Genomic DNA, 65,954 nt, shown 5'->3' on the forward strand with positions numbered 1-65,954 from the left:
GCAAGAATGAGGGGTGCAGGTGATTCTCTAGCCTGAGATTCCATTTGGGGTACAGAGAGGAGCCCTTCTCCCTCTGATGATATTCCTTGGAAGGCTTTGCCTGCATGGGGTTGATTAAAAGCTTAAAAGCAGTTAACATGATACTTGTCTGATAGAACCTCGGGAGACCCCTGAGACTATGGTCCCTAGTAACCCTTCAAGTCTGGAATTGAACTCACTCCCGTGATTTCCAGGCAAACAACAGACAGGCATAGAGGGTGAACATTTACACCAGGTAGATACACTCTTTAGAATGACCAATCACGGGAGAACAGAAGGGGAGTATTTGCATAGGGACATAGGTTGGGGAGTGGGAGAATGTATAGGAAAGAAGGACAAAGAGGAGAGGTAACTACAGGGAAGAAGTAGGAAGAGAGCTGTTCCATTGTGGGGAATTGCAGTCAATGTCATGAAACAAAATGTGTATGAACAACTGCTGTATGGAAAATGAATTTGCTCTGTAAACTTCCATCATCATCATCATCATCATCTTCATCATCATCTTCATCATCAGTGATTAACATGAGTGTAGCCCCAATATCCCCAGAGTGTCCCCATCCATTATCTCATCTGGCCTTCAAAGAGGTAGTGCAAGGGCCATATGCATTAAAAAAAAAAAAAAAAGTTCATTCTCTCTCCAAGATAACATTATAGAAACCTATTATAGCAAATTAGAAAAGAAGAGAGAAAGTGAACCCTCCAACATGAGCCCACTACACACATATATCTATTCTTTCCAAACCAGGACCATAATGCATGTGTAGTTTTGTAACCTGCTGAGTTCACTTCACATCACATAGTGCGTGTTTAATTCTCCTTTGAAAGCATAATTTCTAACGGTTGTGTTCTATTCCACAGGAGGCAACCTCCTATTATTATTTTAGTTGCCCCCTGAAGTTGATTGTTTTCCAGGCAGCTATAATGTTTCTTGAACAACCTGCTGGCTTTTAAAAGACTCATTTCTGATTATTTGCTTAAGGCCAGATTCCTACAAGTGGGGATACCCTCAAGTGGGGTCAAAGGGCAGAACATATGCAGGAATCTTGATACATAATTGCAAGCTGTTTTCCAGAAAGGTGAACCCATGGATGCAGGAAGCCAATGCAAATTTTCCAAGCTTCACCAGCTCTGAGCATTATTTTTAGTTTTTTTTACTTTGGCAGTTTGCTAAGCTTCCTCTCTGCCACGTGTCCTGCTAAGTGTTATGTAATGTCATTGTCACACCACCCTGGGAGGTGGCACCCATTTTACAGATGAGAAAACTGGCTCCTCACGCGCCAGGGTCACCCCTGGACTTCTCTGACTCCAGCTGGAGGCATGGCCTGTTTTCCTTGGTCCTTTTCTTCTTCAACGACTCTGTTGCTTTGGGCCACCACCATTGTCTTTCACACAAGTGAATTTTCTAATCCACATATTTGATGCTGTGACTTCAGTTGGGGTGCTCCTACCAGGAGATGATTACAAAGTAAGCACAGGTTTACTTGTGCTTAGTTACTAACTGCAGTGAACAATTTTACATTTTTTTTTTTTCAACAAAACAAAGATTCTGCTTCTAGGCATGATGGCCATCTGTCTCTCTCCCAACCCCACAGCACCTTCCTACAGAATCAAAGCCTCTTCTCAAATTTACAGTCCCTGACAAGAATAGAGCCCTCAGGAAGCAAGGTAAGCACAGATTTACTTGTGGTTACTTACTAATCTGTAGTGAACAATTTCACATGGGTTTCAACACAGATGTGAAAAACCTGTGAAACTGTTCACTGCAGGTTAGTAAATAAATACAAGTAAGGCGGTGCTTACCTTGCTCATTGGGTAATCCTCCCCTACTTCCGGCCTGCCTTTCAGGCACCTGCATTCCCCTGACTCCGGCTCCCCACCCCCGGCGCCTCTAAGTCCCAGCTCTTCCGCGACGAGTTTAGGCCGTTAGGCACCCCTCGCCGTCCGCGCCCCGGGCTGAGCTAGAGCCCCAGCCAGCTGTTTAGGGCAGCGCTTGTCACATGACTGCACTGATTTGCTGAGGCGCCGCTTGACCGCCTTCCTTCAGAGCAGCGGGCCACGCTCTGATCTGAGCGTTCCTAGCGCCCCCGTGCGCAATGCTGGCACACAGTCGCTGCTTAGTGCAGAAAGAGCGAATCACCCGGGGTTGTTACAGACATTGACTGCTCTGAGCAACCGAAAAGAGAATAGGAATTGCTTCTTATTAACCAAGAGTTGTTTGGAACAGTGTTTACGTATGGGGACAGAGGAGGGGGGTGCTGGGAGATCTAAAACCAAACCCACTGCCATCGAGTGGATTCTGACTCATATCGTTAGAACAGAGTAGAACTGCCCCCTAGGGTTCCCAAGGCTGTAAATCTTTATGGAAGCCTGCTTCGTCTTTCTCCCGCGGGTGCAGGAGTCAGTGCTCCTTAAAACGGTCTTGGAGTTAGAATCGTTTTAGGGGCAACATGAACGCCGTCTTTTTATAACTTAATTTAGCCCTTCTCATCCCTTCCTAGGGAGCTCTGGTAGCACAGTGGCTAAGGCACTTGCCTGCTAACCAGACGGCTGGCGGTTCAAACCCACCAGCCACTCCTCGGAAGGAAGGTTGGGCAATCCTACTTCCGTAGTGATACTGCCTCGGAAACCCAAGGAGGGGTCGCTATGAGTCGGGTTTGACTTGACGGCACATAACAACAACAAGAACAACATCCCTTCCTGAGCCAAATCTAATAAGGAGCCACCACCCCATCCCTTTCTAGGCCAAACTCTTCTGCTGGGATGTGCAACCTTGGCTGGGCGCAGTCTCACCAGGCCTCAGTCCGGAATGCAAATCGGCCGCCTGCACGACCCCTCTCACCCCAGCCCCGCGCAGGGCTCTCGGCTCGCTGGACAGCCGGGAGAAGGTCAGTTGGAGAAGAGTCCTCTTCGAAGCCCCCTACGGTGGCCCTATCTGACGACAGACCCCTCCCGGATACAAACGGACCTTGGGCTCAGAGTCACCCCTTCTGAATGCGGAGAAGTGTCTGCTCTGCCTAGGGCCGGAGTAGCGTGACCCGTGCGCGGGGAAGGTTCTCGCGGCACTGCCAGCGGCACGGAGACCTCCGGTCCTTCAGAGGGCGCTGCCCGGCCGGGCCCGCGGTCGCGCCTTCTGAGCTGGCAGGGCCCGGCGGAGCCTCGGGGAGCCCGGGAGCCCCGGAGCGGGAGCACCCCGGCCTGCGCTTGGTAGGCCTGCAGCCCTCGATTCCCGAGGGGGCGACGCGATTGCTGAGCGGGTGCGGGGAGGAGGCTGTGCAATTCCCGTGGCAAAAGGCGCGCGGAGAGACGAGGTACGGGGAACTTGAGGGGGGGAGAGTTAGGGACAGCTTGAACGCAGGCTACGGGTTTCGCGGGCTTGCTGGGGTTTTCGGATTTGACGGATAATGTCTCTATCTGAAGAAGAAGGAGTTAGCGGAATGGTGGGGGCTGGGGAGTTGAGAGGGCACGCAAAGAATGGAATTGGAGTAGAGAGGGAGGGACGTCTACTTGGTTCATGGGTGAAAGTGAAAGCATATTGGAGTGAGGCGGGAGGGTCGTTGATCTTACTGACACAACATAGGGCAGAAGGGAGAAGGTAGGAATATACAAAAGAATTGTGAGTGGGGAGGGGCAGGCGGCGGGACAGGATTGGTGGAGAATGATGGGGGTAGGGAGGCTCTCCTGGAAGGATGGAGCCCCTAGAGTTGGAGTTGGAGCTGGGGATATGAAGGAGGACTATTGACAGGGTTTGGGTAAATTAGCCTGAGGCTGCTTGAGTGGGGTTGTTACTGGCAGCATTGGAGAGTATTGAAAGGATGGCATGCGAATGTGAGCATGCTCTTGGCGCGACTGGGAGTGTAGCCTGAAGTTCACCAGGCAGTATTTGAGGGTTGAACCAAACCATGGCAAGACCCTCGCTTACCTGCCTCTCTACCCCCAGTGGCCATGTTCAACCAGCAGCAATTGCTGCAGCTCCAGCAGCTACTCCAGCAGTCCCCACCACAAGCCCCCATACCCATGGCGCTTGGCAGGTGAGCTCCCCACTGGGGGTGGGCGACCCCTGATCCACGTCCTGGGGACTTCTCATCACAGTCCTTTCTCCCAGGGTCATCCCTGCTAGAGGCTTGGGGGATCTTCAACTCTGACCCCCAAGGGAATCCTCTGTCTGCTCTAGTGGGGCACAGAGAGGTCAGGGAAGAGGGAGGGTCTGGGCTCCTCAACAGCCCTGTGACACCGCTTTCCAACACACAGGGGGCTCCCTCAGCAGCAGCCACAGCAGCAGCTTCTGAATTTCCAGGGCACCAACTCGAACTCCCTCCTCAACGGCTCCATGCTGCAGAGAGCTTTGCTTTTACAGCAGTTGCAAGGTAGGGTGCTGGGCCCCTTCCTGCTTCTTTCAGTGTAGCTCCCAGCAGCCCCCTTACACTACATCTCATCCAATCCACCCAATAACCCTGGGAGGAAACTGCTCTCAGCTCCCTGCTTTACGCAGGAGGACACTGAGAGGTGAAAGTCCCTAAATTACTCAGCTGAGTACAGGTCTGTGTGATCACAGAGCCAAGCCCTTGGCCATGGTGCTGCCGTCATGGGCAGTGCTCAGTGCACTTAACCTCTCATTCAGAGTAGATAAGCTAATGAATGGAAAGGAGTATTTTGACCACCCTTCTCTGCATCCCAAAGAGCTCTGGTTAAGTGCTTGGCTGCTAACAGAACGATCAGTGGTTTAAACCTACCCAGCCACTCCGCCAGAGAAAAGATTTAATAATCTGCTCCTGTAAAGATTAAAAAAACATTAAATCCATTGCCACCGAGTCAATGCTGACTCATAGCAACCTTATAGGACAGAGTAGAACTGCCCCATAGGGTTTCCAAGGCTGCCAATCTTTATGGAAGCAGACTGCTGTATCTTTCTTCTGCCCACTGACCTTTCTGTTAGCAGCCAAGAGCTCAACCACTGCACCACCAGGGTCCCGTCTATAAAGATTACAGCCTAGGAAACCTTATGGGACAGTTCTACTCTGTCATATAGGGTTGCTGTGAGTCAGAATGGACCCGACAGCACACACCACCACTACCTTGGTATCCCATTTGACATGAGGAGGCTAAGACCCAAAGAAGGGAAGTCATTCTCCCTGGGTCGTACAACACAGAGACCCACAATGTATATATACATTCTTTCCCCATACTCTTTGAAGTGGGTGAGCTAGACCAGGTCCTGGATCTGCTGATCTCCAGTGTCTAAGTGGGCGTCTCTAGACCTGTGCATTAAACACGTATCCTTGCCTCCGTTTCCCTTTGTGGAGAGCAGCTTCTCAGTTCTTCCTTCTTGGATGCTACTTCTGATCCCTCAGCCCCTTGAAAGAGTAATCCTGGGGCCCAGTGATCTGGGGCCAGCTCATGTTCAGACCTAGACCCTCCCACAAGACTGTTAACAGTAATGATAGCTTCCTCTGGGCAAGGCATTGTGCTGAGGCCTTTTCAAACTGAACTCTTTGACTCTGCTGACAATCATAGGGGTAGATACAGCCATCATCCCCATTTGACAGATGAAGAAACTGAGACCCAGAAGGGGTCATGTGCCTATGGTCACACAGTGAGTAGGTGTTGACTAGAATGGGAATTAGAGCCCACGTCTTACTGCACAGCTGTGATCTTAGCCAGCAGACCATCCTGCCTCATCAGAAGATACGATGCCTTGTTAATCTTCAGTCTTGCTAGAGCTACGTGGGGGTGGATGGTCCTGGGAGCTGACTTGCAAATGATGGATGGATGGAAAGTTGAAAATACTCACAGAGACCCACAATGTATACATACATTCTTGCCCTGTACTCTTTGAAGAAAAATTAAAAGATATAAACAAAGGCTATAGGAAAATTCAAACCAGCATTTGAAGATACCATCGGTCAGTGTTTTGGTATATTTCCTCCTATTTTCTTTCTAGGCACAGTCTTGGAAATTTGGACATGATTGTGGTTGTATCATAAGTGGAAGGCTGTATTGTATTTTTCACCAGATGTATTGGATCATTTACCATATGAGTTTACAGTCTCTGTAAAAATGGGTTTTAATAGCTATTTAATACCATTGAGGGTATGTTCACTTGCCTACCCAAAACTTCTCCTCTTACTGGACAATTGAGCTATTTATTTCCTTTTTTTTTCCCCTGCTATTTTAAATAACACTGGGATGAATATCTTTTTGATGTTTGAGACTATTTTCTTAGACTGGATTCCCAAAAGTAGAATGATGGGTGGAGATGGATGTTTTGTGGCTTTTGATAAGTGTTGCCAAATTGCTTTCCCAAAGGACTGGACCAGTTTGCAATGCTACCAGCCACGTATGACAGTGCCGGTCTCACCATGCCCACATCAACATTGGGTATTATATGTTTTTTGTTTTTAATATATGTATATAATATATTAATTTGGTTGTCAAGACAAGCTATAGCATTAATATGTTAATTTCCATTTCTTTGAATGCTAGTGCTGTTGAACCTTTTATATTTGTCTGTTATAACATTTGTACTTTTGTGACTTGTCCATGTCCTTTGTCCACTTTTCTATTTGGGTGTTCCATCTTTTGTCTTACTGTTTTTAAGAGCTAGTGTGCTGGCTCTCTCTGTATACATAGGTAGGTATTTATGTGATCTATATGCATTTATTTTAATTTAATGTTAATTAAGCACCTACTATGTACCAGGCACATTTGTATATCTCACTGAATCCTCACAAAACATTGTGAGGCAAGCACTAGTATTGTCCCCATTTTGGAGATGAGGGAACTGAAGCTGAGAAGGAGAGAGACTGATTTGCCTGAGGTCACAGAGCTTGTACAGTAGAGTCTGGATTTGAACCCAGCTCCCACAGCACATTTGATTCATGCTGTTAGCCCCTGTGCTTCACACCCCAGCACAATGAAGCACTTCAGTGTGTTGGTGCAATCATTCCAACTGTATTTCATTTCTCAAAAGCTTCCTGAGTGTTGGACCTCCCCGGAGGTGTGGAGCTGAGTTGGATGAGGAGCCTGCCCTTGAGGTTGGGTGGTGAGCAGCTGGAAGCAGACAAGGAGGTTGTGCAGCTGGCCCCAAGCCTGTGGAGACATAGAGGGGGGCTGGCAAGATATAGAGTGGGGCTAGGAAAGCCTCCTGGAAGAGAAACACCTAAAGGAAGGTCTGAAAGACAACTAGGAGGAGTTAGTGAGAGGAGAATAGCCCAGGCAGAGGGAACAGCATGTGCCAAGGCCCAGAGGCAAAGGAAACCAGGAAAGTTTGAGGAACGCATGGGGGAATATGGCTACGGTATAGTTGCGGTATGTGTAGGAAGAATGGCAAGAGTCAGAGGTGGACTAGTCTGGACCTCCATGGTGAGGACTGGGTTTCATTCCCGAGCATCGGGGAGCTATGGAAGGGTCTAGGCAGGGGGAGAAACATGGTCAGAATGTGGCTTTAGAAAGATCACTGTTTGCTTTTGGTCTGTGGGAAGATTGTGGGTGATGTTCAGATAAGAGATGAAGTGGCTTTGGAAAAGATAGGGTGAGAGTGGAGCTAGGGCAAGCCAGACTAGGAAGAGTTGATGTAGGAGGTAGAGTTGATAGAACTTGGTGATAGCTTGAATGGGGGGACACAGAGAGGGGTCAGGAGGACCCCTGGATCATGGCTGGGGCCAGCAGGTAGACGGCACTGCCTCTCATAGACCCTGGCAAGCTGTTCCTCCACTTCGTGTCTCTGTTTTCTCCAGTAAAGTAGAGATAATAGAACCTACCCCTAATGACTGCTCATGTGTGGAAAGAACTTAGCACAGTGCCTGGCTCATAGCAGGCCTTGGATGAAGGGTTGCTGGTACGTGTGGGGATGTCTCATTATTCCAGGGACTAGCCATCTTGCTGGTTCTCCTTACAGGCCTCGCACTTGGTCTTTCATGTACCCTAAGGCATATACCCTAAAGCGTACATGAGGGTGAGCAGGGTTGCTGGGGCTAGTCAAGCCGCTGACCAGGGAGACATCTGGAGGGGGAGAAGGTAGCGTCCCACCCTTAACCTCACCCCTGTCCTCCAGTTGGAGCAGAAAACCAGCCCTAAGGCCTCCTTCACTACCAGTGCCTAAGTGGGACTGACCCCTTTGGCTTTCATCTCTGGCTCCTTGAGTAGGGAATGCCCCCCTTCAAAGTTGTCTGTTAAGTTCCCATGATGCTTTGGGTGACTGACCCCTGACACTCATTTCTGCCAACCAACCACAATTGTGATCCCTCTTCTTACCCACAGGTAACTTCCGTGGCTACAACTTGGCAACCCCAAACCTGACAGCCCCCAGCCTCACACCCCCCCAACTGGCGACCCCAAATCTACAACAATTCTTTCCCCAAGCCACTCGCCAGTCCCTGCTGGGCCCCCCTCCTGTTGGGCTCCCCATGAACCCTTCCCAGATCAACCTCTCAGGGAGGACCTCCCAGAAACAGGCCCGTACCCCGTCATCCACTACCCCCAGTCACAAGGTGAGTGGAGATGGGTGGAGCAGGTAGGGATGGGAGGGGAAGAGGGGCTACCTGGGTATCAGCCTGCTCCATCCACTCTGGCTGTGAGCTCGCCTTTTGGGCAGGTCACACACCCTTTTCATGCCTCAGTTTCCTCATCTGTAAAGTAAGACATCTGACTTGTCTAGTGTTCCCCAAACTTCAAACATTCCCATATCCTAACATGATTTTTGCCATGTCAAACACTACCAGTGCTATTATTTACTTAATATTTCTCTTTAAAAAGCTCTGTGGGTACTCTGGTTAAGGCATTGGGCTGCAAACTAAAAGGTCAGCAGTTCGAACCCACCAGCCACTCTGCAGGGGAAAGATGAGGCAGTCAGCTTCTGTAAAGATTTACAGCCTTGAAAACCCTATAGGACAGTTCTGCTCTGTTCTGTAGGGTTGCTATGAGTTGGAATCGACTTGATGGTAGTAGGTCTGGTTTTTATTTTTGTTTTATTTCCCTTTAAATCAGTACTGTCCATAATTTAAAATTCTCGAGCAACCACATTTTTTGAAAATAAAAAGAAACAGGTGAAATTAGTTTTACTAATATATTTTATTTAACTCACTACATCAAATATATGATCATTTTAACATTATGATAAATTATTAATGAAAATTATTAGTGAGGTATTTTTACAGTCTTCCTTTTTTTGTATTAAGTCTTCAAAATTCTGTATGCATTATACTTTGGCACATGGGCTGGACTGGACACATTTCAAGGACCCAAAAGCCTTGTGTGGCCAGTGGCTACTGTATGAGATAGCACAGCTTTCAATGAACTGGCTTCTTTTCAATTACATTTATTTAAAAAGGACACTTTCTACCACTGCCTGAAATGCAAAACCAGTATGGCTAATCATGCATAGAAATGAAAGAAATGTAATTGGGATGAGATGATGTTATAAAATCCTAAACTATACACTGTTAATAGTTGAAGGTTCTGAGCCTACAGCCTCTGCAATGAGCTGGTGTTTGGAGCCTTGAGTTATTAAAGGTGCCAGTGTGAGCCTTTCACTGACATCGCAGAAAGGATCAGAGACTGGCAGAAGGCAGCACCTCCCTGAGACTGCCTGTCCCTGAAACTCCCATAGCCCCTTGTACACACCATGTTCCTGAGTTCAGTTCCAGGGCTGGGGGCAGAATCCTCTTTCCTGGCTGCTCTGAGGCATGCCCCTCTAGACAGGGACCTCAGCCTGGCACCTTCTGATAGGGCCTATTGTAACATGGTCCTTTAAGGACTGTCTGGTGTCTGCCTGCTCTGTTTTACTTGTGGGAAATCTGAGGCTCAGAGAGTGGGGTGGGGAGTTGCCCTGGGCCACGCAGCTGGAGCACAGTGCCTGAGTCTTGGGGCAGGGTGAGAGCTGGGTACTTTCTGAAGGGTGTGTGGAGTCCTTACTCAATACCCAGGTTGCTGTCCCCTATTCATTGCTGACCCCTCGGACTTAGTGGGAGGGAAAGAGGCTGCAGGTGGATTCCTGGGGGAGGCCTGGCACTGACCAAAGTCACGTGTTCATTTAGAACTTACTGGGAATTCAGACCTGTGGTCTGGCCCTCCTGGAATTCTTGGTTTTGGGCTGGGGGTGGGCTGGAGAGACCTGAAACACAAATACTACAACAACTAGTTAATTAAGATAATGAAAAATGGCTCAGGGTTCTCTGGGGACCTGTACTTGGAGTCTGCACCTAGCCTGGGGTCAGGAGGGCTTCCTGTAAGAAGTGCTTTTGAAGCTCTGGGTAAAGGCCTGGGGACAGGAAGAGGCCTGGGGACAGGAAGAGGCCTGGGACTTTGGATGACCAGAGAGGTTGAGGGGAGAGTGGGGTAAGATGAGGCTGGAGTGGAGAACGGGGCAGAGGCTGGTTAGTAAGGGGGCTTGAGAGTAGTGACAGGGAGAACTCCAGGATGTCAGGAAGCACAGGAGGGTTTTAAGCCCAAAAGAGATGAGAGAGATGATCAAGTTTGTGTTTTAGAAAGATCCCTCTGGCTGCTTCATGAAGAAGGGGGTGGAGAAGTCAGGACCCTCCTAGATGATTCTGGGGTGTTTTGGACCATCCGCTTGGCAGCTCTGGGGCCAGGCCAGCCAGAGTCCCCCGGGCCCCTTCATCCTCTGGGGGACTAGTGCAGCCACTGTTGGGCAAGCTGCATTTGCAAGGGTGGATGCCAGATATCAGAAATGGGTTCTGAAAGGAAGCAGGATTCTTCTTCTCAGACGATGCCCATGGACGACAAGTCAGACCCCCCAGAGGGGTCTGAGGAAGCCACAGAGGCCAGAACTGACACACCAGAAGGTGAGAGACGGAGGCTGCTGGCTCAGAGGGGACATGGGTTGGGGCAGGCATGTGCCACGTCGGTGGGTAACGGAGGCAGATGTGGGAGGCAGGTGGAGTACCCTCCCTTTCTCAGATCAGGGAAGGGGTGGGGTGTGTGGTGAGGCCAGGCCTCATCTCCTAGCACTCTTAAGTGTCCAACACAGCATTCAGGTCCCTCATCTACCCTCCATTCTAGGTCAGGAGTCCCCCCACTGCCCAGATGGCACCACTAAGGAGAAACACACCTCAAGGCCAGAGCCAGAGCCTTGTGAGAGGTTGGAGCTGCCAGCCAAGAGGTTGAAAAGGTAAGTACCCTATGCTCACATTCCTGAAAAGGGCAGAGCTCTTCAGAGCCATAGCCTCTGGCACTTTACCTGGGAGGGCCGCTAACCAACGCTGGTGTCTTCATTGTGACTGAGCCCAACCTGGAGGCCAGGCCATGGGGCCAGGTGGAAGGGTGGATTTGTGCATCTGAGACCTCAGAGGGTACGCAGGCTTACAGAGTTTTGTGTACATATTAGCAAGTTCTGGGAGATGTGATTCTCCCCAGTTCACCTGTATGAAACTGAGGCTCAGAGAGGTGAAGGGGCTTTCCCCGATCCCCCACTCAGAAATGGTAGAACGAGTGTTGGAACTTGAGTCTCTTTCTTGGGAGCTTCCACTGGCCCTCTGGGAAGACATGAATTTGATTCTTCTTGATCCTTCCTAGCTCAGAGGAGTCCACAGAGAAGAGGCCCCCTGGGCAGCTGCAGGCAAAGGTCCAGCCACAGGCCCGGATGACAATCCCGAAGCAGACGCAGACCCCTGAGCTGCTGCCCGAGCCTCTGGAAGCCCACGTACCACCACGATTCTCACCACGGGTTCTGCAGATCCAGACCCAGGTGCAGCGAAAGACTCAGCCACAGATGCCATCAGTGGCTGCCCAGATACAGCCCAGGCTGCAGAAGCAGGCACAAACCCAGACCTATCCAGAGCACTTAGAGCCTCTGCAACCACAGGTGCAGCCCCAGGGGCAGCCCCAGGCACCTTCACAGCCCCCAGAGCAGCCACAGCCACAGCTGCAGAAGCAGGTGCAGACACAGACATATCCACAGGTACAGACACAGCTGCAGACACAAACTCAGCCAAGGGCCCAGCCACGAGAACAGCCACTTGAGCAGCCTCCCATGCACTTGCCACCAGAGCAGACCCAGGAGCAGCTTCAGACCCAGCCACAGATGTCAGGGCCAGCACCACAGCAACCACCAGTTCCAGTTCATGCCACTGTGCCAGACATGCCGCCGGATACGGTAGAAGCAGGAGGAAGTAAGTGAGCTCTGGCCCCTAACTGACCCCAGTGTTGGAGCAGCTCTGCTGGAACCCTTTGTTCCTTCCTGGGACTTTCTGACTCTGAGTATAGCCTGAGACTGAGGTCTGGGCCTGGAACCAAGCCCTGGCTATCTACACTAGAGGCTTGAAGCTGCCAGCTGTGGGCAGAGAAGGCAGCTCTTGGATTTGGGTCTCTCTGGATCTAGGGTGGGAGACAGACTCTGGGGAACAGTGCACATCTGTCATTTCAGGGCTGGAGGAGGCCTCTCCAGGGCCAGCAGATGCCCAAGTCAGCATGGAGGGGAGCCAGGAGGAACCAGCCGGCAGCCTGGATTTGGGAGAATGTGAAAAAAGAGCTAGAGAGATGCTCAGGGTGGGTAGAGACATTAATGTGACAGCTGGGGGCCCAGCCTGGGGGACTGGGGACTTGAGGGCCTCAGAACCCAGCAATGGTATGGCTTCTGTCTGCCCCAGACCACCTTAGGCCCACCCTGTTTCCTGTTTCCCCATCTGCAAAATGGGATGGCAGCCCTTGAAACCTGGGGTGCTTAGGCAGACCAGACTGGATTTGATGGTGCTTTGTCCAAAACTGGGGCTGACCTACCAGAAGGGCCCAGTTGGTGGTAGCTCATCTCCTGCTTCTGGTACAGGTTTGGGGTGCCGGGGGCTCCCTGAAGGTCACCATCCTGCAGAGCAGTGACAGTCGGGCCTTTAGCACTGTACCCGTGACTCCTGGGCCCCGTCCCAGCGACACCACGTCCACCACCCCCACTGGCAGCACACCTTCCAAGCAGCCCCTCCAGTTCTTCTGCTACATCTGTAAGGCCAACTGCACCAGTCAGCAGGTACTACACTGTGGGCCCCAGGTGGGTGGGCGGAGTGGGTGGGGCAGAGGGTGGGGTCTGGGTGGGATGCCCAGCCTGCCCCTTCCATAGCTGCCTGAGTAGCCACACTAGGCCCTGTGAGCCCTGTCCCTGCAAGCTGTTCACTTCCTCTGAAAACATTTCCTGACCAGTCAAGAACATAGGTTTTTAGAGTCAGGCAGACCTAGTTCAAATCCAGCTGGGCCCCTGACCAGCTGTGTGGACCTTGTCACGGTGTCCTCATGAGTTAGATGCCTCATCAGGTGGTTTTGAGGAGTCAGGAATTTGACATTGAAGTCATGAGCCCGTCTTGGCCCAGAGTGAGCATTCTCATGCAGCATTAATCATAGCATGATACTCGTATTCTTACTACTGTGGATATTCTCACTCCTGTTACTCTCTGCTTTGCTCCAAGCAGAGCCATGGAGACCTGGAAATTAATCAGGCTGTTCATCTTCTTTGATGTATTCACACAGTCTTCCCTCTACACAGCCAGCTTCTTCCTAGGAGGGGTAGGAGCTCTGGCTAGTGGGTACTCACTCTGTGCCTTGGTTTACCTTCCTGTTCTGGCCTGTGCTGGGCTGTCGTGAGAGTAACGGTCTCACAGCAGTGGCTGGGTGGCTCTGAGGGTAAGGTTTGAATTCTCCTCCCCAGACCCTACCATTGCCTGCTGCCCTGGGCTCACACCTCAAGCCCATCCTTCACTTCCTCCTGCTGCAGGAGTTCCAGGACCACATGGCAGGAGCCCAGCACCAGCAGCGGCTTGGGGAGATCCAGCACACAAGCCAAGCCTGCCTCTTGTCCCTGCTGCCCGTGCCCCGGGACGTCCTGGAGAGAGAGGAGGAGTGAGTTGGGGGGAGTGTCTCAGAGGCTCAGTGCTGGAAAGTGGGCAGTCTCATGGGGTGGAAAAGGCTGAAATCTCCAGAGGGGCTCTGAATCTGCCATCCCCAAGAGCTACCTTTGAGTTAAGCTTTGCCCTCCCCTGGAGACCGCTTCATACCTAGGACCTCAGCTTTACCCATCTGTAAGATGGCCTAGTGATGGGTATAGTATTGGAATTCATGAATTAGATAGTCTTTTAAGGTCCTGTCCAGGCAGGAAGAATGTGACCAACCACACCTGGCGTAAGTGCTCACCCAGCCATGGAAAAGCACACTGGTTAGGACTGGGTCCTCCTGTTGCCCAAGGTTAGAGCTTCCTCGCCTCTCCTTGCTTCATTATCAGGAGGGTTCAGCCGATTGGAAGTGTCACCTCTCATGTGAGAAGGCCCCGTGGGAAGCTGGAGGATCCTTCCTGACCCTGTGGGTAGTCCCACAGGCCTGTAGGGGCTGAGAGGCATCATCAGTGTGAGAGCTGGATACTGTTGGCTCAGGCCACCTAGGTGACATAGACTCTGACTCATGGGACATATTCCCATAACTCCATATTCTCACTTTTTTCAGAAGTATCCACAAACCCAGATTTATGTGTGAAATCTCCCAATTTCAAGATGTTAACAGTTAGTTCAGAATTAAAGCACACAAACACTATGGAGACCAAGCCAAACCCACCCCCATGCTGCATAGGCCCTTGAATCAGTGGTCAAGGATGGGCTGTGAGAGTTTAAAGGGGTCACAGCTTGAAGTTCCCATTTACTAGGGGTTGGGAGAGGCCCTTGATAGGCCTCTGAGAAATGGCTCTGCTTTGTGCACCTCCAGTGATGGGGAGCTCTCTTGCTTTCTCTCCAAGGACACTCTCACTGAGTGAAAAGAGCTTCCTTTTATGGTTTTGCAGTGTGTTCTCAAGCCTTAAACCACCTCCCACTTGCTGACCCAGGAATTACACTTAAAAAATCATAAACGAGAAATTTTATCATAATACGTTCCTTGTAGGAGCAATATAATGGTAAATAATAATAATAATTTGATTGAAAATGATCTGAAATATCCAAAACTGGGGGATTGGTTGCATCCATTAAAGTGTGTTCACTTGGGAGAACAACCAATAAAGAGGACAATTGTGGGACTATATGTAATGATGTGGAAATACCTATAATGCAATGTCAAGTTAAGGTAGGATTCAGAACTGCATATTGCAATTAATTATGTTGGAAGAAAACTGGAAGGCTGTAACCCAGGCTCTTAACAAGTTTAGGGGAGAGCGTTTGGGATACAGAGGAAAAATTCGTCCTTCAGATAGGCTGCCTGTCCTTCCTTTATCCAACACAGTCAGAAAATCTGGGCTGATCCCACGCTACATTCTAGGGAATCTGGGGTGGGGTCCTGGCCTCCCAGAGCTCACGTCCGATGGATTGTTGTTGTTAGGTGCTGTCGAGTCGTCTCCGACTTATAACGACCCTACGTACAACAGAACAAAACACTGCCCAGTCCTGTGCCAGCCTCATGATCTTGCTGTACCTGAGCCCATCGTTGCAGTAACTGTGTCAATCCATCTTGTTGAGGGCCTTCCCCTTTTTTGTTGACCCTCCATTTTACCAAGCATGAAACCCTTCTCCAGGGAATTGCCCCTTCTTACAACGTGACCAAAGTGGGTGAGGCGAAGTCTGGCCATTCTCACTTCCAAGGAGTATTCTGGCTGTACTTCTTTCAGGACAGATTTGTCCAATGGGAGCAGAAGATAAATCAGGTCCTCCCAATCCATCATGGAAAATGCTATGGTAGTGGCACTTTTGGAGCCCAGAAGGGAGGAGCCTGGCTTACTGGGATGGAGAGAGGTCCAGAAATGAGGACGTCTACAAGACAGGCTTTGTGAAGGATCAGGCAGTTAAACGGAAGGAAAAGTAGTTTTCAAGGCCATAGATCCTCACTGGCATCACCATCTTGGTGTCCTCTAGGGCATGCCACCAGTGCCAGTGTCTCACATCTGTCCATGTTCAGCTGCACTAAACATTAACAACAAAGGAAAAGAAAATATCCCTCCTGTAAGGCAGCATCAGGACTTGTCTAGATTCCCGAGGGATAAGAATCAGCATCAGCACAAAGCTGGTTCCTGTGAGGTAGAAGTCAGACATAGCTCCACTCTCCAAGTTCTTCGCCATTTCTGATACCGTTTGTTCTCCCTCACGGCCCTCTCTACTTCTCTGCTGGGTTTGATAACTCAGTGCATTGGCCACATACAACTCACAGAACCACACTCACAGTTATGTGGTATATTAGGGAAGTAACAGGCTATAACATGGGATCACAATCGACTTGGAAGTCACAGAAACAACTCAGGATCAGGAAGCACACAGGCAAGGTCTGGAAGTCTCTCCTGAGGCAGAGAACACATCCCTCCCTTTTTCAGTACAGAACATCTCTCTCAGGACCTTGCCTTGGCCATGCTAGCCGGCGTGGCCCCACCTTGCTGTGCACAATCCCTCTCGGCCATGCAGGCCTCTCTGCCTTTGGTTACCCTGCCACTGGCCTTTCTGCTCCTAACTGGCCCAGCTCATAGCCAGTGTAGCAACTTCCCCTGCTGCTGCTCTCCTAGCAGCAGCTTTCTACCATCATTGCCACCTCTGCCACAGGACCCTTTGAAAAAGTTTGAAATATTGTGAGAATTACCAAAATGTGACACAGAGACATAAAGTGAGCACATGCTGTTAGAAAAATGCCACCAATAGACTTGCTTGATGCAGGGTTGTCACACACCTTCATTCTGTAAAAAATTCAATTACCCGAGGTGCAATAAAGTGAAGTGCAATAAAACAGGGCATGCCTGTATTAGCAAACTCCTTGTCAGTTTTGAGGTATGCCCCTCACAGCAGGACCACAAACCAACCAATCCCTGCAAGTGACTCAATCTGATTTGATGGATTTTCAAGCTACTATTTGCATAGCAAGTCAACTAGTCCCTGCAATGTGTGCAAAATAGACCAGTCACAGTCCAGGGCCAGATTTTAAAAAGTTTCAAAAGTATCAAATTGGTTACCCAGGAAATGTCAATTAACCTAGGACAAAAGTAGCAAACCCTCTGGGACAGAAAATAACCTAGGTGCTCCCTGCTCCAAACTGCTTTTTCAAAGAACTAGGGCAAAGGGAAGAAGCTTTGGTGGCATAGTAGATAAGGTATTTGGCTGCTAACCAGAAGGTCAGCAGTTCAAACTCACTAGTTGTTCCATGAGGAAGGAAGATGGGCAATCTACTTCCGTAGTGATACTGCCTCAGAAATCCAAGGAGGGGTTGCTATGAGTCGGGTCCGACTCAACGGCACATAACAACAACAACAGCAGTTGCTCCACAGAAGGAAGATGGGGAGATCTACATCCATAAAGATTTACAGCCTCAGAAACCCAACGAGGGTCACTATGAGTCGAAATTGACTCAATGGCAATGAGGAGTTTTGTTCTGTTTTGTTTTTTAGGGCAAAGGTAGGGAACTCTAGTGGCGCAGTGCCTAAGGCATCTGACTGCTAACCAGAAGGTTGGTGGTTCAAACCTACCAGCCACTTGGAAGAAGTAAATCTACTTCCGAGAAGATTTACTGCCTTGAAAACCCAATGGGGGTCACTATGAGTCAGAATCAACTTAAAGGCAGTGGGAGGGCAAAGGTGGTTCAAGGAGAAAAATCTCTCAAGCTGTTTTTCCAGAGACCCAAGGCAAAAGTCCACATCAAGGAATTCATTTTCCCACACCTCCAGTCCCAACCTATGATTCCAATATGTGGACATCAGTACTGTCCTGTATCAGATGGGTCCTTTGGAGTTGTAACAGGACCCCAATTCACATTAGCTGGAGCAAAAACAGGCAGTGTTTTGACTTTTGTAATTGGGAAAGTGAGGGACACAGTTGGAACCTGTAACTCTAAAGATGCCCAGGGACACCATCACTTAGGTTCATTTCTCTGCTCAGTGGACACCCCTAACCCCAGCCTCTCTGCATTGTGACCCCAGGGAAGAGGATCAGTGGTCCAGCTGTGGTCATGTGACCATTTTTGAGCAAATCCTGTGGCTAGGAATGGTGTGTTGTGATTGGCCAGGCCTGGGTCATGTGTCTGCCCTTAGGTGGACAGGGCCAGTTTACCCAGCCACAAGGAATGAGTTTCTCCATGGGAAAGGATGTTCCCGCAAGTGGGATGGAGTGCTAGACCCCAGAACTGAGCCCATCACCCTAGCCAATGAGGGTGACTGTCCTATCGCTCCTCAGTGCCCAGAGAGCGGGCTCCATTGTCCAAGCCTTCACCTGCCTTGGCTGTTTGTAAGAGGCCTCAGCACAGTAATGGATCAGGTTGCTGCCTGATTACCAAGTCCTCTTCCCCACTCATTTTCTTCATAATCCAGTCAGTGGGCTTTCTGATTGCAAAGATATTAAAATGCACATTAAAAAATTAAAATGTTAGAAAGTTGGGTTGTAGTTAAAAGCAACCTCCCTCCAGAGCAAGCTGTTGGTTCCATAGCTCACTCTGGACTTGTTCACAAGTGTCAATAGGGTTCACCTAGAACAATAAGAACCTGAAAGTCCTAATACCTGGTACTCTCATTATGTGGTCAATAGGGCTTTTTCAATTGGGGGAAAAAATCTGATTACAAATATATTTCATATATATATATGTGTGTGTGTGTGTGTGTATATGTGTGTGTGTATACATGGAACTCTGGTAGTGTAGTGCCGAAGGCACTTGACTGCTAACCAGAAGTCTGGCGGTTCAAACCCACCAGCCACTCCTTGGAAGGAAGGTTGTGCAATCTACTTCTGTAGTGATAACTGCCTTGGAAACCCGATGAGGGGTCACCATGAGTTGGGTCTGACTCCACAGCAAATAACAACAACAAATGTATATATATATAAAATGAACATTATATATATATATGTAATGAATATTATATATATATATATATATATATATAAAATATGTAATGAACATTATATATATATATATATATATATAATGTTCATTGTATAACAGAAATACATGGACACACAAGATTAAAAATTACTCATAACCCCACTGCCTGGAGATAAACATTGTTTCTATTTTGGCCTATATTCATCCTCCTATGATCTTTTCTGTGTTTATACAATTAATCTTTTAAAAAAGAAAAATCTGACTCATGCCACACAATGTATGTGAATCTTTTCCAAGTCTTTAAATCTCCCTCTGCAAACAAGGGTTCTTACTAAGGCTCCATCAGCGGACTGGGGGGTCCATGAGCCCCCTGACATTTATGTAAAGATGTGTATGTGCGTTCTCTTGCAGAGGGTTTGTATTTTTACCAACTTGTAATATGTTTTTGTGTATGTTTGGTGGTTCTTCTGTAGCAAGCTGCCTCCATGAAAGGATACGCTCTGGCCTGGGATACCACACACCTTGTCTCTGACATTTTAAGATTTTCTTTTTTTTTTTAGTGACATTTTTCAATGTGTAGAAGTTTTAAATTTTATGCAGATTTATCATTTTTTTCCATTTTGATTTCTGGCCTTGGTGTTACATTTAGAAAGATCCTTCCCAACCTAAGATTATATACATATTTGCCCGCTCCCTTTTTAAATATATGGTTATTTATTTATTTATTGGTTTCCGTATGTGTGTGTGTGTGTGTGTGTAACGTATCTAGGAATTTCTCTCCCCTCCTTTTCCCTCCTGTCCCTTGTAACCAACAAAGAAAAGTTTCTTTCCATGTATAAACCTTTCCTTGACTTTTTACAATAGTGGACTATTATAATATTTGTCCTTCTGTGATTGGTTTAATGTCCTCCAAGTTCATCCATGTTATGCAATCTTTTGCAGATTCTACATTATTCTTTAGTATTGCATAGCATTCCATTGTGTGTACGTATCTCAGTTTGGTTATCCATTCCTCCACTGATGGGCACTTAGGTTGTTTCCATCTCTTTGCTATTGTGAATAGTGCTGCGATGAACATGGGTGTTCATATATTTATTCGTGTCCTGGCTCTCACTTCTTTAGGATATATATATATACACACACACACACACACACACATATATATATACATATATATATACACACACACACATATATATATACATATATATATACACACACACACATATATATATACATATATATATATACACACACACATACATATACATATATATATACACACATATATATATATATATGGTTGATTTTTTTTTAGGTGAAATTCATATAGCAGAAAACGAACTGTTTTAAAGTGAACAATTGAGTGGCATTTAGTACATTCACAATGTTGTGCAACCACTACCTCTGTCTAGTTCCAAACATGTTCATCTCCCTAAAAGGAAGCTCACACCCATTAAGCACTCGCTTCCTATTACCTTTTTCCCCTTCGCCTGGCAATCCCGTCTGTGTTCAGTTTCTATGGATTTACCTATTCTGGATATTTATATAAATGAAATCATACAATATGTGACCTTTTATGTCTGGCTTCTTTCACGAAGCATGTTTTTAGGTTCATCCAGGTGTTTATCACTACTTCATTCCTTTTTATTACTGAATAATACGCTATTATTGTATGCATATTCTATAATTAGTTCATCCATTCATCTGTGGTTGGGCATTTGGGCTGTTTCCACCTTTTGGCTGTTGTGAATATGGTTTCTATGACCATTCCTGTGTACGTATTTGTTTGAGTACCTGTTTTCAGTCATTTGGGGCATACACCTAGGAATGGAATTGCTGAGTCATATGGTAATTCTGGAGCTCTGGTGGCTGCTCATCAAAAGCTTGGTGATTCGAACCCACCCTAGCTGCTCTGTGGGAGAAACATGTGGCAGTCTGCTTCCATGAAGATTTATAGCCATGGAAACCCTATGGGGCAGGTCTCTCTGTCCTGTAGGGTCACTGTGAGTCAGAATTGACTTGAGGGCAATAGGTTTGGGTTGGTCTGATGTGGTAATACTTATGTTTGATTTTTTGAGGAGTCACCAAACTGTTTTCCATAGCAGCTTTATCATTTGTAATTCCCACCATTAGTGATAAGGGTTCCAGTTTCTCCATATCCTCACCACTCGTATTATTTTCAATATGGATATAGCGTCATTCCTAGTGGGTGTGAAGTGGTATCTCACTGTGGTTTTGATCTGCGTTTCCCTGATGACTAATGATGTTGAGCGTTTTCTCCTATGCTTGTCGGCCATTTGTGTATCTTCTTCTTTTTCTTTTTTTATTGTGATTTGGGTGAAAATTTACAGAGCAAATACACTTGCCATACAGCAGATCACATACACTTTGTCTCATGACATTGACCACAATTTAGCACAATGCAACATCTCCTCTCCCACTTCCTCCCGATAGGTACCGCTTCCCTGTGTCTATCCCTCCATGCACTCCTACCCCCTGAGCTGTCTCCCTGTGCCTGAGCAGCCCTTCTTTCTCTCTTGCTTGTTCTCTCCAAGGAGTGTATCTACCTCAGGTAAATGCTCAACTAGTATGCCTGTCTGCTGCTTGGCTGGAAGCCACAGGTGTGCATTCAATTCCAGACCTGAAGGGCAGCTAGGGGCTATAGTCTCAGTGGTTCCACTAGGCTCTATCGGGCCAGCAAACCTGTTCCCCGCTTTTTTTTCTTTTTCAAATGATTTTGAGTTCTGTTCCACATTGTTCCTCCTGTCTATCCAGGATCTCCTACAAAGATCCTCTTCCAAGTGGTTGACAGTAGTAGCTGGACACCGTCTATTTCTTCTGGTCTCATAGTCGTATAGGCTGCAGATCGGATGGTGTACCAGTCGCTAGGACTGATTGTTTCTATGAATTTTTTGTTTTCTTCATTCTTCTTGGCTCTGGACGAGGAGAGACCCATCATTGCATCTAGAGGGCAGCTTGCAAGCTTTTAAGATCTCAGTCGCTACTCACCACTAGAAGGTGGAACAATGATTTGTGTAGTATGTTATGCCAATTGAGCTTGATGTCCTCTGTGACTCTGGTCCCGAGCCCACAGGTTCAACTACTCGGTCCCTCTGGGTAGCTGGCTGTGACCAAGCAGTGACTACAACCTTGCCCCTTGTCAGCCCCATTATACACCTGGGAATTCAGATCATACACATAAAGTTATTGGACCACTACTGTCTGCCAACCCTATACATGTTCTTGGGTGCAATTTCATATAGATACCTAATATTTCAGCCTGTCCACCCATCTATCCACCCATATACCCGTGTTTGCCTTCACTGAGCACACCGTACTATATGTGCAAAAGGGTTCATCTTTGTTGTCTGTACTTCCCACCTACCTCTCTCTGTCTTTCTCTTCCTCAATGCCACTATACTGATCACTTACATTTGGTACATTGCCTTTTTCTTCACCCAGATCAAAACTTATCTCTATGTATATCTTCTTTAAAGAAATATGTGTTCAAGTCCTTTGCCTGTTTTTCAACTGTGTTGTCTTTTTGTTGTTGATTCATAAGAGTTCTTTATATATATTCTGGATACCAGACCTTTATCAAGGAGCTCTGGATAAGCAATGGTGAAGAGCTTGGCTGCTAACCTAAAGGTTGGCAATCTGCTTCCATAAAGATTACAGTCAAGAAAACCCTATGGGACAGTTCTGCTCTGTCACATGGGGTCCCCGTGAGTTGAAAACCAACTCGATGGCACCTAACAACAGACCTTTATCAAAGATACTATTTGCAAACATTTTCTACCATGTAGGTTGTCATTTCACTTTTCTTGATAATATCCTTTGATTCACAAAAGATTTTCATTTTGATGAAATCTATGTTTGCTTTTGTTGCTCATGCTTTATCTCAAGGACGTGATCTAATAATCACCAAGTCCATGATTTTGATTTTTGCATCTAAATCTCTATCTAGCTAGAATTTATTGTGAAAGTAGGAAGTGAGAGTAAGGCTGGGTTTACTCAGATGTTGCAGCTCTTTCCCAGTCCTATTTTGAGAGCCTTTTAGCCTAAACGGACTATTTCTAAAGGTGCGCAGTAATGTACCAAACAGTGTTTCTTTGCTATTCATAAGGTTTTCCCTGGCCAATTCTTTGAGAAGTGGATGGCCTCTTCCTTCTTCCTAGTCTGTCTCAGTCTATAAGCTGGGCTGTTACCTGTGCACCAGGTGCATCTCGCTGGGTTTTAAACACCAGAGGCTCAGCCTCAAAACTCTCGTCTACATGTCACCACAGTAGGACAAACCGACAGACAAGTTTGTCTTGCTGTTGGAGACCTCTCGTATCACCCCCACCTGGGTCCCTGTGGCTGACTGTACCTCTGTCTGGCTTCCTGGCTTTTAGTCCCCTTTCTCCTGCTCTTCTGGCCTGCTGCTTTGGGCGTCCCTGAGTTGTCCCTGTTTCGTTCTGCTGTGCATGGGGTCGCTATGAGTTGGAAACAACTCGATGGCACCTAACAACAACAGAAAGTGAGAGGGCAAACTTTTTCTTCTCCAAGTGGACAGCAAACTATCCTGACATAAAATATTGCATAATCTATGCTTCTCAACATCCATTTGTCAAAAGCTAAGTGCTTATCTATATTTGATACACTGTTGGAATGTGCAGCATGCTACAGTTTTAACTATTGTAGCTTGTGATTTTAATTTTAATGGCTGGTGTTCCAAATGCTTCAGATCTCATTTTTCCCCAACATTTTCCTTGGTATTAAGTGTTTGTCAGGATGAACCTCAGAACCATTTTTTGTGTGTGTGATCTGGGTCAAAGTTTACAGAGCAAATTCATTTTCCACTCAGCAGTTCATATACATTTTGTTTCATGACATTGATTGCAATCCTCATAACGTAACTGCTCTCTTCCCACTTCCTCCTTATAGTTAGCTTTGTCCCCATGTCCTCCTTTCCTACGCGTTTCTGCCCTCTGAGCTATCTCCGTGTGTCTCAGAACCATTTCTGCTTGTTAAGTTTCAAAAAAAGATCCTGTTGGAATTTAATTTGCAATTGCCTTATATTTGTGGAGTAATCTGGGAGAGCTGCTCTCTTTGTAAGAACACTGTCACATAGTAATTTTTTTTATTTTTGTTATTCAGAGAGCCTCCACCCAGGCGCTGGTGCAACACCTGCCAGGTGTACTACGTGGGGGACCTGATCCAACACCGCAGGACACAGGACCACAAGGTGCGAGGGCCTGTGTGCTGTAAAGGCACTGGCGGGTGCTAGCTCCAAGCTGAGGGCCGGAGAAGGAGGGCGCTCAGGTTGGGAGTGGAAATAAATGTTGGTCTTTGTCTCTGAAAGATCATCATTGTGTGGTTCCTAGATGAGTCAGTCAGAGTCCTATTTCTTCTTTGGGTCTCCGTTTCCCTATCTGTCCAATGGGAGCAAGGGACCAATGGGGTGCTGCCCTCTCTCCTGTGTCTTCTCTGTCCCTGGCCTGTCTCTCTGCTGCCCTCTCATAGCCAGCTACATGTGTTTGCCCACCAGTGCAGGGGCAGAGAGCAGCTCGGCTTGTTACAGATGTGATGGGCACGCAGGTGAGAGGTGAGGGATCTCCAGGCACTGCTGGGCCGCTCGTCAAGAGGCTAACAGCTGGGGACGCTGCCCGCCACCCACTTGGCCTCCTTTTCCCAGATCGCCAAACACTCCTTGCGGCCGTTCTGCACCGCCTGCAGCCGTTACTTCAAGACCCCCCGCAAGTTTGTGGAGCATGTGAAGTCCCAGGGGCACAAGGACAAAGCCAAGGAGGTAACCCCGGCTCCCTCAGAGGATATGGACCCAGAGAGGCACAGAGCCTTGGCCAAGGCCACACAGCAAGTTGGGGTTTATCCCAGCCCAAACTCATAGCAGGTCTGGAGGGAATGGAACTTTTAGGGGTGCAAGGTTGGTGAGGCGTGGCGCCTTGGCTGCCCAGAGCTGATCTGGACCCTCACCCATTCCCCTGGGCAGCTGAAGATGCTTGAGAAGGAGATACCTGGTCAAGATGAGGACCACTTCATCACGGTGGATGCTGTGGGGTGCTTTGAGGGTGATGAAGAGGAGGAGGAGGAGGACGATGAAGAAGAAGAGATCGAGGTTGAGGAAGAGTTATGCAAACAGGTGCCAGGGATAGGGGGTGGGTGTGGGTGGGCTGAAGGCCATACTCCCAGCCCTGGAAGGACCCTTCCTTCTTCCCCTGAGGCCAGCACTGTGCTGGCACTGATGAATGCCACAATTTATTATTAATAGGAACTGTATTTTACACAACTATGTAAATATATAGGAGCTCTGGTAGCACAGTGCCTAAGGCACTTGACTGCTAACCAGAAGGCCGGCGGTTCAAACCCACCAGCCACTCCTCGGAAGGAAGGTTGGGCAATCTACTTCCATAGTGATACTGCCTCGGAAACCCAAGGAGGGGTCGCTATGAGTCAGGCCTGACTCGACAGCAAACAACAACAACATATAAATATATACATCGTGATAATTCCAGGATGGGCAGGTGAAATTTGCAAGGGCCTAGAAGGTACAAATTGGGAAGGGCACTCTGGGAGGCACGATTAGCATGTGCAAAGGCTCAGAAAATGCTATGCATACCCTCTTGGAAATCAAGGGGATGACTGGGTTGGAAAGCACAGGTGGATTCCAGACCCTCCCACCTGTTTGTGAAGGGTCTGGGGGAAAGCCAGATCCAAGGTCCACACTTGCATGTTTCCAGATGAGGTCCAGAGATATATCCATAGAAGAGTGGAAAGGCTCGGAGACCTACAGCCCCAATACCGCATACGGTAAGGCTCTAGCCCTGAGCCCGCCAGCAGGAGCCGGGGCTCTTGGGCTCCCCCAGATCCCTGCTGCAGCATTCCAGCCAGGAAGCCTGTCCCTCTGTGCTCATCTCTTCTGCTCCAACCTGGAGTGTGCAGGAGCAGATGGGCCCCTTGGGAGGGCAGGACACCTGGCCGGCACTGAGGATGTAAGTGCATAGACCCTGCTGTCCCACAGGTGTGGACTTCCTGGTGCCCGTGATGGGGTACGTCTGCCGCATCTGCCACAAGTTCTACCACAGCAATTCAGGGGCACAGCTCTCCCACTGCAAGTCCTTAACCCACTTTGAGAACCTGCAGGTGAGCTGGGCATCCCTGCCCTGCCTTGTCCTTCCCTGGGGGCTCAGACTCGGTTCAACCTGATGGGGACAGCGAGTGGCCACCTCCCTTCTATGCCCTGGCACCTTCTAACTGGGAGCTGCCCCATGAAGGAATCAGAGCCAGGGTGGGGCTGGACTCTCTCTGTTACTGTTCTAGGGGGTGTTGAAGGTCAAGCTGTTAGTTCAAAAGGCTGGGCTCAGAGAGACTGGAGTATATCACACAGGGTCACACAGCACATCTGTGCTGTCTTGGCTGGGGCTGGGGAAGCAGATGCTGGCGGGAACATACTAGGTAGGGAGGAAGCCCTGATCTCACCTGCACCCTCTATGTCCAGAAATACAAGGCGGCCAAGAACCCCAGCCCCACCACCCGGCCTGTGAGCCGCCGGTGTGCGATCAACGCCCGGAATGCCTTGACCGCCCTGTTCACCTCTGGAGGCCGCCCACCCACCCAGCACAGCACCCAGGATACAGCCAAAACTCCCAGCAAGGTGACAGTCCGACCCCCCCAGCCCCAACCACCCCGGCGCTCTACCCGCCTCAAAACCTGATAGAGGGAGTTGGGAGTCCCTATGCCCAGCCTGTGTAGGGCCAGGTCTGGGAACGCTTTTTAGGAGAGTCTGCTTGGAAACTCTGACATGGTTGGTGTTTTCACTTAAAATCCAATAAAAGAAGGTAGTTTGGCTGTATAGTCCCCACCAGGACTTCTGTCTGGGGGCATGGGGAAAGGGAAGTACTCCAGCCAGCTGTCAGCCAGTGCCCAGCCTCTCTGGATGCAGTGTGGTGGCAGAACCTGAGAACCAGGGACTCTGGGAACATAAGGCACTTCACCTCTCCAAACCTCAGTCTCCCTCTCAGTAATTTCTCAGGACTAAGAAAGTGCTTTCAAGGAAGATCTCCTTCATCTTCATAATGACCCTAGGAGGGCCATGTTATTATTCCCACTTCACAGATGAAAAAACTGAGGCCTAGCAAGGTCAAGTGACTTGCCCAAGGTCACACAGTTGGTAAATGCCTAAGATTCAACCCCAGGATCTGAGCTCTGGACCCCTATGCTGGCTTTTTTGTCTAGCTGGACTCTGGAAGTTGAAGTGCAGGAAGGGGTGCCTCACTGCTCAGACCCTCTGTGGTTGAGTTCTTGGATCACTAGCCAGGTGGGGGGTGGCATGCCCTCTTCATCAGGCAACACTGTGATGAATCATTAGCAAATGTGGCTGGGGTTGGACTGGCTCTTTAGTTCTGCTATTTCACCATTTGGAAAGACTTTTAGAAGTAGACAACCAAGCCAACCCTGTTATTAGCTAGCTGGAGAGACTGAGGCCAAGGGCAGAGGGTCATGTCCAAGGTCACACAGCCTGTCTGTGGCAGTAGTGAGCTTGGATTGTCTTGATGAAAGGTTCTGATACCCAGAGAGGCTGAGTGCCTCACACAGGGTCACCTCAGTACATCTGATGCTGTGTGTGGGCCAGGGCTGAGGAAGCAGCTGTTGGCCAGGGTGCATCAGGTGGGAAGAAGTCCTCAGCTCATCTGCCTGTGCTACAAATATAAGACGACCAAAACCCCAGCCCCACCACCTGGCCTGTGAGCTGCTGGTGCACAATCAACACGGAAATACCATGACTGCCCCATTCACCTCCAGAGGCCAGCGGAGTCCTCATCTCAGGGTACAGAGGAGAGTAGCACAGTAGTGTTAGAGAGACCCGTTTAATGTGGACACTCAACGGGGAGTGCTCAGGATTCGGGCAGGCAGGCAATGTGAGTGGGTTGCAAGCCCATAACCTGGCTCCAGGAGGGGACGCCAGCCAGTGGGGGTCAGGCAGGCTAAGGAGAGTGTCAAGAGGGTGGCCCAGACAGGCAGAGGACAGCCCTTGAGAAGGTACCTAAGCCAGGTGGTGAGTGTCCAGGCCACAGCCTGGCCTGGGGAGGTAGGGTCAGGGCCTGGTTGGGCTCGCCCAGAGCCTAGTGGGTTGCATCACTGGAAGCCTCCCCAAGCTGCTGCTGGAACTCGAGGCGTGTTTGCCGGTTGGACTCAAGAAGCTCCTGGAGGCGGGCGTGGAGGTGGTCGTTCTTTTCCTCCAGGTGGTCCAGACAAGAGTTGATTTGGTCCAACATGGAGTTGATGGCAGCATATTCTGGGAGGAAGGGGAAGACACAGCCCAGATCCCGTGCCTCCCTGGGATTCACAGACACACTCCCACTCCCACCCCCACCCCCACACCGTCCCCTAGCCTGTCTCCCTTGGGGGCTAGGAGACAGCATCAAAGGGGCCTTGGGCAAGTCCCTAGCAAGTCCTTAGCCTCAGTCTCACCATCTGGGAAATGGATGGATATCAAAAGGGGAAAGGCTTTGCTGCACCTTTTTCCAGGGTTAGGGTGGTCAGCCAGACAGTGTCTTAACTGGGAAGTCCTGTTAGGTCCCAAGTCTCCTCTCTGCTTCCCTCAGCAGCTGCCTAGAGCCCAGAGCCCACGTTCCTGAGTCAGGCATTCAAGGCATCTGTCCCCAGGTCCAGCCTCGCCTCCTCTGCTCCCCAGGCAAGCCCTGTTCTCCAGCCCTTCCGTGCTTCCCTCCACATTTAGGATAAAGCCAAAGCACCCACTAGACTCTCCAGGGCCCTGCAGTAGGACCCCCCTGTTCCCTTCTCTAGCCCCACCTCCCATGCCTTTTCTTTTTCTCCCTTACATCTGCCTCTGCCTACCTCAGGCCTTCTGAACATGCCGTTGTCTCTGCCTGGAATACACTGTCTTCCTTCTGTCTTCCTTCCTTCCTCTCTTCCTGGATGAGTCCCACTTATCCTTCAAGTCTCAGAATGGATGGTACCACAGGGAGCCCTCCTGATGCCCCAGACTGGATCAGGCCTCTGTTCCTGACCCTCCACCGCCCTGGTCTCAGGATGGACTGCTGAAGTTTGTGTGTGGGTCTCGCCTTGTTCAGTACTGCTTCCCCGGTGCTGTCACCATCACACAATAGGCACTTTTTGGGATGAAAGAATGAATGAAGCTTCTGATGTCTAGCCTCTCTGCCTTTGTGCAACTGTCCCTGCCATTCGGAATGCCTCAACCACAACAACCTTTCAAGGACCAGTGCAAAATACCTCCTCCTCCAAGAAGTCTTCCCTGGCCTCCTTCCTTCATGGCCACTCCTGACCTGTTCTCTCAGCAACACATTGTCCCTTAGCGCCCAAGGTCTGGGCCTGTGCCCATTGCAGAACCCAGTTCTGAGCCAGCCCATGACTCAGGCCCCTCTGGCTCAGATACGCTCAGCTGCTAGCTCGGGACCAAAGGGGAAGTAGCTGGTAGAGGTTGGAAAAGGCCACCCAGAAGAGCATGACTGGGATGTGATGTGAATGTGTCCGCATTCAGTGGGAAGGGCACCCATCACCCTGTGGATGGCAAGCCTCACCGAGGAAAGTCCTGACAAGCCTTGGCTGGATTTGAGAGTCCAACTCTTTAGCGGTATAGATTGGGACACTGAGGCCCATAAAGGAAGGGACCTTCCAGGGTCCTCCAAGGTGTCAGTGGTAGGTCCAAGACTCAGACTTGAGGGACAGGCGGACCTGGGTTTGATTTCTAGTTCTGCTATGTTCCAGTAAGTTATTGCATCTCTCTGGAAAGGGGATAGGACTGAGTGGTTATAAGGAGAGAAATATATCAAGACTTCAGATAGGGTGTGGCCACAGCAAGTACTTTATAGATGGTCATTATTATCAGTATTGTGTGTTCTGTGTCATGGGATGTAAGCCAGAAGGGATGAGGGCGGCAGGTGTTCCCACACCACTCCTGGGCCAGGCTTTATCTATGTCAAGGACACTTTCCAGTTCCAAGCCTTTGCCTTCTGCCTGGGACACCCTCTTCCCCACTGTTGTAAGTACTATGAATCTGCCAACATCACTCAATGTGACCTCTCTGCAAGGCCCTTCCAGATGCCTCCACCACAGCTGCAGCAGTGCCTGGCCAAGGGCCTCCTGCCAGCAGTGCTTATAGACATTTGGCTACTGGTCACCAGCATTTCCCAAGGCAGACCTAAGTTCCCCACGCAGTTCTCCACTGGGAGGGCCTCTCTACCTCTTTATTAAAAAGCAGACCCTTGTTGTTGTTGTTGTTGTTATATGCCGTCGAGTCGGCCCCGACTCATAGCGACCCCTCCTTGGGTTTCCGAGGCAGTATCACTACGGAAGTAGGATTGCCCAACCTTCCTTCCGAGGAGTGGCTGGTGGGTTTGAACCGCCAGCCGTCTGGTTAGCAGGCAAGTGTCTTAGCCACTATGCTACCAGAGCTCCTAAAGCAGACCCTAGGTGATGAAAATGTTGTAAAATTGATGGTGATAATGGCTTCACACCTCTATACTAAAAACTCTTAAATTACATACTTTAAACTGGTAGATTGTACGATATGTGAATGATATTTCAATAAAGCTGTCCAAAAAGAAAAAGAAAAAAAAAAAGACCCCATACTTATCCTACCTGTACTAAAAATTTCAATCTAAGTAATAAACCAGTCTTTATTACACTAAAGACAGCAATAATAATCATTTACTGAACACTTCTATGCTTGGAAACCAGCTAACTATTTTCCATTCATTTTCTCACTTAATCCTGACACATCTCAATGAGGCAGACATTAATCATTCCTAATTTGCAGATGGGGAGATAGGCTCTAGATGGTGGCATGACAGTTTCTGGTTTTCTCCACCCCCACACCCCTCTGCATTCAACAGGCTGCTATGTAAACAGGCCGTAGTCGGCAAGGCTTAGAGATCACACCAGCAACAGCAAAGCCAGAGGATGCTGACTCAGCAGAGCGAGCGCGCCCACCCAGTCAGCGGCTCCTGCTAATCCAAGCCCCAAACCCGGCCCCACCCCTCTCAGGTGCCTCGGTCTTTCCAGGGGCTCAAGGAAGTGGCTGGAGCAAACTGAAAACGGCCGAGTGTCCCTGAGCTGCCTCAGTTTCCTCACTTATAAAACGAGGCGCATTATTGCCCAGTTCTCCAGTGCTGCGGTTGCCAGGGACCCGGTCGCAGGTGCCTGCCCTGCACCCCCGAGGCAGCGCCTGCAACTCGGGACCCACCCAGGGGAGAGAAGGGCTCCTCGGCCGCTTCCAAGCCCCAAATCTGGCTCCAATTCCCTGTCCCAGGAGAATACCCCTGCAAAGGCAAATGTCGCTTCAGCGGCCCCTCTCGGTCACCTGCTTCTCCGAAGCCGTCCTCCTCGCCTTCCGCACCCGCCTCCGCTGGCACGCCCAGGTCCCCATTGGGGCCCGACATTGCGGGCTCGGGCGCCGCAAGGCCCGCACGATGATGGAACAACGGGACGGTCACACTGAAACCCGGCTCCGGGCGGAACGAAGCAGCAGTGGCCCTAACGCCGAGCCGGAAGGGTGGAACGTGGGGGCGGGACACGGTCCTGTAGCCCGGGCCCGCCCCTTCTGCTCGAACTCAGCAGAGCCAGCTCCGCCCCCATTCACGCCTCCTCCGGGCCCGGCCTCCGAGGCACAAGCTATGTCCCCGCCCCGCCTTCAGGCTCCGCCCCAGCTGATTCCGGGCCCCGCCCACGTCCCGCCTCTGTCCCGGGAACCCCGCCCTCTCAGGGTCTTGGCCTCCAAACTTTAGCATAGGTTGTCTGGCATTCAGCTAAGGCAAACAGGCCTGTCAGAAGGCGGGAAGCAGCCTGATGACGCACTGAACACCAATGACCAAAGCCCAGAGGAGTTGTGCGATGACATCAAGAACATCACACATGAAGAAAGCAAAAGGTCATTAAAAAAAGGGAAAGGAAGAAAAGACCAAAATGGATGTCAGAAGAGACTCCGAAACTTGCTCTTGAAGGTACAGTAGCTAAAGTGAATGGAAGAAATGATGAGATAAAAGAGAGAAACAGAAGATTTCAAAGGGTGGCTAGAGAAGACAAAGTAAAGTATTATAATGAAATGTGCAAAGACCTGGAGTTAGAAAACCAAAAGCGAAGAACATGCTCTGCATTTCTCAAGCTGAAAGAACTGAAGAGAAAATTCAAGCTTCAGGTTGCAATATTGAAGGATGCTATGGGCAAACTATTGAATGCTGCAGGAAGCATCAAAAAAAGAGTCACTGTACCAAAAAGAATTGGTCAACGTTCAACCATTTCAAGAGGCAGCATATGATCAAGAACCAATGATACTGAAGGAAGAAGTCCAAGCTGCACTGAAGGAATTGGTGAAAAACAAGGCTCCAGGAATTGCAGAATACCCATTGATATGCTTCAACAAATGGATGGCATGCTGGAGGCTCTTGCTCCTTTATGTCAAGAAATTTGGAAGACAATTACCTGGCCAAATGACTGAAAAAGAGATTGGTATTTATGCCCGTTCCAAAGAAAGGTGATCCAACAGAATGTGGAAATTTTCAAACAATATCATTAATATCACATGCAAGTAAAATTTTGCTGAGGATAATTTAAAAATGGTTGCAGCAATATATTGACAGGGCACTTCCAGAATTCAAGCTGGATTCAGAAGAGGACGTGGAATAAGGAATATTACTGCTGATATCAGATGGATCTTGACTGAAAGACAAGAATACGAGAAAGATGTTTACCTGTGCTTTATTGAGTAGGCAAAGGCATTTGACTGTGTAGATCATAACAAATTATGAATAACATTGCAAAGAATAGAAATTCCAGAACACTTAATTGTGCTTATGAGGAACCTGTACCTAGACCAAGAGGCTGTCATTCAAACAGAGCAAGGTAATACTGCATGGATTAAAATCAGGAAGGGAGTGCGTCAGGATTGTATCCTTTCACTGTGCGTATTCAATCTGCATGCTGAGCAAATAATCAAGAAGCTGGACTATATGAAGAAGAACGTGGCATCAGGATTAGAGGAAGACTCATTACCAACCTGTGATATGCAGATAACACAACCTTCCTTGCTGAAAGTGAAGCATACGTGAAGCACTTACTGATGAGGATCAAAAGCTACAGTCTTCACTATGGATCACACCTAAACATAAAGAAAATGAAAATCTTCACAACTAGACCAATAAGCAACATCATGATAAATGGACATAAGATTGAGTTATCAGGGATTTCATTTTACTTGGATCCACAATCAACACCCATGGAAGCATTAGTCAAGAAATCAGACGTCAGTGTTTCTACATGTGTATTTGTATGTGCTGTAAGAATGTCCAGGTGTACGGTAGAACTAATGAAGGGCAAAGTTGTGGTGGCTTTTTGGCCACAGCCAGCTATCCTTAGGGAGTGAGTAGTTGGACCTGTGGGCTCAGGACCATGGTCACAGGGGATATCAAGCTCAATTGGCATAAAGTATTACACAAAAACATTGTTTTACATCCTACTTTGGTGAATAACAGCTGGGATTTTAAAAGCTTGCAAGCAGCCACCTAGATGGAATGATGGGTCTCTTGTCATCCAGAGCAAAGAGTAATGAAGAAAACCAAAGACACATGGAAACAATTGTCCAAGAGACCAGTAGTAGACCATGTGATCCTCAGCCATGAGACCAGAAGAACAGATGGTGCCTGGCTACCACTGACAACCACTTGGAGAGTGATCAGTGCAGGAGATCCTGGATAGAGTGGGAGAGCAATGTGGAACAAAGCTCAAAATCATTAAAAAAAAAAAAAAAGACCACATTTACCGGTCTGATAGAGCTTGGTGAGACCCCTGAGACTGTAGCCCCTAGCTACTCTTCAGGTCTGGAACTGAACTCACTCCTATGGCTTCCAGCCAAACAATAGACAGGCATCTGGGGTGAACATTTACATCAGGTAGATACATTCCTTGGAGTGGTCAGGAGAACAGAAGGACAGTGTTTGCACAGGGAGTTAGCTTGGGGGGCAGGAGCACATGGGAGGGAAGGACACAGGGAAGAGGTAACTACGGGGAGGAAGTGGGAAGAGAGCTGTGAGAAATTACAGTCAATGTCATAAAACAAAATGTGTATGAATGGCTGTATGGAAAATGAGTTTGCTCAGTAACTTTCACCCAAATCACAATAAAATTTTAAAAAGAAAAAGAGAAATCAGACATTATACTGCACGGGGTAAATCTGTTACAAAAGACCTCTTTAAGTGTTAAGAAGCAAAGATGTCACTCTGAAGATTAAGGTGTACCCAACCCAAGCCATGGTATTTTCAGTTGCCTGATAAGCATGTGAAAGCTGGAGAGTGAATAAAGGAAGACCAAAGAAGAGATGATGACCTTGAATTGTGGTGTTGGTGAGAATACTGAAAATACCATGGACTGCCTGGAGAACCAACACATCCGTCCTGGAGGAAGTGCAGCTGGGATGCTTCTTGGAAGTGAGAATGGCCAGACTTAGTCTCACCTACTTTGGTTACGTTGTCCGAAGGGGCCATTCCCTGGAGAAGGATATCGTGCTTGGTAAAGTAGTTGTTGTTATGCGACCCCTCCTTGGGTTTTCGAGGCAGTATCACTACGGAAGTAGATTGCCCCATCTTCCTTCTGAGGAGTGGCTGGTAGGTTTGAACCACCAGTCTTCTGGTTAGCAGTCAAGTAAGTGCCTTAGGCACTGTGCTACCAGAGCTCCTTGGTAAAGTAGAGGGTTAGTGAAAAAGGGGAAGAAACTCAATGAGATGGATTGACACAGTGGATACAATGATGGGCTTAAGCACAGCAAGGGTTGTGAGGCTGGCACAGGACTGGGCAGTGTTTCATTCTGTTCATGGGGTGACTGTGAGTCGGAGCCAACTCGGTGGCACCTAACAGAAACACCTCTGGGGACCTCCATGTCAGCGAGCCTAGGCAGAGGGAAGGGAGCAGCAGAAGTGGGGGCACTGGGGAGACCCCCATTTATAGATCTAGATGGGCTTCCACCCATTGCCTAAGAGCAGCCCGGTGCAAGCTCGTGATCCTGGAAGGAGCAAGACAGGCAGACAGAGAGCAAAGCTGTAGCCTTGTTCTCCACTGGGCTGCTTACAAAAGAGGCTCCATCCTGGAACAGGACTGGGTCCTGCCACCCACAGGGCTACATGAAGCTGGCAGGAGACAGAGGCTCCCTTATGGCTGTCCCCTTCTCCAGATCCAGACAGCAGAGCTGGCCTGCATCCCACCGACCCCACACCTATGATATAGGCCCACATACCAAACAAGAGGAGAAAACAGCCACTCCCTCCATCAGCTGGCCCCGATAGAGGAAGGGTGTGTGTGCTTTGGCTTGGCCCTGCCTCTGGAGTCGCTAGTCACTTCCTACCTAGGGTTGGGACCCTCTCACCCTCTATCTCATGAGCCCTACCACCATTCCCCCTCTAAACCTGTGTGCTGGGGTGAATAATGGCCCCCAAAGGCACCCAGAACCTAATCCCTGAAGCCTGTGAATGTTACCTTGTTCGTAGAAATGATTAATGATTTTGAGGTAGGGAGATTATCCTGGATTATCCAGGGATCTCTAAATATAATCACAATGTCCTTATAAGAGGGAGACAGAGATTTGACTACAGGAAGAAGAGAGAAGATGATGTGAGAACTTCCGCAGAGAGAGAGAGAGAGAGAGAGAGACCACTGTGCTGCTGGCTTTGAAGGTGGAAGTGGGAACCATAATGCTGCATTAGTAGCTGAAAAAGCAAGGAAGCAGATTTTCTCCTCCTTCCTCCAGATGGAGTGTAGCCCTGCCAACACCTTGATTTCAACCCCAAAAAGCTGATTTCAGACTTCTGACTTTCAGAACTACAAGAGAACAAGTGTGTGTTGTTTTAAGCAACCAGACGTGTGGTAATTTGTTACTGCAGCCATAGGAAACGAATATATCTGTTGACTCAGGGGAAAACACAATGCCCCATTTGTGTCATAAGAGCTTGTTCCTCAAAGGCCCCACAAGGGCAGGTGGTGACAGGAAGCTTGGGCCGAGGTCAAGAAACTGGATCTGCTGCTTGCTGAGAGGCTGCGGGTCACCTGTGCTGGGCTCAGCTTCCTCCCCTTGGCTAGCTGGGCTCCCGTCTCAGTCTGGGACCTCTCCTGGTTGCGCCTGGGCTGTACCGAGCTGGTCTCTCCAGAGTCTGGCCCTGATTTCTGAGCTGCTGCAGCATTTGGTGGAACTGATTCTTGGGTCTGCTACCTGGCGAATAATAGCTGGGACTACTCACACCTCTAGAATCTCCCCTTGCCCTAGACAGGTGTGTACCCTAGGTTTCTTCAGGGCCCCACTCCCTCTGGCCTCTGACCTTGGGAGAGGAGAAGAGAAGGGGTTCCTGTTGTCTAATGCAGACACACAGTGGATGCAGCTATGGCCAGTGAGTGGATAGGGGTTTGTTCATCCCAGAACGCAGGCCCAGCCAAGTGATCCCAGGACCTAGAGTCTTGGAATCTTCTGCCTGGAAACTGGCAGCATTACCCCCCGACACACACACACACACCTCCTCCCCATCCATGACTTCAGAATGGTCCCCATGGTGGTCTGGAAGTAATCATAGGGGGAGCCATGGGGTCAGAGAGAAAACTCAAACTGAATGGTCAGCATGGGCACTGCCATCCAAGTGGGGGCAGGAGGGGGGCGCCTTTAATAAAAGGAAAAACTTTGCTCCTTTGCTCTGTAGCTCTGATATCTGGGCAGGTTCTGTGGCTGGGAATTGGGGGGCCCTGGTAGCAATGTGAGTGACAGCCCTTTGTTTCTCCCTCCATGGCTCGAGTGTCAAGGAGCACAGACTCAAGGCTCTAGTGACATGTGTTTATTTAGTAGGCAATGTGGGGTGGGCTGGATTAGGAGGGCATCCCAGGGGAGCAGGCTAGCTCTCTCACTTCTGGCAGCGCTGGTGAGAGTGGCTGGGGGCACCCTCACAGAGGCTGGCCTCTTGCCAGGGTAGCCATTCTCACTGCACAATCACGCATCATCAATGCACCGGTCTGTAGAGGAGAGAGTTGGTTAGAACACCAGGGATGTGTGTGGGTGTGTGTGTGAACCCTGACTGCCTGGGCCCCTGCAATTCTCCTGCATTGTCCAGGCCCCAGCCTGGCCCAGCAGAAAATCTGGGGGGTTCCCTTCAGGGATGGGGGTCACAGAGGGAGTGATGGGGGCGTGTAGGAGCAGGAAGAAGAGGGAGAATGTGGGAGAGAAGCCTAGGAGAGGGCTGATCTGGGGAGCCAGGAGGCAAGTGAGGCCCAAACCCACATCTGCATAGGCACCAAGGCCTGCCTATTTACTGGCTGAGCCCTGGCAGACTCAGCCTGGAAGCTGCAGGCTTTCCAAGTGGGCTAGCAGGAGCTGTCTCTGCCCATGCTAGGCCACCTGAAGACAAGGGCAACTCCCAAGGCAGTGGTGTGCAAGCCCCAGGGTAAAGGGAGTTGGCTCAGGATAACAGGACCCAGAGTGCAGGGGGTGGGGTGGGGGGTACCCCAGGCCAGTGAGACCTGGACCTGGACCTGAAACTCCCATCTGGGCCCTGGGTAACCTGTCAGGGAGGAGCACCTGGGGCCCAAATCCCTAGGGGTCCCACAGATCCAGGGTGGGGAAAAGTCTTCCTGAACCCAAAGTGCCTCTCATGGGGCTCCTGAGCCATCCACTCCTCAGACCCCAGTGACCGGGGCAGCAGACTGAGTCCCTCCTCCCCCCTTTTCCCTGGTGTGGCAGCATTAGGCCTGGACAGTCCCCATGTCCCCTTCTTCCCACGACTGGCCATTACCAATTGGGACTGGGAAGATGATGTGGTCATCGGTGAGGCCCAGAGATTTGGCGAAGCGAATAAAGTTCTCCTTCAGCTCAGGGGTCAGCTCCTTGGTTCTCCCTGTGGTCAAGACAGCCCGTACGACAGGCAAACACTCCATAAATGTTGTTGAATGAGTGAAGGAGGCCTTGGGTTCCTTCCTCACGGAGGAAGGTCCTTCAGGAAAGACCTCTCTCCCTGGCCTCCCAGGAGTTCAGAGCAGAGCTTGAGGGGATTTTGGGGTCTGGGTGGGAAAGGGCCTCTCCCATCCCTGAGTGTGACCAAGAGGTAGGTACCCAAGGAGCAGGGGTGAGGACTCACCATAGAGGGTGGTCTTGAAGTACTCCTTTTTATTGGAAACTTTCTTGAAGAACACTATGGCGAACTGGCTGTAGTTGGTAGCTACCACACGCACTGTGTAGCTCTGTATACCAGGGAAATCTGTAGGTGGGTGATGAGGGGTCAGCCCTGTCCTGGGGGAGGAGGAGGAGGAGGAGGCTGCCCCTCCCCCACATAGCATCATGTGTGGAGGTGCAGGAAGGTCTGTTCCCCTTCTGGGTGGATCCCGTAGGCTCTGAGCCTCTGAGCCCAGGGCCCCTGCCTCAGTTAGGACTCACTCTTAATGTTGCCCAGGTTGAACTGGCCTGGCTGGAAACTTGGGACAAAAGTTCTGATCCAGTGGAAACAGTTCTCATTCCTGTGGGTGTGAGAGATGGATGATGAGAGAGATGACAAGAGGAGGAGTGAGAGAGGAGGCTTGGGCTCCCTGAGCTGGACAAGATAGGGGCCAGGGCTGCAAGTAGAAGAGCCAGGACTCTGATGTCTCCAGCCCAGCCCACCCCATGACAGCCCACCCCACTTCTGTAGCAGGAGGCCCCGACCCACCCAACTTCAATGGGCCTGGGTATTCCACCTGTGAGCCTATTTCTAGCTGTCCCAGCCTGGCCTGCTGTCCCAGGCCATCTGACCCTGCTCAGACCCAACCCCCAGCACCCACTGCTTTTCTCTCCTCAGAGCTGCCTCCCCTGGGTGGCTTTCCCTGACTACTGCTGCACCCTCAGCACTCACTCACCCTCTACTTTTTTCTGGCTGTTTCCCTCTCTATGACCTCTCCTGGGTAACTGATCCCCTGAGAGTCTAGTCTGCTCCATGCCAAGGACTCCCCTAGCTGTTGGACTAATCTTGACTTCTCCCCTGAATCCCATCCCTCTGAGAACAGAGGCCATCCAGCCCCTGTCCCTGGTAGCCCAGAGCTGAGCTCTTCAAATCTGCCATCCTCTGCAACTTAGTCCACAAATGCTCCAGTCCCAGTTGCTAGAGCCAGAAACCCTCAGGGAGTGGGATTACCCTTGGCTCCTCCTCTCCAAGTCCTAATCTATCCTGCCAGTCATCTCCTCCCGTGTGACTAGCCGGCCTCACTTTCTCTGGTCTCCCACCCTCCCAGTCTGTACTCTGCATTCCCCTCCCCACTGTAGCCTCAAGACCCTGCCAACTCCTGCTCAGGGCACCCATACTGATAGCTGCCTGCTTCTTGAAAGAGTAGCTCTGACTCCACTGTCCCCTGCAGTGAATGCTCCACACCTTCTTCTGAGACAGGTTGGCTCCTTGAAGGCTCGGCCCAGAGGCCAGAAGGCCTCCATGAAGACTCAGGTGGGATTCCAGGCTGGATCCAGTGTCCTTGCTCTCATTCCAGGACACTCCTAATCTTTCTATCTTGTTTCCCGAGGACTGTCTGTGCTCATTCCACTGGTGTCTTGTGTGTGTCTGCACTGAAGTGACCAACAAACACTGGCCAGATGAATGAATGAATCAAGAAACCCTAACCCCTTGGCTATGCCATCTGTCTGCTTTTCAGAGCCCTGGGGTAGCCTCCTAGGTCCCGCATGCTCCCCCAGGGGGAGGTGGCTCTCACTTGAGCAGGGTGGAGGTGACATTGTAGCTGCCATCTTCTTTCAGCTCATAGGTGGTGGTATACATCTTAAACTGGCCTTGTTTATCTTTCCCAAGCGCATTCCCTCCTAGGCCAATGACGTACCATTTCCCCTGGAACTGCAGAAGGGGGCTGATGACGGGTAGAGCCCAGGTGTAGCCCCAGAAACCCTCCTTCCTGTACCATCCTTTCATACACCCCTGGGCAAACTGGCCCAGAGGGGCAGGGGTCTTGATCAGGCGACCCGTGGGCAGGGCTGGGCTTAACTCTGGGCCCTAGACTCCCTGAATCGCACCCATCCTGACCAATACAAGGACTCTTCACCTCTCTGCCCCACTGCTCCCACTTCTCCTTGCAACCTCCCTGCAGATGCCCCTCCAGGCCCCTTACCTGGTCCTCCTGGAAGTCTGGCTGCAGAGGGACCTTGAGCAGAGGGGGTGCTGGGATCAGGCCTGGGGTGGAGCTCTGGGCCTGGGTGTGCAGGGTGCCCAGCAAGGTGAGGCCGAGCCACAGGAAACTTAGAGGCATGGTTACTGGGCTGAGGAAGCCAGAGCTCTCCAGGCAGCTGCTGGGCCTGGTGACCGGAGAGATGAGTGAGGAGGCCAGCCTGGGGATTCTATTTATGGGCCTCCCTGACTGCTGGCCCACCCAGGGTGGGGTGATCCATCCTTTGCCAAACCCAGGAAAGGTGAGGCAATTGCCAACAACCTGCTGAAACACTTAGCAAGACTTCTACCTCTTTTTCCTCCTGGTCAGAATTATGCAAGATGGAGGTGCAGGAAGGCCTGGGGGAAAGGGGGTGGGGAAGGGACTTTCCCCAGAGCCCTGCACCTCCAGCAGGGCCAAGGGCACATTCTCTGTGCCCCTTTCCTTCACTCTGAGTTGGACCCTCAAGCCAGACAAGCTGTCATCTCTAACCTCCAGGAGCCCTTGCTTGGATTTGAGCCCAGGGTGGGGTACGTGTAAACGAGGTCCACGCCCTGCACCTGCTGAAAGCAGAGAATGCCCCGGTCCAGCCAACCATGTGCTATTTCCTGGTTCTTATAAAGGACAGGGGAGCGGGGAGGGGGAGATGGCTGAGAGTTGAACTTCCTGACAGGGAAGGACAAGGGGTCTCTGCTCTGGGTCTAGAAGCCCCACACCAGAGACTGACCTGGGAATGTACCCCGCCTTGAGGCAGCACACCCTCTCTCCTTCATTTGCAGCACCCTAGGCAGCTGTCAGGACCGGGATCCCCAGTCTCCTGAGGGGCCCAGAGGGCAGAGACCCCAAGCGGGGCATGTGGGCCACAGATGTGGTGCTTGGCAAAACAAAGCACTGAGACCTCCGTCCTAGCTCCATTCTGGAGCCCTGGTCAGGGGGGAATGAAGGGTAGGCATCTGTCCTTGGTGAGAGCCACCAGACTTTTAACCTGGTGGGCGGGCCAGGATGGCAGGCACTCACCCTACTGCTCTGGATACCAGTTACTTTGGGTCACAAGGAGCAAGAGGACTTGTCCTTGTCCTTGAGAGGTTATCGAGACCACCCCTCATCTTCGGCCCAGGAAGACTGGAGACAAGCCTGGGCCTTGGGTTGGGATGCCCAGTGGCTCCCAGAACTGTCCCTGAGATAGTTGATCTGATCCCAGCTTTGGCCTGGAGAGAAACAGTTTGCTCACTGGGGGCCTGCTCAGTGTCCTTGGGAGGCAGTGATGGGTTCCAGCCCACCTGCAGTGTCTCCTAGAGATGGTCCTGAATGCTTAGTGGCCTCTTTCTGACCTCAGGCTGACATGAGGGTTTGCTGCCTCAGATGGGACTCTCTCAGGGACCTTATTGGGTCTATCCAACAATTGCTTAGGAATCAGGGCCCCAAACCTGGGGTCTGGGGCCCTGAGCAAAGGGATTCCCAGGGAGTTCTGAGCTGGGGGTCGGGGCAGGGTACAGTCTCTGCCCCAACTACACCAGCCCAGCAGCAGTCCTCTCTGGCCCATCAGGCCCATCCTGCCCTCACAGTGGGGGTGGTGAAAGGGCAGGAAGTGAAGATGAGCAAAGCTGGGGTGGGGGGAGAACGGGGACAGTGAAACAATGTTGCCATCAAAGCCTGCCCACCTGCCAGGGCTGCCCCACACCCCCTAGTGGGTCCACCTCTGTTGGCAGATGCTAGTTTCTTTGACCTTAAAAGGTATCTGAGTCTGTGGTAAGTGTTGGACATGGATGGTGGATGGAGCCCCAGGTGATTTTAAGTAGGGGAGGGGCACTGCCCTGGATCACTGAGGATACACTGGACAAAATGTTCTGGACTCTGGAAGTCAAGGGCCAGAGTCACCCCAGATGGGTCTCCAAGCTATGAAATGGGGCGAGAAATGATGGGAGGAACTGTCTAGGCATCATGAGAGAACCAGGGTGTTGGAGGACGGGAGTCTACTCCAGGGGCCCCCAGGCCAGGTTTGAATCCTGGCTCTTCCAGGTATATGCAAAATTCCCCTCCAACCCCCCAACCCTCTCACCCCCACCCCCCTGTAAAGAGAGCTACTCTCGGAAGATTCAATGAGCCCATGCAGAGACAGCACCTGGGAATTTGAGTGTCCCTATTTGAGATCCTCTTTGCGTTTCTGTCCACACCGATACAGAGCCCATTCTTCTCTCGGAGTTAGCTTCAAGCCCATTTCAGACCCACTGGCCTTGTGTGGTGCAGTGAATTACTTGGTATGGCTTTTCTAACCTGTCTTTGTAACACCCACCAGATTACTGCAAATAAGGTGTGCAACTCTGATGTTGGGATTGGTTAGTTCTGTCACTCTGCCCTCCAAGAGGCAGAGGGAGGATCTCACTGCCATCAAGAGAGAAGAGCTGGAGGTGAAGTAGAGTGCAGAAGGGCTGGAGGAGCCATCAAGTCATCTCCAATTCATAGCGACCTTGTATACAAAAGAACGAAACACTGCCTGGTCCTGTGCCAGGCTCACGATCCCTGCTATGCCTGAGCCCATCACTGCAGCCACTGTGTCAATCCACCTTGTTGAGGGCCTTTCCGTCTTTTGTTGAGTCTCCACTTTACCAAGCATGACATCCTTCTCCAGAGAATGGTCCCTTCTGACAACATGACCAAAGTAGGTGAGATGAAGTCTGGCCATCCTCATTTCCAAGGAGCATTCCAGCTGCACTTCCAGGACAGATTTGTTAGTTCTTTTAGCAGTCCACTGTTACTTCCCTAATAAACCCATAACCGTGAGCATGCTCTGTGAGTTCTGTGTGGTCACTGCAATGAATTATCGAACCCAGCAGAGAAGTAGTGAGTGCCGTGGGAAGGACAGTTGGTATCAGAATTGGTAAGAAGACCGGAGGGTGGCAGCGTAGGAATAAGCCTCATAGGAATAAGCCTTGGGCTGCTGATGGTGATTCTGTCTTCCTCTTGTGAAGTTAGAGCAGGTCAGAAGATGCTGCCTCCATGCTCTTTTTCCATCTTGTCTCAAGGAGCCCTGGTAGTGTGATAGTTAAGTTCTTGGCTGCTAACTGAAAAGTTGGCAGTTTGAACCCACTAGCCAGTCTGTGAGAGAAAGATGTGGCAGTCCACTACTATAAAGATCACAGCCTTGGAAACCTGTGGGACAGTTCTATTCTGTCTGAGGGTCGCTATGAATCAGAACTGACTTGGTGGCAATGGGTCTGGACTTTTTGGTTTTGGCCTTGTCTTTGTTCCTGTCTGCATTGATCTTTGCCTCTGCTGACATCTGGTGACAGTCATTTCATGATTTATCCTTACCTCACCTGGCTGCTTCCTCCTTCTTTATTAACATGGCTCTAGGGAATGGCCAGTCCAGGATCTGGGCAGAAGGGATAAGGCCTGTCAGGGGTCAAGGCCTTCTGAGTCTCAGCTGTTCAGCATCCCAGCCAGACTTCTTGGGGGTCCAAGGACAATCACGACCGTAGCTAGGGAAGAAGCCAGGCCAAGCAGTGGAAGATCCTAGACAACAGGTGTTCTGGGCTGGGCTGGCTGGGCCTGGAGGGGTAAGGGGGTAAGCTGGGGGCACTTAAAGCTTTCTGCCTGAGGAATGGGAGGAGTCCAGCAGACTCAGTGGACAAAGGTAGTAAAGGTGAAAGGCTTGCCCACCCTCTTCAGAGTCCAGCAGGGCTGGAGGAATGCTCCTCAGCCCCCAATACACATTTGCACACATCTGCCTCACACAAGCTGTAAGACTAAGCACAATGAGGGCAGGGTAAGAACTGTTGTGTAGACCTTGGACTACTGATCAGCTCCAAGATGGACAGGGCACTAGAAGCCCCCACTTCTCAGCACTCCCTTGGAGGGGATTCAAGGATCTACACGACCCCGAGCTGAGGTAATTCCTCAGCCCTGGTGTTCTCCAAATGGTCCGAACTACAAGTGCATCAACATGTGTGGTACATACGACACCCACTCTCTCATTTCTCCTCGGCCCCTCTGCTGGTTTGCATTGTGACCTCTAGAAGAAATGGAGCTGGTCCTGCAGGGCCGTGGGCACTGTCTCAGCTGGACAGCAGTGAGACTGGTTACCCCACCCACACTCTCTCTCTAGGAAGCTGGAGCTGTTTGGAGTGAAACCTCCCCAACCCCATTCTGAGAGAAGCCAGGGCTGGGCCTTTCAAATCCTGCTCAGTTAGCAACTGCAAGAGCTTAAAAACTGTCACACCTCTGTGGCAAGGAGACAGAACAAGGTCTTCTGACTCCCACCCATTTGTTTTGGGGCTCCAGACCACCCCATCATCTCTGGCAGGTGGCTCGCCTCCTCTCCCCACATCCAAGAGAAAAGTCACCAAAAAAAAGGCAAAGGCAGTGGCCTGTCCCTCCCATAGACGGGCTTGTTCACCTGTTTAATCTACCTGTGAGGCAGCGAGACACCTCTGATGGTGCATGCATCCCGGTAATACAATTTGGGCCACTGGTCTAGCTTCCCAAATCCCTGGAGCAGTGCCCAGTCTGACCATAGATGGTTGGAGCTAAAACAGCTCCTCTCACCTGTTTGAAGAACTAGGCAGGTCTCAAGGCAGGCAGGGCCTAGGTAGGCTTCTTGGTTGCCTCCCTGGACACTGAAGGGCCAAGCTGGGCACCCCCTCCCACAAAGACCTGCAAGTGGGAAGGATGATTTACAGTAGAGCCTTGGGTTGAGGCTCTTATTTCCAGTAGTTTTCCAAACACCATGCCCCCACCTCCCAATGCCATAGCTCACCCAGGGGAGGTCTCAAGGATTTTCTGGCTCCTGCCCCTTCCACCTGACAGGGACCTTGCCTGTGGAAAAGCTCCGAAAGGCAGCCCCTCTCAGCACCACCTACAATGTACCCACCTGCTTCCTTGACCTCCTGCCAAGTCAGGGACATTTTATTACCTTTTTTTTTTTTTTTTTATTGTGCTTTGGGTGCAAATTTACAAGCAAATTTGTCTGACATTCAATAGCTCATGCACATTTGATTTCACGCCCCAATTACCATCCCCAAGCATAACAAATTCTCCTCCCCTCTCTTCCCTGTGACCACCCCCTCCCTGTGCCCTTCTGAACTATGCACTGTCTGCCCAGCTTTCCCTCTGTGTGAATGCTGCCCCTCCGGTGTCTCATGGCTCACTGATCTAAGGGCTGCATCTCCCCAGTGTAGGTGGGTACATCTCCCTGAGGGAGGTATCCTGCATGTAGGTCTTTCTACTGTTGGCCTAGCAGCCAATCCATGGAAGTGAGTCCATTTCCAGGCCTGAAGAGTAACCTGGGGCCATAGTCTCAGTGGTTCCATCAGTCTCTATCTGACCGGTAATTCTGGTCTTTTTTTTGTGTGTGTGTTTTTTAATATTGTTCCACATTTTCCTCCCACTCTACCCAGGATCTCCAGTTTTGATCCCTTTCCGAGTGGTTGGCATTGGCAGCTAGGCACCATCTAGTTCTTCTGGTCTCGGGGTCATGAAGGCTGAGGTACTCTTAGTCCATTTTATCCTCAGACTTATTGTTTCCAGATGCCTTTGATTTTCTTCACTCTTCTTTGCTTCAGATGAGAGGAGACCAACAGTTGCATCTTAGATGGCCGCTCAAAAGCTTTGAAGACCCCAGTCGCTACTCACCGAAGTAGGTTGTAGAACAAGATTTTTATGTACTATGTTGTACTAAGTGAGCATGATGTCCCCTGAGACTATGATCCCGAGTTGGGAGGCCTGGTGATTCTCTCAAGGTTTTGGTTGTCTCTGAGAAGTTACTCCAAATCTGTCTTCTGTTGTTTCTGTAATGTATTTGGCTAATTTTGTAGCACAAGTGCATATGTAGGATTACCTTCAGCCAAATTGATCCTTGGTCTTGGGTATATTCCTGTTCACCTATCCTCACCTGATCCTCTCACCTGTCTATGCATTTTTCCATAGCCTGGTATTTGGTGTTAATGGTAATGCAGTACTGTGCATGTAATAGTATTTACCTCTGTTGTCAATATATCTTATGTGCACTTTTCAGTGTCCTTCCTTTCCCCAATGTCATCATGCTGGTCACAGACTCTTTCCATCCTGTCCTTCCCACACCCAAATCAACATATGAACCCCAACTAGTCTGAAGTTTTCCCTCCTCTTCCCTCCTGTCCCCAGTAACCAACAAAGTGAATTTCCTTCCCTGAGTAAACCTTTCCTTGACTTTTCACAATTAGGGGCTCATACAATATTTGTTCTTCTGCGACTGACTTATTTCACTCAGCATAATGTCCTCCAAATTCATCCATGTTGTGAAATGATCCATGTATTCATTATTCTTGAATGTTGCATAGTATTTCATTGTGTGCATGTACCATAGTTTGGTCATCCATTTGCCTATTGAGGGGCATTTAGGTTGTTTCCATCCCTTTGCTATAATGCATTGTGCTGCGATGAACATGGGTGTGCATGTGCCTCTTCGTGTCCTGTCTCTCACCTCTTTAGGATATATTCCTAGTAACGGAATTGTTGGATCAAATGATATTTCTATTTCCAGTTTTTTAAGGAAACATCATATTGTTTTCCATAATAGTCATACCATTTTGCAGTCCCGCCAGCAGTGTATGAGAGTTCTAATCTCTCCTTGACCTCACCAGCATTTGTTATTTTCTGTCTTGTTGAACTGTGCTATTAGCCTTGGGTGAGATGATAGCTCATTGTTGTTTTGACATACTCTCATTGTTGTGTGTGAATTTTTTAAGCAATGTGATAAGTTTTAACATAATCATAATGAAATCATCTCCATAATCAAGACAGTTAACATATCACCTCCAAGATGCCTGTGTTCCTCTGTAATCCTTTCCTTCTGTCCCTCTCCACTGCCCACCTCCTCCTCCTGGCAACCACTGATAGGCTTTCTACCACTATAGTTTGCATTTTATAGAGTTTTATATAAATGGAACCATACATTATGTACTCTTTAAAAAAATAATAATATTTTGTGTATTCATTAAAAGTTGGCACAGCAAGTTAGGTTCCCATTTAATAATTACTACACAAATTGTTCGGAGACATTGGTTACATTTTTCACAGTATTCTAATGTTCTCATTAATTTCCTTCTGGATGTTTCACTTTCAGTAATCTGGTTTCCCTGTCCCCTTACCTTTTCACCTTTGTTTTACAGTAGTTGTTGACCACTTGGTCTCATATAGATGATTTTTTTAAAGTTGCACAGTACTATTCTTTATTTTATGAACCAATCTATTATTTAGGTAAATGAGAGTATGTACAAACTCAAAATCATAAAAAAAAAAAAAGACCATGCTTACTGGTCTGATGAAATTTGGTAGAACTCCCAAGACTATGGCTTTTAGACATTGTAGTGAATTGCTTGATGTGGCCCTTCTAGCCATTGTCCTCCAATCTGTGAGGCATTGTAAATGCTATTATCCATGCCTGTTTGGGGTGGTGTGGCAGTTAAGGTCTGGTGTCAACTTGGCTGGGCAGCTGGTAGTAGTCGTTCCCTATAATGACTGGGAATTGGCTCTGTGGTGGGGTTTGCCATGAGCAACTGAGTAGCTGCTGATTGTTAAAGCCATCCACTTGGATTATTTCTGTTGGTGCAGCACAGGTGGGATATGTCTTGAGTCCCACCTTGCTGGGAGGTATAACTCAAATCACCACCCTTAGCTTCCTTGATGGTGTCCCTATGAATCTTCTGGGAAGGTTCGCCCTCCTCTTGCTCTGGTTCTGCATTTTGGCTCATTGTCATCTCACCCCTGGATTTGGGACAGCAGCCGTCATCTGATCTGCTGATTGAGGTTTATCAAACCCTGACAACTGGGAGGATCCTCTAGACCTACTTACAGAACTAGGACTTGCCAGCCTGCCAGCCTGCCAGTCTCCATCACAACTAAGTGAGATGACTGCTTGGGTGTCTGTGAGTTCTGTGAGGCATTACAGAAAAATACAGAACCCTAAGATGGGGGAGATTACTGAGAGGAGGAGTTAATGTCTGAAATGATGGAGTGGCACAGTAGTTTGGACATTTGGGATATCTTTAACCTCTGCTTCATGGAGACTGGCCTTGTGCTGATCTTTTTAAGAGAAATTGTTTAAGCAGACATCCTTCAAGCTAGGAACTGAACTTAACCCACATGACTCAACTGGCAGCCAAATAACAGACAGACCTACAAACTGAACAACAATATCAGGAGGGTATGCACTCATTACAACAACCAAGCATATGCGATCAAGAGGACAGTCTTTGTCCAGGGATAGAGCGAGGTAGGTGGAGGAGATGGAAGGAAGAATAAAGGGAAAGGGTGGGAATAGAGAAGAAGTAGGAAGAATGCTGTTCCAGTGTGGAGACTGCAGTAAATGTCACAAAACAGAATGTGTATGGATCGCTGAATGGAAAACCAATTTGTTCTGTAAACTTTCACTCAAATCATAATTAAAATAAATAAGTGAAACACAGTATGTACTCTTTTTTTGTCTGGCTTCTTTCACTCAATATAATTTTGTTACCATCCATCCAAGTTATTGTGAGTATCAAAGGTTTGGTATTTTTATTGCTGAGTAGTATTGTATTGTCTGGATAGACTACAATTTGTTAATTTGTTTATCCAATCACTTACTGAACATTTGGGTTCTATCCACAAATCTGCTATGAACATTCACGTACAATTCTTCATATGGATATAGGTTGTGGTGGTTAAGTTTGTGTGTCAACTTGGCTGGGCCTGGTTGAGTGGCTGGGCAGCTGGATGTAGTATTCCCCATGATGAGACTGGTAATCAACGCCATGGTGGAATCTACTGTGAGCAGCTGAGTAGCTGTGTTTGGGTATGTGGTCTGCTTCCTGTATATAAGCAGCAGCTTTGGGAATGGTCTCAAGCTTGTGGCATGCTTGGACCCTGCATGTAGCTGTGTCATTGCTTAGTAGCCTGCCATGCTCTGCCAACCTTGGGACTTACAACGGACTTGAGTTAATGGCCTGCCATGTGGTTTGGTAACATCAGGACTGTGCCTTCTTACCAACCTTGGGCTCCTCCGCCTCAGCAGAGTGAAGAAACACCTCTAGCTTCAGTGGGCCAGGAACAGGAGGCAGAGCTGGACCCTGTAAGGTCGCAGTAAGGAGAAGAGGACGCACAAAAGTGGGGTTAAAGAGAAGTTTTTATTCTGCGCTCCTGGGAGAGGTTCACAGGTCCCTGAGAGGGGCCGGGGAAGTCGCACTGCCCAGGTGAAAGAAAGGGTTTTTTATAGTGACTTTCTTCCTGGTTCTTAAGAGGACCGGATTGAGAGCAGTGTATGTGTTACAGGAACCAATAATGTTAAAGTACCCTATTAGCATGGGGGTAGGAAGCAGAGTTGAAGCACTTGTTAACATAGTGGGCAGGAAATGGTTGGGGGCTTTTGTGCGTAAGAGTCAGGTGCTGGGGTCTTTCGTAAGTAAGGGTTACATGCTGGGGTTTGGTATGGGCTCTGGTCAGGCACCTCCTTGCTTGACCAGTTCTTATAATTCCCTCTGGCTTAATCATTCACCTGCCTGGCTAGCCATGTTTCTGCCTAAAAGACCCCAGGGTTGAGGGGCTTTCACACAGTCCCTAGAGCCTTGTACTTTAAACTTGGACTTAAAGCCTCCAAACTATAAGAGGAGAAACTCCTGTTTGTTCAAGCCATCCCATTTGTGGTATATTTCTGTCAGAGTGGTACTAGGTAACCGGAACATGGGTTTTCATTTCTCTTGGGTAATATACAGTAGTGGAATGGCTGAATCATGTTAGAAGAATGCTTAACTTTTTAAGAAACTGCCAGAAATGTTTTCTAAATGCTTGTACCATTCTACACTCCCCACCAGTAGTGTTATGAGAGTTCTAATTGCTCCACATTATCATCAACACTTGGTATGGTCAGTCTTTGAAATTTTAACCATCATAAATGGCTGCCTTTGAATTGTGGTGTTGGTGAGGAATACTGAAAATACCATGGATTGCCAGAAGAATGAACACATCTGTCCTAGAAGAGGTACAGCCAGAATTCTCCTTAGAACCAAGAATGGGCAGAAGTCGTCTCACCTACTTTGGTCATGTTGTCAGAAAGAAGCAGTCCCTGGAGAAGATATCATGCTTGGTAAAGTAGAGGGTCAGCAAACAGGGGAAGAACCTCAGTGAGATGGTTTGACACAGTGGCTGCATAGCTCAAGGATAGCAGGGATTGTGAGGATGGCACAGGACCCGGCGGTGTGTCTTTGTGTTGTCTATAGGGTTGCTATGAGTTGGCACTGACCAGACAGCATCTAAAAATAATGACACTAGGTGTGTAGGAGTCCCTGGGTGGTGCAAATGGTAACAGAAAGGTTGGTGGTTTGAACTCACCCAGAGGCACCTCAGAAGAAAAGCCTGGTGATGTGCTTCTGAAGGTCACAGTCTTGAAAACCTACTGGAGTAATGTTTCACTGTGCACACACGAGAGCACCATAAGTTGGAAGAGATTCAACAACAAAGGAAAAGTTCTATCTTAAGCAATGATTCAGTCCTACTGGGTAGGGGTTGCAAAGAGCCTTTCTCTGGCAAGAAAGTAAGTGTTCAGTTGGCCCACTTGGCAGCCCCTGATTGTAGAGCCTGGGAGTCACTCTGTCTGGAAGTGGACAGAGCCCAGATCCTACTAACTTTTAAGCCCTGTTCTAGGCCATAACTTCTGTAAACCTTCCCTTGGCTTCTGACCATGATGACCAGTCCCCTCCTGGCCACATGTCCATTCTCCATGGCTGATCTAAGGTCCACCACCTAAGAAGATCCCAAGCCAAACAGGAGTCCAAGCTATTGCTTGGAACCACTGTTCCTCTTTTATATATGGACCACCTTCCTCTTGACCATATATCCATGGGTTCCAAATACTGGACTATCACCACTGGTCCTTCCTTAGTGCGATGGTTATGTTTGTATGTCGCCTTGGCTAGGCCTGGTTGAGTGGCTGAGCAGCTGGATGTAGTATTCCCCATGATGAGACTGGTAATCAACTCCATGGTGGAATCTACTGGGAGCAGCTGAGTAGCTGCCTTTGGGTATGTGGTCTGCTTCCTGTATATAAGGAGAAGCTTTGATAATGGTCTCTAGCCTAAGGCATGCTTGGACCCTACATGTAGCTGTGTCATTGCTCAGCAGCCTGCTATGCTGGGCCGACCTTGGGACTTACAATGGACTTAAGTTAATGGCCTGCCGTGTGGTTTGGTAACATCGGGGCAATGCATTTTGACTTGTCAACCTTGGGGCTTCTCAGCCTCAGCAGCCAGCAGCTGTCTGAGTGAAGAAATGCCTCTAGCTTCAGTGGGCTGGGAGCAGGAGGCAGAGCTGGACCCCAAGGTTGAGGGGCTTTCACCCAGCCCCTAGAGCTTGGCACTTTGAACTTGGACTTAAAGCCTCCAAAATGTAAGAATAAACTCCTGTTTGTTAAGGCCATCCCATTTGTGGTATATTTCTTGTCAGAGCGGCACTAGGGAACCAGAACACTGAGTGATCAGCATTTTGGTCAGTGTAGTTGGACTCCTCTCTAGTCGCTGCTGGAAGTGCAAGCTCTGGGCCACAGACCAGGTGAACAGATATGCCCACACATTGGGCAGAACTGGGGGTAGGAATCTGATAGGCTGCCATGAAAAGCATCTGGGAAAGGGACGAGTGGCTGTTGGGAGACCAATGTAGAGTTGCTTCAGCAGGGTCCAGATGAGATGAGGGGCAATGGGACACCCACCTTAGAAAGGGGTGGCAGAGTAGGGCCAGGGAGCCATGGAGGGTGAAGAGGCTGGCAGGACTCCTGGGTTCTCCCTTGACCCAGGAGCAGAAGAGAAGTGCTTAGGAGAAAAACATGACAACTTTGCTGGTTGTGCCTGGATTGAAGTGGGAGTGCCTAGGGGACGTGCCAGCTGTCCTACAGATAGTTACAAACCCAGACCGAGAGTCAGGAGAGGGCTGACTTTAAACCACAGGCTGGGGCCTTCAGGATACAGATGGTGACAGAATCCAGGGGAGAGAAGGGATGCCAAGGGCATGTGTCTAGGAGCCTAGCAGGGCCAGGACTGAACCCTGAGGGACCTGATTCTTAAGATGCAAAGCTGCAGAAAAGGAGAGGGTGAAGGAAAACCAGGAGAGGTGGGGTCACAGAGCCACGGAGGGGCATGCGTCCTAGAAGAAATTGGCCAGTAGGGTCAGAGGCCAAGATGAGGTTACAGAAGTTTTGGCCCAGAACAGGGTTCATAGGTTGGCAGGATCTGGGCTCTGTCTGGACAGTGGTTCTGTCCTCTTCTGTGTTGAGAATCCTGGGTCTCGACCACCTGCCCCTACAGCAACAGGAAAAAGCTCAGCTACGCCCATGACAGGGCATTCTGCTCCTCACTTGGCTGTGGGAGAGGAGGGCTGTGCCCACTTGCTCAGCCCCTAAATGAGAGCTGGATCAAAGCTACAAGGTCAGGAAAGAGGCTGGGTATAGGGATCAGGGCAGGATAGGGTTGGGATAAAGGCTGGAGAGAGGCCAGGGCTGAGAGACGGGTAGAGACTCATCAAGCCTCAGTCCTGGTGAGGCTTGGTGACCACCCCCTGCCCCCCTACACACTCAATGAGTCCTGAGATTTGCACAGCTCAGATTTGGGACTAGGGCTCAGTACAGCTCAGCCACAGCTGGTTTCTCAGTCCCAAGGCCCCTGGCCATTAATCAAGGCTGTGCTCAGTGCTGGCCACAGACCAAAGGTCCCTGGCTGGAATGAATTAAGAAAGAGGCAATGCTGGGACCAACTGCTATAAGGCAGAAGGAGCCCTGGGTCTGTGCCAACAAACTGCCTAATTTTGGCCAAGAGGTCAAAGAGAAAAAAAACTTTGCCAAGTATTCTGGCAGAAGGACTAGTCATCATTGGGTTTCCTTCCTAGATGTGGCAAAGGATGCTGGGGTGGCCTGCTGCCAGGTGGCCCACACTCTTTCAGCCTCTCCCCATTCATTTTATCATTTAATCCTGACACATCTCAATGATGGAGATGTTAATCATTATTCCTATTTTACAGATGAGATAATTGAGGCTCCAGAGGGCAGAATGGGTAGAATCTCTCTACACTTTGTCCCCGCCCACATGCCAGGCTCAGCATTCAACAGGCTGCTTTGTAAACATCAGAAAGGAAAGGTTTAGACACCTACACCAGCAAAGCCAGGGGCCAGGGGATGCCGACTCAGCAAAGCAAGGGCGCCTTCTGCTAATCCAAGCAGGCAGCAACCCGGCCCTGCCCCCCTCCAGTCCCTTGGTCTCCAGGGGCTAAAGGAAGTGGCTGGAGTAAATCCAAAACGACCGAGTGTCCCTGAGATGTTTCAGTTTCTCCACCTGGAAAACCAGGCGGATCGCCCACGGTTGTCCAATGCTGCGGTTTTCAGGAACCCGCTTGCAGGCGCTCGCCCTGCACAACCGAGGCAGCGCCTGCAACTCGGCAACCTACTCAGGGTGGGAAGAGAAGAGTTCTTTGATCCCTTCTCGACGTCAATTCCCTGTCCCAGGAAGGCACCCCTGGAAAGGCAAAGCGCGCTTCAACGGCTCCCTCTGTCACCCGCTTCCCCGAAGCTGTCGTCCTAGCCTTTCGCACCGGCATGCTCAGGTCCCCAGTGGGGCCTGACATAGGGTGCCACAAAGACTGCAAGACAATGCAATAATACTGGCACTGTCGCACGGAACGCCCTCTAGGGGCGGAAGGTCGAGGATGCACAGGCAAACTCTGAACTGGAACCCAGCATGGAGGCCCAAGCCCCGCCCCCAGAGCTTTGTCGCAGAGTTCCAGTTCTGGGCTCGCCTGGTTCGGGCACAGCTACCCGAGCTCTGTCCCCGCCCCCCCACCAGACTCCGTCTCCGCCCCGTCTGCAGCCTGTCTCGGCTTCAGATTTCAGCCCAGCCCTTCCTACTCTGAGACCTTCCCCTCTCCCGGTAGCATTGTTGGGCTAAGTCGGCTGCCCGCGGAGAATCCTAGACCGTGGAGGGTTAGGCACTGCTCTAGGGAGAGTGAGCCCAGCAGAAGAGCAGGAAGAGTTGAGGAACTCCACGCTTACCTCATCGTGTCCGAGGGACTTCCAAGTGGGCAGCCGGACCCTCCGCGTGGGAGAAATATGAGACACGTGGTTCCCAAGGCCTCCAGTAGCTTTGGGAAATGTTTATGGTTCAAGCCACGAGAGCAATAGTGCGGGAGGGCAGAAAGAGCCCTGAGTCGCTTCCACCACTTACTTGGTTGGGTGACAAGTCTTGCAGGTTTGGCCACCTTTATTGACCTGAAAACCATGGCCCTTTTCCTGACACCCTGAAGGGCTTCGGTTCATTTTCTTTTGCAGAGGTTTTTTTTTCTTTCCCCCCATCTTTACAGAAGCAGACTGCCATATCTTTGTCCCGCAGAGCATTTTAGGGGTTCCTACCTTTTGTAGCAGCCCAGCACTTTAACCACTGGGCTACCAGGGCTACCTGCGCTACCAAGTAGGAGTTACTAACCATGTATTGTAGACGAGGAAGCTAGGGCTCAAAAGCTACGCAGCAGACCCAGGAATAGCACCCGGCTATTCCACGCATTTGGCCAAGGGTCACCATATATATGGAGAAATTTACCTACTTCCAAACACCTTCTGGTGTTTCTGCAGCTCCGAAAGGTATTTGGTACTTGGGCATGGAGCGCGCTCACAATCTCGGGAGGGTTGTTCAACCCCTCTCGGCGTCATCGTAGCCCCTGGCAACCCGCCTGACACCCTAGATCCAGCCCCTTTAAGAGGAGCCGGAGCCTCGGGAAGTCTTTGTTTCGCACGCCCGCCCGCGGCGCCCCTTTGCTCTGCGGAGCGAACATGGCCCTGGTGGCGCGGGCGCTGTGGTCCCGCGGGCGCGCTCCGGCCTGGAGGCTGGGCTGCAGCCCGGGGCTTGGGCTCCGGGCGCAGAGCCGGACAGGTCTCGCTGGGACGACGGGCAGCCCCGGCCCCGCCGTCAGCGCTCGCAAAGGTAACCCACGTCTTCTGGGAGCCGCGGCGCTTGCTCTGGGAGGCGCCCTGGGGTTGTACCACACCGCGCGGTGGCACCTGCGCACCCAGGACCTCGGCGCGGAGTGCTCGGCTGCACAGGTTAGGACTGGTTAGATCCGGCCAAGGGTGGGGGCACTGGGGTTGGACGGCACCCAACCTGGGGAGTCCGGGGGAACCGTGGAATGGGGTCTGCCTCCTTAGCCCGCTAGTGACCTTGGACGAATGACTTTAAGTCTCCAAGCCTGCAGCGGTCCCCATGTGTAAAATGGGGGCGTTCACTGATAACCTCTTCCTAGAATTGTCTTTCTCTTAAAATCGTTTCTCTGAAGTGTTTTAGGGTCTCCCTGGGTGGCGCAAACTTAAAACACTGGAAAGGTTGACAGTTAAAACCTACTTAGAGGCACCTCAGAAGATAGGCCTGATCCAGAGACGCCTCCGGAAGACAGGCCTGGAAATCTGCTTCCAAAAGGTCACAGCCTTGAAAGCTCTATGGTGCACTTTTACTCTGCAACACATGGGGCTGCTAGGAGGCAAGGCTGACTCAATTGCAATTAATAACAACAAAGTGTTTTTGAAGGATTTGTTTGATTGAAAGATTCTGAGCTCACACAAAAGAGAAAGTTGCTTTCAGGTTATCATTTCCTTAACATTTTGTCTGCACCTCAACACCCCCAAACCCTAAGGCTGTGATTTATTAGTATTTTCATGATACTGAAGACTATTAGAATCTAGCCTGAGATAGGGAGGAGTGAGGAAGTTTGCCACCAGCTGGGTGTGGCCCTGACCCCTTGAGACACTGTATGATACTCAGCACCAACACAGCTGGCTCCTCTCTGCTCTGGCACTACCCTCACCCCCAAGGCGTCAGTTTCCTGGACCCAGGGGAAGTGGGGTAAGTTCAGGGGGAGAGAACTGGCCGAGCTGTATTTCCATCTACCTCCACGGTCCTGGCCTTGGCTTCCCATCTGAATTTTGAAGGAGGTGACCTACAGCCGTGGTTTTCAATCATGAATGTGCAGTGAGTTTACCTGGGGACATTCTTACCAAAATGCAGATTCCAGGCCTGTGACCCGGATACAACACTCCCCCACTGGAGATTTGAGGTAGACCCCACTCTGGCAAATACTGAGCCTGCAGCTGGAAAGTAAGGGTGGGTGTCCCAAGTTGAAGCAATTGTTTTGTATCTGGGGGGCACAGTCTGGGACTGTCTGATGTCCCCTTGGGATGGGAGAGGGGAAGTATCCTCCAATGTTGGACAGAAGCCAGAAGATTCCTTCTCTGTAGACCACCAATGTATACTGAGCTTCCTGCCCTGGGAAGTTTGCTAGTTGGGGTCTTGAACTCAAGCTGTCCACTATACAAACCAACTACCCATGCTTCCTTTTCTCACTGCAACTCCCCTCATTCCTCCAGATCGTCTCAGGATCACCTCAGATTTCCTTGGAAAATACATGTTTGCTTGCTGGAGGTGGGGCCTGGGCCCGGGTGCGCTGGCCTCTCAGATGCCCCTTCTATCTCTTCCCCATCCAGCTGTCCCTGTCAAACCGCTTGCAGCTGACCCTATACCAGTACAAGACATGTCCCTTCTGCAGCAAGGTCCGAGCCTTCTTGGATTTCCACGCCCTGCCCTACCAGGTGGTGGAGGTGAACCCCGTGCGCAAGGCTGAGATCAAGTTCTCCTCCTACAGGAAGGTGCCCATCTTGCTGGCCCAGGAAGGAGACTGCTTGGTGAGCCTCAGGGAATCCTCTCTCTGACCTCCATCCTGTCTCGGGTTAATTCCAGAGCCCAGGACAGCCTCAGGCTTGCATCAGGCACCCTGAGTCTGGCCCTACTCTGTAGCCGTAGATTTGCTGGGCCTCCACTGAGGACTGGGAGGACAAAGTAGCTGGTGTACAGTTGATGCTCAATAAATTTTGGCTCCCTTTCTTCCCCATCCACACCGAACACCAGCTGGCTCTAAGTGAGGCAGAACACATAGAGCTTAAGAACATGAATTCTGAAGTCAGGGCAGTCTGGGTTCAAGGCCTGAGTCTGCTGCTTAGTGGCTGTGTGACTTGGGGCAAGTCATGTAGCCTCTCTGGGCTTGTTTCTTCATTAATCATCTTGAACTTATCTCTAGGTTGTAGGCACTGTGGTTATGAAATGCCTGGCACCTAGTACTTAGTACCTAGAATGTAGCTTCAAGGGGCCCACCTGCCCTTTCATGCTCAGGAAGCCAGGCAGTGAATGGGCCAGTGGCTCAGGCCCTGAGTCCTCCCCATCCTTCCTCCCCCTTAGCCACACCTGAGTCTCCCTTACCCAGGATAGGTCCCTTGAGGGTGGAGACTGGGTCCGGAGGGGAGGAGGAGAGCTCAGTAGGCACTGGTTTTCGGGTTGAACCCCCATGAATGGAGAAACTATGCCCAGTCCCATGTGACCATTTCCTCAGAGTATCTTGCCATGGTATTGAAGCATGCCCAGCGATCCTGATAGCAGCCAGCTGAACACTGCTGAGCCAAACCAACTTCTTCTCTTCCAGCAACAACTGAATGACTCCTCTGTCATCATTAGCACCCTCAAGACCTACCTGGTGTCAGGGTAAGGAGCTTTTGGAGGCCCAGGCTGGTCATGCATTTCTTCTGCTCTCGTGCCTCCAAGGAGGTCTACCTGCCTGCATGGGAGCAGGGTGGGGCTGCTGCTGAGATTTCCAGAATGGGCCGTGGGTGTCCTGCCCTGAGACACAGCACTCCTGCCCGTACACATCTCCTTTGTCAGAGAAATGCTCCCGGTGTCTACCCCAAATCTCTCTCGTTGCACGGCTTCCTGTGTCACCGCAGGAGGGGTGGAAAGCCTTGGTAGGTCACTCCTGGCTGCACCCCAGGACTGGGTTCAGGCTGGGTAGACAGGAGGAAGGAAGAGCTTAGTCTCCCTTAGGAAGGTATTAGGGTGAGTCTCTGGATGTCTCCCCAAGGCAGCCCCTGGAGGAGATCATCACTTACTACCCACCCATGAAGGCCGTTAACGACCAGGGCAAGGAGGTGACTGAATTCTGCAACAAGTACTGGCTCATGCTGGACGAGAAGGAAGCCCAGTGGATATATGGCGGGACAGAGGCGAGAACGTGAGTGGAAAGGGGGCTGGCCCAGGGGATCCATCAAGGGTGGGGGCTTCCCCAGAGTGGGGCCAGATTGAGGGGGATGCTGTGAGGGTAAGTGATTTGGGAGACCATGAGGGCTGGGCTGGTGAGAGCCACGGCCTGGGATCGAGTCTAGTAGCATCATCCTGGCTCAGGCCTCAGCCTCCCACCCAAACAGTAGCTTATCTCAACAGCCTGTGTTGCTCCCAGCACTCCCCAGGCCCATGGCTTGGGAAGTCTACCTGGTTTCAGCTGTCTCATTGGGCCTGGGAGGATGCAACTGGCAGGATTGGAGCTGGTGGCCCACCCTCCCTCCTTTCCATACCTGTTGTTGTTGTTGTTATGTGCTGTCAAGTCGGACCTGACTCAGCAACCCCTCCTTGGGTTTCCGAGGCGGTATCACTATGGAAGTAGATCGCCTAACCTTCCTTCCAAGGAGTGGCTGGTGGGTTTGAACCGCCACCCTTCTGGTTAGCAGTCAAGTGCCTTAGGCACTACGCTACCAGAGCTCCTTTCCCATACCTGCAGGGAGGAAATGAAGTGGCGGCAGTGGGCGGATGACTGGCTTGTGCACCTGATCTCTCCTAACGTGTACCGTACGCCCACTGAGGCCCTGGCTTCCTTTGACTACATTGTCCGCGAGGGCAAGTTTGGGGCCGTGGAGGGCACCATGGCCAAGTACGTGGGTGCAGCTGCCATGTACCTCATCAGCAAACGACTCAAGAGCAGGTGATGGTGCACATGTATGTGTGTGTGTGTGTCTGTGTCTGTCTGGGGCCTGTTGCCCCCAAGCCCCTGGACCCCTGGACTTTAAACTCTGACTATGGTGTTGGGTTGTGGGCTCTCAGTCCTAAAAATTATTCTCTCATACCCCTCAGGACGTAGATGGGAGACCAAGGCCCAGAGAAGGCACACAACTTATCCTGGCAGAGCCAGGACTCGAACCCAGAACTCCTGATTGCTTCCTCCCCAGCAAAGGGAAGCAGGGCTGGTCTGGGAGTCTAGAGGCCCAGGCCCTTGCCTTGTGCCTTCCCCTCTCTCTGCTGGTGACCTTGGTCGGGTGTCTTGCCCTTCCTGAGTCAAGGTCTCCCCATCTGGGGCAGTGGTCACAGAGGCCTCTTGCGCTCTTTCGTGTGATATCTTCACCTGGTGTGCAGCAGTGGGACCTTGGGCCCTAGGCCTTCCTGCTATCCCCAAAGGAGTCCTGGCTTCCTACCTAGAAGGGGCAGGACCTTCCCTGATGGGCTTTCCCCCTCCCCCCCCAAGGCACCACCTCCAGGACGACGTGCGTGAGGACCTCTATGAGGCTGCCAACAAGTGGGTGGCTGCAGTGGGCAAAGACCGACCCTTCATGGGGGGCCAGAAGCCAAACCTCGCTGATCTGGTGAGCGGTGGTGGGGGTGGGGGTGCCCAGATGGAGGAGCTTATTCTGGCAGGGGGTCCAGGCAGAGAAGGCACTGGCAGTGCTGATGATGAAGCTGGCTTCATCTGTTGTTGGGGGCAGAAACCCAACTCAGAGTGGCTTATGGAATAAAGAAACTACAAGGAACTGCATTGGTTCACATAACTGACAATTGCAGGGCTTCAGGCCTGGCTGGATCCAGGGGTCCAAGTAGTGTTACCAGGGCTTGGGCTCTCCCTGTCGCCCTCTCTCTACCCTGCTTTCGTTGGAATTGGTTCAGCCTGAAGCAGGCCTGAGTCCTGCAGCTCTAGGCTTTGCCCAGAAAAAGTCCTGGGACATCTCATGGGCTTGGCTTGGCTGTACCTCCTTGAAGCAGCCCAGGGTAGGACACACTGATTGGCAGGCTTGGGTCCTGGATGGGGTTCTCTCTCTCCAAACCTCAGAACCTGAAGCTCAGGGAGTAGATTCTCCCAAAGGAAACTGGGCAGGGGGTGTTGCCCAGAGAGGGAGGTGTGGATACCAGGCGGGTGTAACCTCCAGCCATGCTCTGCTCTTCATTCAAAGACTGGGTGCAAAATTGGCCTTTCACAGGCCATGAAGCTCTCAGGGTTCAGAGGGGGGAGGTGATAGGCCCCAGGCACAGCAGACAGAAGCCAGGGCAGGCCTGGATGCCCCCTCCGTGCCCTATATGCCCTGCTGTGGACTGAACCACATTGACAATCCTGTCCCCCGACCCAGGCGGTGTATGGTGTGCTGCGTGTAATGGAGGGTCTGGAGGCCTTCGACGACCTCATGCGTCACACACACATCCAGCCCTGGTATCTGCGGGTGGAGAAGGCCATCATGGAGAACACCCCAGTGTAGTGAGCATCCCCACCGAGACGAGGGAAGTGAAGGACGCTGGCTGCGGGATTCCAGGACCCTTGGGCCAGCACCTACCAGTGTGGTGGTGCTTGAGTACTGTGGGCCAGCACCATTCTGCCTCTTGGTGGTCTACTCCATAATATCGACATCCAAGGCTACCCCTGAGGCCTCTTGCTTCTAACACTGAACACCTATGAGGGCCCTTGGAGGCTGGGAGACAAGGCCCAGGCTCAATTTCCGTTCAGCAGCTCCTCTGGGAGGCCTAGAAGGGCCATGTACTCCTCCTACCCCGGGCTCAGTGGAGGTGGCCCGCCCACCCTCTGTCCTGGGCCTGCCTGCCCTTCCACTCTTTTCCTGGGGTTTTCAATGGTTGCCCTGTCCCAGCCGGCCAGACCCTGTGAGTGGGAATCCAGTTGGGGCTTAAACCTTGGACAGGGAAGTAGGGGAAAGTCTGTCTTAGGGAGAGCCCCCTCCCTGGGCCAGGGGCAAAGATTAAGGCTCTCCCTAAGTCTGTGTCCTTCCCAAACCCCACCCTTGACTGTGTGTCATGTATGCAATAAAGAGTTTGCAGCACCCCTTGTGGTGGGTGCTGGGTTGCTGAGGGCTGCGGTGCTCCTGTTGGTCTTTTTTGTCTGAAGGCTTCAGCATTAAGCTCATGCCTACGTCCATAGTGATACTGCCTTGGAAACCCAAGGAGGGGTCGCTATGAGTTGGGTCCGACTCGACGGCACGTAACAACAACAACAAGCCTGGTGGTAACTAGTGTTTGTCCAGTATTTACTGTCTGGCATATGGTTAAAGGCTTAGCAGACACGTGCCACAAAATCCTTTGGAGTATGCAGAGCAGAGGCTTAGAGCACGGTTGGGGGTCAGATGGCCCTGCCGCTCACTGAATATGGGGCTCTGGGCAGTGGCCGCCCTTCTCTGAACCTCAGTTTCCTCATCTGTCAAACAGGTATAACGGTAGCCCCCACCTTGTGGGTAAGTTGTGCAGGTTCAGTGACAAGAGCAAGTGAAGAGTAGAGAAGGATACCTAGTTTAGAGCATCCTTAGACAAGGAGACCAAGGTTCAGAGAGCCCTGGCCTTGCCCAGGGCCCCTCCAGTGGCAGGTGGCTGCCCTAAGCTTCACTCTTAGCATTCCCAGTTCGGTGGACACTGGGACAGGGTCCTGGGGAGAAGCCAGCTCTGTGCCTTCCAGGGTGAGGGTAGGGCTCTGATGAAGCCCCTTTCTCAGCAGAGCACCTTGTCAAGGGTCCTTGAGGAGAAGGGCACAGCACCCTGCAAGGCAGCCAGAGGCTCAGCCAGCAGCCAGTGAGGTAAACCCCACCCACGGGGTCCTCCCTATTAGGGGTGACTGGCCAACCAACCCAGGAGCTCTGATAGTGTAGTGCTTAAGGCATTTGGCTAACCACAAGGTTGGTGGTTTGAACCCACCAGCTGCTCCATGGAAGAAAGATGAAGTGATCTGCTTCTGTAAAGATTTATAGCCTTGGAAACTCAATGGGGGTCGCTATTCTGGTTACCTACTGCCACTCTGACAGGAATATACCACAAATGGGATGGCCTTAACAAACAGTTTATTCTTACAATTTGGAGGCTTTAAGTCCAAGTTCAAAGTGCCAGGCTCTAGGGGCTGGGTGAAAGCCCCTCAACCTTGGGGTCCAGCTCTGCCTCCTGCTCCCGGCCCACTGAAGCTAGAGGCATTTCTTCACTCAGCTGCTGGCTGCTGAGGCTAAGAAGCCCCAGGGTTGACAAGTAAAAAGGCACAGTCCCGATGTTACCACATGGCAGGCCATTGACTTAAGTCCACTTTAAGTCCCAAGGTTGGCAGAGCATGGCAGGCTGTTGAACAACGACACAGCTACACGCAGGGTCCAAGCATGCCATAAGCTAGAGACCAGTCCCAAGGCTTCTCCTTATATACGGGAAGCGGGACCACATCCCAAAGGCAACTACTCAGCTGCTTGTGGTAGATCCCACCATGGAGTTGATTGCCAGTCTCATCATGGGGAATAACTACCACCAGCTGCCCAGCCACTCAGCCAGGCCTAGCCAAGTTGACACACAAACATAACTACCACAGTCGCTATGAGTCAGAATCAACTCAATGGCAGTGAAGTTTGGTTTGGGTTTTTGGCCAACCAGATTCTTTTGGGAATTTTTTTTCTTTATAAGTTTTTTTTTAATTAATTTTCATAATGAATTTTTAAAAAAAGTTCCTTGTAATAACAAACATTCAAATAACATAGAAGTACATGATGTGTTGTGATGTGTGGTCTGGAGACAATGACTTTCGCGGAGGCAGAACAGCTAGCGGTGTGGATTGAATTGTGTCCACCAGAAATATGTGTTGTCAGTCCTAACTCTATGCCTGTGGTTATAATCTCATTTGGGAATAGGTTGTCTTTCTTATGCTAACAAGGCAGCATTAGTGTAGGTTGAATTTTGAGGCAGTCTCTTAGATATAAAAGAAATTAAACGAGCAGAGTAGAGGTGGGTAAGATAAATGCTAAGACACAGGGAGATCTCCAAGTGTGTTGGACCTCTGCTGCTGGTTTAACAGAGAATACCACCAAGTGGATGGTTTTAACAAACAGGAGTTTATTCTCTTACAGTATAGGAGGCTAGAAGTCCAAGTTCAAAGTGCAGGCTCTAGGGGCTGGGTGGAGGCCCCTCAACCTTGGGCATCAGTTCTGCCCCTATCTTCCAGCTGACTGAAGCTGGAGGCTTCTTTTAGCAGGATCCAGATGTGCCAAAAAACTTGAGACCTTTTTCAAAGCATCTTCTTATATGCTGGAAGCAGACCACATTCCCTAAGGCTGCTACTCAGCTGCTGGCTGTAGATTCCACCATGGAGTTGATTATCAGGCTCATCATGGGGAATAACTACATTCAGCTGCCCAGCCACTCAAAACCAGACCAGACTAAGTTGACACCTAACCTTAACTACCACACCAAGAAACCACGAAGCAGAGGCTGAAGAGACAGGGACCTTCCTCCAGAGCCGACAGAGAGCCAGAGCTCTGAATCTGACTTCTAAACAGTGAGAGGATGAACTTCTGTTGGTTAAAGCCAGCCACTTGCAGCAGTTTTCGTTACAGCAGCACTAGGAACCGAGACGGCTGGCCTCAAGTTTCTCTCATAGGCCAGGCTGCCTCCGAGGGGCTCGCAGGTGTTGGGGTCACCAGGGCCGGGGCTCTGTCTGGGAAGTTGTTCCCACTTCGTTGGTCAGGCTTTGTGTCCTGGGAGGCCTGTGGAAGCTGAGGGCAGGGCAGGAACTAGGTCAGGAGCAGTATTGGGAGCAGGGAAGGGCCCGCCCTCCCGCGTCCCTCCAGCCCTGCTCTGTGCCTCTCCCATTCTCTTCTCTTCACAGATAGGCATTTCCTGCCACCCCTCATGAAGAGGAAGGTGGGACACCCACAGACCCCTCCACCCTGGGTTTCCGGGTACATTTTCAGCTGCACAAGGAGGCTGGCTCGCCTGTCTCTGTCTCTGTCCCAGCTTCCCCAGAGGGAGCATCTGATGTGCACAGCTTGGGACACGTGTTCCCCCTTTGTCCATGACACCGTGGCCTGGGGAGGATCCCACCTGTGCCCCCTGCCGGTTCTGCTCCTCCTGCCCAGCAACTGTGGCTCTAGCCTCGGCCTCCCACTGAGGCCCCACTAAAGGCCCTAGCTACTCTCCCCATTTTTATAGACTCAGAGATAGTGTCTTTTTCTATTTCCCTATTTCACAGAAAGGAGCCCTGGTGGTGTAGTGGATAAGGCATTTGGCTACTACCCAGAAGGTCAGCAGTTCAAGGGTACCAGCTGCTCTGGGGAAGGAAGATGGGGCGATCTATTTTGGTAAAGATTTATAGCCTTGGAAACTCAATGAGTGTCGCTATGAGGGTCGCTATGAGTTGGATTTGACTCTATGGCAATGAGTTTTTTTTTTTTTTTCATGAAGGGAATATGGTCAATGGCTTAGTCACGCCTAGAACAAGGGTCTGACTCCTGATTGGGGCTCTTTCCCTGGGATTGTTGCCGGCCGGGAGCTTGCGCCCTCAGCCCCTGAGTGATCGATCACCTTGATGCAAAGTCTAAACAGACCCATTTCCTGTGACTGAGGCTGGAGAATGGCCAGTCAACCCGAGGCCACCGTGGGGCACCACCACCACTTGGGCCCGGCTTCTTCCATCACATAGGGCGCCTCCCCGCTCCCCAAGAGGTCACAACCCTGCCTCTGGGTCCCCAAATGGTCCGTCGCGTTCAGTTTATGTTCTCTTACAATCACCAGAGGGCGATAGAGTCTGCGAAAACCTGAAGGGGATGGACAAGAGAGCTGGTGCTGCCACCTCATGGCTGCTCTTAGGAATGCATCTTCCGAGGGCAGCCCGCGAAGCTGTTTGCCGGTTTGTAAAATGGGTTTAGTATGTCCCTAAGGCATTTGAGGGAGCTCTGGTAGCATAGTGGCTAAGGCACTTGACTGCTAACCAGAAGGCTGACGGTTCAAACCCACCAGCCACTCCTCGGAAGGAAGGTTGGGCAATCCTACTTCCGTAGTGATACTGCCTCGGAAACCCAAGGAGGGGTCGCTATGAGTCGGGGCCGACTCGACGGCAAATAGCAACAACAAAGCATTTGAGAGGAGCTCTGGTGGCGTAGTGCCTAAGGCACTTGACTGCTCACCAGAAGGCTGGCGGTTCAAACCCACCAGCCACTCCTTGGAAGGAGGGTTGGAAGTAGATTACTATCTGTAGTGATACTGGCTCGGAAGTCCAGGGAGGAGTCACTATGAGTTGGATCCGACTCTGGCAGTGAATTTGGTTTGGTTTCTGGTAAGGTATTTAGCATGCTTCCTTCCTGGAAGGAAGGCTGAGCAATCTACTTCCATAGAGATATCGCCTCCTGAAACCCAAGGAGGGGTTGCTATGCGTCGGAAACCACTCGATGGCAGTTTTTTTTTTCCCCCCCCTGGGAGTGGGGGGATGCTTGAAGATGGGCAGGCATGCCTCTCAGGGGAAAGGACCCCAAGCCAGGAGACTCTATCCCATCTTCGTCATATTCAGGGCACAGCATGCCCCCTGTGGCCTTGATAGTGGCAGAAGCCTAGGTTGGGGCCTCTGCTACTGCCTGCTGTGACTTTGGGCAAGCCCCAGCCCTCCTGTGAAATCCTTTTTATGCGTCTAGTGGGATATGTCTGCTATTCTCAGAACACATTCCCAGCTGTTTCCTCCCACCCACCGAACTCCCAGAGCTCACGGTCAAGAGTTCCAGGAAGTGGGAAGGGCAGGAAGTCATGAGAACCATCGGATTATGCCTCCCCGGGAATAAGGGAAGGCTCCCCAGAGAGGACAAGCCAAAGCCAGGGCTTCAAGGATGGGAAGAATCTGGTTTCTGCTTTTTTTGTTGTTATTATAAAGACTTTTAAATTTCACTTTGTTTATGCCAATAATGCATGTTTAGTGTAGATAAATAAAAGTTGCAGATAAGCAGAAAGATGATGCAAAGTTTTTGGTCTCATCACTGAGAAATACAACCAGTTTTAACATTTTTGGAGTACAGCCTTCTAGTTTTGTTTTCCAATGAAGCCTATGATTAGTGAGTTTATACATATATATCTTTTAATATATAT

The 65,954-nt window shown here is 50.4% G+C and overlaps 4 protein-coding genes across 4 annotated transcripts; 2 read left to right on the forward strand and 2 right to left on the reverse strand.

Moving 5' to 3' along the window:
* The first annotated feature begins 3,981 nt into the window (after positions 1-3,981).
* CIZ1 (CDKN1A interacting zinc finger protein 1) lies at positions 3,982-26,512 on the forward strand. Its single transcript, XM_007944282.1, has 16 exons — positions 3,982-4,067; positions 4,288-4,403; positions 6,343-6,414; positions 8,296-8,525; positions 10,745-10,838; positions 11,056-11,164; positions 11,569-12,164; positions 12,419-12,540; positions 12,818-13,012; positions 13,751-13,875; positions 23,938-24,025; positions 24,476-24,589; positions 24,791-24,940; positions 25,539-25,608; positions 25,820-25,941; positions 26,297-26,512. Exons 1-16 carry the CDS (start codon positions 3,982-3,984, stop codon positions 26,510-26,512), a joined length of 2,505 nt encoding a protein of 834 aa, XP_007942473.1.
* A 1,408-nt stretch (positions 26,513-27,920) lies between these two features.
* BBLN (bublin coiled coil protein) lies at positions 27,921-31,220 on the reverse strand. The gene is made up of 2 exons (XM_007944285.2): positions 31,142-31,220; positions 27,921-28,093 (listed from the first exon to the last, which is right to left on the reverse strand). The coding sequence occupies exons 1-2, from the start codon at positions 31,218-31,220 to the stop codon at positions 27,921-27,923; spliced, it is 252 nt and encodes an 83-aa protein (XP_007942476.1).
* A 5,573-nt stretch (positions 31,221-36,793) lies between these two features.
* Positions 36,794-40,071, reverse strand: LCN2 (lipocalin 2). Its single transcript, XM_007944366.2, has 6 exons — positions 39,934-40,071; positions 39,526-39,662; positions 38,231-38,310; positions 37,935-38,054; positions 37,593-37,694; positions 36,794-36,816 (listed from the first exon to the last, which is right to left on the reverse strand). The coding sequence occupies exons 1-6, from the start codon at positions 40,069-40,071 to the stop codon at positions 36,794-36,796; spliced, it is 600 nt and encodes a 199-aa protein (XP_007942557.2).
* A 14,713-nt stretch (positions 40,072-54,784) lies between these two features.
* On the forward strand, positions 54,785-60,337 carry PTGES2 (prostaglandin E synthase 2). Its single transcript, XM_007944367.2, has 7 exons — positions 54,785-55,054; positions 56,486-56,683; positions 57,475-57,533; positions 57,907-58,056; positions 58,600-58,800; positions 59,338-59,455; positions 60,212-60,337. The coding sequence occupies exons 1-7, from the start codon at positions 54,785-54,787 to the stop codon at positions 60,335-60,337; spliced, it is 1,122 nt and encodes a 373-aa protein (XP_007942558.1).
* The last annotated feature ends 5,617 nt before the right edge of the window (positions 60,338-65,954 follow it).

The sequence above is a fragment of the Orycteropus afer genome, unplaced genomic scaffold (genome assembly GCF_000298275.1).
Source record: "Orycteropus afer afer isolate SDZICR_OR568_19922 unplaced genomic scaffold, OryAfe1.0 scaffold00123, whole genome shotgun sequence".
Lineage (NCBI taxonomy): Eukaryota > Metazoa > Chordata > Mammalia > Tubulidentata > Orycteropodidae > Orycteropus > Orycteropus afer.

Coding starts and splice junctions, on each gene's coding strand:
- CIZ1 (XM_007944282.1), top strand. CDS start 3,982: ATGTTCAACCAGCAGCAATTGCTGCAGCTCCAGCAGCTACTCCAGCAG. Junction 8,526..10,744: donor CCACTACCCCCAGTCACAAG/GTGAGTGGAGAT, acceptor GAAAGGAAGCAG/GATTCTTCTTCTCAGACGAT. Junction 10,839..11,055: donor CAGAACTGACACACCAGAAG/GTGAGAGACGGA, acceptor CCTCCATTCTAG/GTCAGGAGTCCCCCCACTGC.
- BBLN (XM_007944285.2), bottom strand. CDS start 31,220: ATGTCGGGCCCCAATGGGGACCTGGGCGTGCCAGCGGAGGCGGGTGCG. Junction 28,094..31,141: donor GGACGGCTTCGGAGAAGCAG/GTGACCGAGAGG, acceptor CCTTCCTCCCAG/AATATGCTGCCATCAACTCC.
- LCN2 (XM_007944366.2), bottom strand. CDS start 40,071: ATGCCTCTAAGTTTCCTGTGGCTCGGCCTCACCTTGCTGGGCACCCTG. Junction 38,055..38,230: donor CAACCTGGGCAACATTAAGA/GTGAGTCCTAAC, acceptor ACCCACCTACAG/ATTTCCCTGGTATACAGAGC. Junction 37,695..37,934: donor CTTCAAGACCACCCTCTATG/GTGAGTCCTCAC, acceptor TCTTGACCACAG/GGAGAACCAAGGAGCTGACC.
- PTGES2 (XM_007944367.2), top strand. CDS start 54,785: ATGGCCCTGGTGGCGCGGGCGCTGTGGTCCCGCGGGCGCGCTCCGGCC. Junction 58,057..58,599: donor GGCGGGACAGAGGCGAGAAC/GTGAGTGGAAAG, acceptor CCATACCTGCAG/GGAGGAAATGAAGTGGCGGC. Junction 58,801..59,337: donor AGCAAACGACTCAAGAGCAG/GTGATGGTGCAC, acceptor TCCCCCCCCAAG/GCACCACCTCCAGGACGACG.